Raw genomic sequence first — 72,089 nt, forward strand, 5'->3', positions numbered from 1 at the left:
CCACAAATCCCAGGCAACTTCAGCAACATCATGAGACATGGACTACAACTGCATAGAACAAACCAAGAGGTGAGTGACCAACATTTCAGCTGGTCAGCCCAGTATCTATGCCCTAGGCAAAACATGGGCACTTTCCACACCTCAGCTACAAGGGCAAATCTCCTATAGGCAGGGTACCCAAGCACTACCTATCAGGTCCTGCAATCTATGTGTTCCATTTCAATCACAAGCCTACTCATCTCCTGTGACCTCAGAAGCCCCCTGAGATACAGACTGATTGCACAGAACTGAACAGAAGTGAGTGACCAGCAGCAAACAGACTGCAACTACACAGAGTGAACCAAGAGCCACTCCCTAAAACAAACAGTAACTACATAGATTGGTCCAAGACAGGATGACTGAGACACAGACACCAACTGCAAAAATTGAACTAAGAGTCAAAGACACTACCTGTACAAATTGGACTAACAGAAGGGTAAACACCAATGCAAGAATATATTCAACAACCTGAAGAGCAATCTGGTACCAACAGAACCTTGTAGTCCTACAAAGGAAAACCTAGACATCCAAAGCCAGAAAAAGCAAAAGAAATACAATTATCAGTCAAAGAAAACATTAAGGGAAACAATGTCATAACACAAAAATCCAGGAAATTTGGGACATCATTAAAAGACCAAACACAAGAATAATATGTATAGAAGGAGAAGAATAGCAGCTCAAAGTCACAGAAAATATATTCAACAAAATCATAGAAAAAAACTGTACCAACGAGAAGAAGGAAATACCTATGAAAATACAAAAAACATACAGAACACTAAATAGAATGGATCCAAAAAATTCATTCATCACATAAAAATCAAAACATAAAATATATAAAATAAAGAAACAACTGTAAAGGAAAGGCTAAGTAATATATAAAGGCAGACCCATCAAAATAACACCTGACTTATCAATGTAGATCTGAAAGCTAGAATGTCCTGACAGGTATTATACAGACACTAAAAACCATGGATGCCAAACCAGACTACTATACCCAGCAAAACTTTCAATCACCATAGATGGAGAAAACAAGATAGTCTATGACAAAACAAGATTTAAACAATACACATCCACAAATCCAGTCCTACATAAAGTACTAGAGGGAAAAATTCCAACCCAAGGAAGTTAGCTTTACCCATGAAAGCACAGGCAACAGCAAATCCTAAAGAAGAGAAACACGCACATACCGCGGCCAAAGGTAACAGGAATTAACAATCACTGGTGATTAATATTCCTTAATATGAATGGACTCAACTTGTTTATAAAAAGATACAGACTAACAGAATGGATATGAAAATAGAACCCAACCTTCTGCTATTTACAAGAAACACATCTCAACTGAAAAAACACATATTTCCTATGAGTAAAGCATTAGAAAAAGACTTTCCAAGCAAAAGACCCTAAGAAGCGAGCTGGTACAGCTATGCTAATGTCTCACAAGATAGACTTCAAATTAAGATCAATCAAAAGCAATGAAGAAGGACACTTAATATTTATTACAGGAAAAATCCATTAAGATGAAGTCTCAATCCTAAATATTTATGCCACTGAAACAAGGGCACCCACATTTGTAAAAGAAGTATTACAAAAGCTTAATTTGCACATTAACCCATACAAGCTAATAATGGGAGATTTCAACACCCCATCTTACTAATACACATGTCTGCCAGACTGACAATTAACAAAAAAACAAGGGAACTGTGAGATGTTATGAGTCAAATTGAAGGCAAAAATCAATAAAATAAAAGCAAAGAGAACAATAAAAAGATTCAATGAAACAAAGAGTTGGCTCCTTGTTTCAACAAAATAAAGAAACACTTTAATGTCAATAAAATAGACAAACTCTCATCTAAACTAATGAAAAGTCAGAAAAAGAATATACATATTAACAAAATCAGAAATGAAGAGGGGCATAACATCAGACACTGAGAAAATTCAGACTCATCAGATCACACTTCAAAAATCTGTACTCAACAAAATTGGAAAATTTAACAGAAAGGGTTAAAAAATGATAAGTTCCGTATACCAAAATTAAATCGAGACAAGAAAAACAATTTAAATAAACCTATAACCCAAAGGAAATAGAAATAGCCATTAAAAGTCTCCCATCCACAAAAAGCCCAGGACCAGATGACTTCAACACAGAATTATACCAAAATTTTGAGTAAGGACTAATTTCAAAAGTCTTCAAATTGTTCCATGGAATAGGAACAGAAGAAGCATCCCCAAACACTACTACTGCTAAAACCAAACCACACAAAGATGCACCTAAAATAGAGAACTAGAGCCCACTCTCACTTACAAATATAGCAGCTGGCCTGGGTATGAAAAAGCATGGGATAAATCCGGACTAGCTGAACATAGCGGACAATGAGGAATACTGAGAACTCAAGAACAATCGCAGTGGGTTTTTGATCCTACTGCACGTACTGGCTTTGGGGGAGCCTAGGCAGTTTGGATGCTCACCTTACGAGACCTGGATAGAGGTGGGCGGTCCTTGGGCTTCCCACAGGTCAGGGAACCCTGATTGCTTTTTGAGCAGATGAGGGAGGGGGACTTGATCGGGGGAGGGGGAGGGAAATGGGAGGCTGTTGAGGGGAGGAGGCAGAAATCCTTAATAAATAAATAAATTAAAAAAAATATTGATGCAAAAATACTTAGTAAACAGACAAACAGAATCCAAAACTGCATCAAAAAAGACCACAATGATCAAGTAGACTTCATCCCAGATATGCAGGATTGGCTCAATATCTGAAAATCTATCAATATAATCAACCATATCAAGAAACTGAAAGAAAAAAAAACACAAGATCATCTCATTAGACGCCAAAAATGCCTTTGACAAAATTCAACACCCCTTATAGTAGCGATCTTGGAGAGATCAGGAATACAAGAAATATATCTAAACATTATGAAAGCAATATTTAAAACCCAAAAAATTAACAGAAAAATTAAATGGAAAGAAATTCAAAGTGATTCCATTAAAATCAGGCACATGAAAAGGCTCTCCATTTCTATTCAATATAGTACTTGAAGTTCTAGTTAGAGCAAAAACAGCAAAAGGAGATTCAAGAGGATAAAAATTAAAAAGGAAGAAGTCAAACTTTCTCTATGATGAGATAGGATAAGTTTATGTAAGTGACCCAAAAAACTCTATCTGGAAACTCCTTTTTTTGTTTTTATAGGTCACTGAGGCTTTTATTCTGCATGTAGAACCGCTGGGGCAGGGGTCTTTCCTGTGGCCACCCTAGAGATTACACTGGGCTCCAGACACTAGCTTGGAAGTGAGGTGACAATGATTCGGACCAGTCACATGATTACAAAGCTGGGGTTTCCAGCAGGGCTCCAGGTGGTCTGGCGTACTGAAGAAGTCTAAGGAAGCAGTGGCATGGGAGGGGCAAGCACTGGGCCGGCCTTGAGCTGCCTTGATGACATCAGGGACGGGGACTAAGCAGCTGGTGGCTCCAGGGATCTGCATCCACTTTACTTAGCCAGGGGGTTCCTGAAGCACCTGCCGGCAAACTTGGCCTTGCTGCCCAGCTCTTCCTCGATTCTAAGAATCTGGTTGTACTTGGCCAGGCGCTCGGATCGGCAAGGGGCACCAGTCTTGATCTGCCCAGTGCAGAGCCCCACTACCAGGTCAGCGATGAAAGTATCCTCGGTCTCCCCAGAGCGATGGGACACCATGACGCCCCAACCATTGGACAGGGCCAGCTTACACGCCTACAGAGACTCAGTCATGGAGCCAATCTGGTTCACTTTGAGCAGGAGGCACTTGCAGGACTTCTCACTGACAGCCTTGGCAACCCTCTTAGGGTTGGTCACTGTGAGATCGTCCCCAACCACCTGGATGCCTGAGCTGGCAGTGAACTTCTTCCAGGTTTCCCAGTCATCCTGGTCAAAAGGGTCCTCGATGGACACCACTGGATACTCCCGGATGAAGGACTTGTACAGGTCAGCCAGCTGGTCAGGGGTGATGCTGGCGTCATCAGGAGACTTGAAGTCCAGGTCGTACTTCCCGTACCTGAAGAACTCAGAGGCGGCCACGTCCATGCAGATGACAACCTGTTCAGTGTAGCCAGCCTTTCCAATTGCGTTCTTCAGCAGTTCCAGAGCTTCTTTGTTCTCCAGGATGTTAGGCGCAAACCCGCCCTCGTCACCCACATTGGTGGCATCCTTACCATATTTCTCCTTGATGACATTCTTCAGGTTGTGATAAACCTCTGCCCCAATGCGCATGGCTTCGCGGAAACTGGACGCCCCCACAGGGAGGATCATGAACTCCTGCATGGCGAGCTTGTTGCCAGCGTGAGACCCGCCGTTGATGACATTGAAAGCTGGGACTGGCAGGATGACTTCAGCATTGCCAGCCAAGTCAGCGATGTGGCGGTAGAGGGGCACCTCCTTTACTGCAGCACCAGCTTTGCAGACAGCCAGGGACACTCCCAGGATGGCATTGGCACCGAATTTGGATTTATTCTCGGTGCCATCCATCTCGATCATCAGCTTGTCGATCTTCTCCTGCTCCCCCACATTCAGTTTCTTGCTAACCAGTGCAGGTGCGATAGTTTTATTGATGTGCTCAACAGCCTTTGAGACACCCTTCCCCAAGTAGCGGGTCTTAGCATTGTCACGGAGTTCCAGGGCCTCATAGATGCCAGTGGAGGCACCGCTGGGCACTGCAGCCCGGAAGAGACCTTTTGAGGTGTAGAGATCAACCTCAACAGTGGGACTCCCATGGGAGTCAAAGATCTCTCGGGCGTGGACCTTGAGAATAGACATGACTTGTTTCTGGCAGTCGGCGTGCCATAGAGGAAGAACGCAGAGGTTCCTGCACACACCCTGGAGAGCATTCAGGAGAGTCGTGCCTGCGACCCGGGAGCTGAGCTGCTGGAAACTCCTATAGTTGATACTTCAGTAATGTGGAGGGATACAAGATTACCTCTAAAAAAAAAATCAGAATCCATACTACATACAAATGATAAATGGGCCAGGAAAGAAATCAGAGAAACATCAGCCTTTAAAATACCCACAAATAACATAAAATATCTTTGCTTAACTCTAGGTAAATACGTGAAAGGCCTGTATGATAAGAACTTTAAGTCTCTAAGAAAGAAATTTAAGAAGATATCAGGGAGAACTAAACTGAATGCTGAGAGAAAGAAGGAGGCTTCTCAAAGATGCTATGTAGCCCCACAAGGAACAGACAATGCCAGAATCATTTGAGTAATCGACAGCCATGTGGCGATACACAATGGGTTATATTAAGTTTTAAGACTTAGCCAATAAGAAGCTAGAGTTAATGGATCAAGCAGTGATTTAAATGAGACAGTTTCTGTGTGATTATTTCAGTTCTGGGTAGCCAGGAAAAACAAGCGCCAACAATCCAGCAACTGATGGAACCAGATGGAGAGATCTACAGCCACGCACCAGGCCAAACTCTGAGAATCCAATTGAAGAGAGGGATGAGGGAATATATGGGCAAGAGAGGTCAAGATCATGATAGAGAAATCTACAGACATCTCGACCATGCCCGTGGAAATTCATGAACCCCGGACCAAAAGCTGTGTAACTGACATGGGACCAAACTAGGCCCTCCCTACATCAGAGACAGGGGTGAAAATTGGACTATATGTGAGGCACCTGGCAGTAGGATCAGGATCTATCCCTGGTGCATGAGCAAGCTTATTAGAGCACATTCCCTATGGTGGGATGCTATGCTCAGCCTTAATGCAGGGTGTGGGGGAGGGGCTTAGTCCTGCCCCAACTTAATGTGCCAGACTTTGTTAACTTTCCATGGGAACCCTTACACATTGGGAGGAGTGGATGGGGTTTGATCTGACAGGGATATTTGAGGTGAGAACTATGGATGGAATAAAAAATTAAATTAAAAAAATTAAAGAAGGAAAAATGCATAACTTCTTAAAACTTGCTCAAGCCAGATGGTTGCAACACACACCTTTAATCTCAGCACACAGAAAGCAGAGGCAGGCAAATCTCTGAGAACACCAAGCCAGCCTGGTCTACAGAGTGAGTTCCAGGACAGCCAAAGTTACACTATGAATCCCTGTCTTAAAAAACCTAAAGAAATGAACAAATAACAAACAAATAAAAGAATTGTACAACAAAATGATAATTATGTGTGAAATTGGAAACCTTGCCTGCTACTCAGGGAAGGAAATTCATGTATCTTGAGGAAAAACCAACAACTGCCACTTTATTAAGCCAGCGTTATCTCTAACTGCATTCAAAATATTTGTCCTTATACACACAGATAAGTGATGTCCTTATCATCCTCATCAAGGAAGCTCCTCTTTGAAATGGATAAAGACCATTATTGAAACAAAACAACTCCCACGCTTCAGGTTCAGGAGTAATTGTAGAAGAGGTCAGAAAGATTGTAAAAGTCAGAGGGCAGGGAGTTTGCTAGGAGATTGTGACCTCTAGTAATGTCAGAAGATGTAATCATAAAGTCTCAGCATGATTGTCTAAACATGATGTGTACAGGGCCAACATCCATGGTAAAATGGATGAGGGAAAGCCCAAGAGTCTCATTTCTGCACAGAGAACTACAGACAGCTTAGGAATGCTGACTTTAGGAGAAATAATCTTCGCCAAGGAAGAACACATTAATTGGCTATCCAATACAAATGGTCTGTCCTATAATATTTGTATAAGTATTATGCAGGCTCTTAATTTCATTGATTCTTGGTGGTCATGCTGGGGGCATCTCACAACTCAGGCAAAACAAACCCCTACCTATTCTTTTTGGGATAACCATTGTGTCTTTTGTGTTCTTTCAGAACTTTCTTGTATATTGCAATTATATATATTTATATATATATATGCATTTGCAAATAAATGCAATTCAATTTTCTGTTTATTGTTTCACAGATGTAACAGGGAATAAATCAAGATCCAAGAAACAAAATATAACAAACTCTGATAATGGAAGAGAATTTATGAAAGCAAAGATATTCAGAGTTTTAGCAGGGTTATAAGAACAAATAAAAGATAATAAAAGAATCAGAGATGTCTAGAATAGTGACTTCTTACCATAAACGGGCAATGGAGCTAAGAAAGAAATAGAGGCTTGAAAAACCACAAGTAAAATGTATAGCTACAGAACAGAGTCAACAACTGGGAACTGTTAGCAAGATTGGCACAGCTACTTCGGCTCCTACCACATTGGAGGAACACCCATTAGCCCAATTTTTCTAGCATTGACATTGTGACAAAATAAGTATCCAAACTCACATTCTTGGAGACTATAAGTCCTTGAAGTGCTGGGAATAATAGGAATCACTGCCCTGAAGTAATTCCAATTGTCCTGAATCCTCTGCAAGATGACATCATGTAATAGTAACTATATGTTCATATCTCTGTAAAATGGGTTGTCACATTATACTGTAGGGTTTTGTTCTATTTTAACAATTAACATAGATACTAGAGAAGATAGAGGTTTTGGTTCAAAAACTATGATTAACACCAAACTTTAGCTACTGGTTGATGGCATAAGTCGCAAACAATGCAACACCGTTTTGGAATTATGATTAATAGGGTGATATTTATTTAAAGGGGAAAAAACTTACAGATAACCGTCCCAGACAACAGCCCTCTGCACAATCAGGAAGGTGTAGTAATAAGAGTGGCGGGGCTGCGTCCCCAACACCCCAGCCGCCTGCCCGGCTAGCTTATGCCCCAAAATAATTACACAGACACTGTATTCTTTTAATCACTGCTTGGCCCTTAGCTCTAGCCCTTACTGGCTAATTCTGATATCCCAATCAACCCATCTCTAACAATCTGTGAGCACCGATCTTACCGGGAAGATTCTAGGTCGGAGCTTCATCACATGTGTCTGCCCGAGAGCGGGGAATGGCGTCTCTCTCTGAAGCGTCTGCTCCCCAGCGGAGAGCTGTCGAGTCTGACCTCACTTCCTCTTCCTCCCAGTGTTCTGTTCTGTTTACTCCACCCACCTAAGGGTGGGCCTATCAAATGGGCCTAGCAGTTTCTTTATTGCTTAGCCAATGAAATCAACAGATTGATATATGACACTCCCACATCAGGAACTAGTCTAGTCGCCTGAAATGGAGCAGGAAGCAAAGAGGAGCAAGAAGGGAAGTAGCCGCTTTTTTAAAGGGAGAGAGACCATGCCCCAATGGGCTGGTATCTCAGTGGCTATAGGCTGGAGGAGCGGAAGGAACTCCTGCGACACCTCCCCCTTTTGTTTAAGTAAGAGAGTTCTAAACCTACTATGAAATTATATACAATAAGTACAAATATCCTAATCTAACTAGCTTAGGTCTTGTATAATGAATAACTTGGCCAAGTCATGAGAGAAAGTAACTACATTTATATAGTCTTCAACCCCATCAAAGATCTGAGAAGGAAAATAAAGTTTTCTTGGTATTTCCTATTGGGCAGGTATTTTTCCATCTGTCAGTATCCAAATATCCAGTGTCCCTTGAATTTTTCAAAAATGAGTGTTTTCCTGTGGAGATAAGAACAGAACCCTGCCCCCATTCTATATGTTTTTCCTACCACCTGTATGAATATCATCATTGTGGATGAGTTGTCATTTCTCCTTTCCAAGAAGTTTCTCCTCTTCAAATCGAAACTTTATTAATTTTTATGGTATCCACAATTTTTCTTCTCCTGTAGAAACAGGAGTAAAACTCCTTCCCCAACGAAGCACATCTCCTGGCTTCCATTGAGAGGTCAGCACATCTTTGAAATAAATCAGTTGATTTAGTTCAGGAGACTTTTCCATTATCCAATGTCTTTCTGCTGCTATCGTTCCTTTCTCATTAGCGTTAAGAAAATTCAAGGTTAATAAAGCATTATGTAATCTATTTCTGGGGGTATTTTCTGTCCCTTTCTGTTTGTTCAGCATATCCTTTATAGTACGATTTGATCTTTCTATAACTGCCTGACTTGTAAGATTATTTGGTATACCTGTAATGTGCTTTATATTATAATAATCAAAAAAGCATTTCATTTTCTTAGATACATATGCTGGACAATTATATGTCTTTATTTATGCAGGTATACCCATGATGGCCATAACTTCCAATAAATGTGTGATTACTGAATCAGCCTTTTCTGAGCTCAGGGCAGTAGCCCATTGAAAACCTGAATAGGTGTCTATGGTGTGGTGTACATATTTTAATTTACCAAATTCCATAAAGTGGAACACATCCATCTGCCAGATTTTATTTCTCGTAGTACCCTATGGGTTATTCCCTGCAGGCAACGGTGTTTGATTATAGAAAGAACAAGTAGGACATCTCTTTATAATGTCCTTAGCTTGTTGCCAAGTAATGGAAAATTCTTTCTTTGGGCCTTTACTATTGACATGATGCCTTTTATGAAATTCTGAGGCCTGCAACATGCTTCCAATTAATAAATCATCAATCTCAGCATTGCCTTGTGCTAGAGGACCAGGCAGACCTGCATGGGACGGGATGTGTGTTATGTACATCGGACAAAGCCTGTTCCTGATTATGTCTTGTACCTGGATAAACAATGAAGTCAACTCTGTGTCATCTGGTATAAATTCAGCGATTTCAATATGTAAGCTAACTCTTTCTGCATATTGTGAATCTGTAACTATATTAAGATGTTCTTTAAAATCCCTTAGCACCATAAGAATGGCATATAATTCTGCCTTCTGGACAGAATTATAAGGGCTTTGTTCCACTTTACTCAATTCATCTGACTTGTAACCTGCTTTCCCTGATTTATTTGCATCAGTATAGAACGTATGAGCTCCAGTTATTGGAGCATCACGTATAATTCTAGGAAGAATCCAAGAAGTTCTCTTTATGAGGTTAAGTCTAACACTTTTGAGATAGTTGCTATTAATTTCTCCCAAAAAATTAGCACAAGCTCTTTGCCATGGTTCATTGTCTTCCCGTAACTTTTTTATTTCTTCAGTAGTAAAAGGCACTTTAATTTCTGCTGGGTCTATACCTGCTAGTTGACGAAGTCTCAGCTTACCTTTTATAATTAATTCAGAGACTTTTTCCACATAAGTTTTTAATTTTTTACTTGGTTTATTAGGTATAAATATCCACTCTAAAATAATATCTTCCCTCTACATTAGAATCCCTGTAGGAGAAATTCTGGAAGGCAATATGACTAAGATGCAGCTAAGATTTGTGTTCACCCTATCCACATGTGCCTCCTGTAATTTTTCCTCAATCATTGTCAGTTCCTTTTCTGCATCAGCTGTCAGTTGTCTTGGACTATTCAAATCTTTATCACCATCTAAGGTTTTGTTTCAATGAACTATTTGATCAGGTGTTATCCAAACAGCTGGTCGTAGACTGGAAATGTCTGCTAACAATCTTTGGAAGTCATTAAGAGTCTTTAACCGGTCTCTCCTAATTTGTGCCTTTTGCGTTTTAATTTTCTCTAACCCTATTCTGTAACCTAGGTAATTAATAGAATTTCCTCTTTGAATCTTTTCAGGGGCAATTTGTAATCCCCACCTAGGCAAGACTTTCTTTACTTCTTCAAACATCCTTTCTAAAGTATCTTTATTTGAATCAGATAACAAGATGTCATCCATGTAATGATAAATTATGGACTTGGGGAATTGTTTACGAATTATTTCCAATGGCTTACTTACAAAATATTGGCACAATGTAGGACTATTGAGCATACCCTGTGGGAGGATAGTCCATTGATATCTCCTATTAGGCTGAGAATTTTTATAAGTAGGCACTGTGAAGGCAAATTTTTCTCTATCCTTTTCTTGTAATGGTATAGTGCAAAAACAATCTTTCAAATCAATAACTATAAGAGGCCATTCTTTTGGTAACAGAGAAGGCAAAGGAATTCCAGATTGTAGTGGGCCCATAGGTTGAATTACCTTGTTGACAGCTCTTAAATCTGTCACCATTCTCCATCTACCAGATTTCTTTTTTATAACAAACACAGGGGAATTCCAGGAGCTGGTTGATTCTTCAATATGGTGAGCATCTAGTTGCTCTTGCAACAGCTGTTCCAATGCCTGTAATTTATCTTCAGCTAGAGGCCACTGCTTGATCCATATTGTCTTCTCAGTTAGCCATTTTAAAGGTAGGGCTGTTGGTACCTCTAAAGGTTTGGCATTTGCTGTATGATCTTGTACAGCCTGAATGGCTGGTGACCTTTTTCCATAATAACTCATCATAACTTTCCCAGAATTTTGAGTTCCTAGAACTACAGGAATGTTAATCTGGGTTTTCCATTGCTGTAGCAGGTCACGGCCCCATAAATTTATGGCAATATTGGCTATATATGGCCTTAGTCTTCCTATTTGCCCTTCGGGCCCTATGCATTCAAGCCATCTTGTGCTTCGTTTTACACGAGATAGGGTTCTAATTCCCAAGAACTGAACATCTACCTCTTGAAAGGCCAATTCGGATGCCAAGTTTCTGGGGTAATGATACTTACATCCGCACCTGTGTCTAATAAGCCTTCAATAAAAGTGCCATTTATACAGACTCTTAGCTTTGGTCTTTGATTGTTAATAAAAGTCTGCCAAAATATACATTTACTCTGTCCTACTTGGTTTTTTTGACTCATCCTCCATGTGTAATTCATCATTTAGACCAGTATTACTTTTTACAGCAGAAATTGGAGCTTTTAATTTTCTTGGTGAGGCACATTCTCCACTGTGACTGGGAAGGACTGGGCCACTGTTGGCTTGGGGGCCTACGAGAGGCCGCTGAGGGAGGTTCCCAATGATATCAGATTGCCCCGTTTGTCTGTTGTTGACGTGCATTCGTTCGACCAATACTGGGCTTTACCGCATCTCCTACATATACCTGAAGGCCGAGGTCTCCTATTTTTGTCATTTCCAGAAGAGATATTATTCCTAGAAATTGTTTGCCTGCAATCCCCTTGCAAATGTCCTAATTTACCACAATTAAAACACCTGGCAGTTTGATGTCTCCTCATTGCTTTGGAAATCGCTTCTCCTACCCAAGATTCATCATTATAGCTAAATGTCTCAACATTCATCGTATGATGAATCCATTCATCCATAGGTGCTGATCTAGACTTTAAAGGCCCAATTATCTTTTTGCATTCTATGTTTGCATTCTCAAAAGCTAGAGATTCAAGAAGTATTCGTCTAGCTTCTGGGTCTGTTACCCCTATGTCCACAGCCTTAATTAATCTTTGCAAAAAAGTCAATAAAGGGTTCTCTCTGTCCCTGCCTAATTCTGGTATATGATTCAACCCTTTTTGCTGGATCTTGTATCCAATTCCAAGCATTTAAAACTGCTTGGTGACATAGACACAGTACTTCATTGTCATAAAGAGCTTGGACCTGTGCATCAGCATATTCTCCTGCACCAAGGATTTGATCTTGGGAAACTCAACACCTTTTGCACTTCCTTGCTGTTCCATATGTTTGGATTCTTCTCTGAAATAAATTCCAAGCATCAAGGAAGGTCCATTATCTAAAACTGCAGACACTAACTGATGGAAATCATGGGGGGTAGCTCTAGCATTAGAAGCCCAAGTCCTTATCATTTCTTTTACATTTGCAGAGTGCATGCCAAAATTAACAACAGCTTGCTTAATTTCTTTCAGATCATTCATTGCTATTGGCGTCCATCTAGCTTCTTTGACTCCCTTTGAGCCTTTAGAAGTTGACACTTTGTCAGAATTAAGTATAGGGTATGTCACTAGAACCCTGGGTAAGCCAGTTCTAATAGCTGGTGTTGGCATTGTATCCTGTCCTTGTGCCTCCTTACTCTGTTCACCAGCTCTAATAATTTCTCCAATCTTTTCAAATCTTTTTATCATTGTCTCTCTTAAATCCTGAATCTCCTGACCTGTATATGTTTCCAGTGATTTCACTGAGGTATCAATTTTTTGGTCCCCATTCTGCATCTGTGATTCCAAAGCATTAATTTTTTCCTTCCAAGATAACATGTCCTCCTTAAACTTTTCTTGTATATCATGTAGATTCCCATCTTGGAGGTACATTCTGTCTGTTACTTTATCAAAACTTTGTGATAAAGTCTGAAGATCAAATTCAACAGCCTGAACCCTTTCAGGTAACTTTCTAATACCCTTGGATATGGAGTCAATTTTGTCTGTCATAGTATCCACTTGTTCAGATAACCCCTGATTTTCAATAATTTTAATCCTGTCAATTAGTTGTTCATTATTAGTTCGTAAAGATTCTATCATTTTAGGAGTGCCATATTCTTCTGTTCATTATTAGTTTGTAAAGATTCTATCATTCTTAGGAGTGCCATATTCTTCCTTAATGATAGAATATGGAAAAGAAAACTGAAAACTAGTAACAAGCAAATTAAGGTATCCCCATAATCATATAAAACTTGTATGACGTAATCCATTGTATTAGTAAATATAAATTTACTAATCCATTATATTAGTAAAAACAAAGCAGTAAAATTTGCATTAGAAACTAAAACTGCCATATTACCTATTATGAAGGAGGTGGCGCTGTTGCCGAGTGGCGATGAAAACGGGGTCCTGTTTCATTGCCTTAGTAGATGTTAAAAACTGGAAAATGCGAGTTTCTCAACAAAGTAAATGTAACTAAATCAATTCCATAGATGGAACCAGAAACCCAGAATCCAGAGGTAGAGAAGAGTAACCTGGAAGTAGCTTATGCCTCCACGTGACAGAGTCACCCTGAGGGGTTGCAGCTTTTAGCAACTGGCAACCGCAAGCTCTGGTTCATGCCACTTAAGAGCTGTGCTTGCAAGGGAGATTTAAAAACAACTCAGAAAAGAGCAAACAACGTGGGCAGAGACTATGCGGGCCTGTGGAGTTTAAATCCACGTGTTGAGGCAGACAATAGGGTGCATGGAGACTTGAAGTCAATCTGAGGTGTCTAAAGAGAAAATATAAAGAACTGCAGCAAAAAAAGCCACTGCGTGATAATTTATATTATACTGCTGGCTCCACGCACAAGGCACAGGCCACAGCTGAGAAAGGGAGGGGCTCGCACCAAGCCTAACTCGCAGCCAACAGCCGAGCGGGGGGCAGGAGAGGTCCTAAAACCAAACGTTGGGCACCAAGTGAAGGTGTAAGTCACAAACAATGCCACACCAGTTTGGAATTATGATTAATAGGGTGATATTTGTTTAAAGGGGAAAAAACTTACAGATAACCATCCCAGACAACAGCCCTCTGCGCAATCAGGAAGGAGTCTAGTCACCTGAAATGGAGCAGGAAGCGAAGAGGAGCAAGAAGGGAAGTAGCCCCTTTCTTAAAGGGAGAGAGATCACGCCCCAATGGGCTGGTATCTCAGCGGCTATAGGCTGGAGGAGCAGAAAAACCTCCTGCAACAACTGTTAGTTTAATACCAGGCTAATTGTTTAAATATCTGAGAATTGGTATTTCTTATTTATTGAACAAACAAAATTATTGATTTATATTTAACTGTCAGGCTAAAACGAATATCCTAACCATATACTCAATAAGTAAGTATACAAATGTGAATCTTCAATAAACATTAATTTGTTACTATCAGTTGTTCATAATAGGACCAAATACATCAGATAAACCAATCTAAAAACTGAATGTTAGTTAGAAGAAAGCACCAAAAATACAGATTGAAAATATAGTAAATGCTTATTTAATTATATTTTAATGTCCACATTTATAGTCTGGCAAATAAATGTATGTATACTTAGTTTACATGCTCTCAAAGAACAGTTGATCTGTATTTACTACTCATCAAAAATGTCCTCAATTAGACATCAGCCTATTAGGCTTCATCTTATGTCTGTTTTCCTGTCTTCTCATCTCAAAAAGAATCATAAAACCTTTAAAATTGGAAGAAGCAAATATTTCCTAAAAGATGTTCTTTCTATTGCTTTTACTGAACTATACATTTTCTCCACTCTCCTTCTGTTCGCCCATCTCCCTTTCTTTCCTCTTTTGTGACTCTCACGTTGCCAATGTACTCAGGAGATCTTGTCTTTTTTCCTATTTATGTAGAGCATGTATAGCTCTCATAGAATTCTCTTTGTTGTCTAGCTTCTACAAAGTTGTAGGCTGTAAATGATTTTTTGTTGTTGTTTTATGTCTAAAAGTCACTATGAGTGAGTGTGAATTATACTTGTCTTTCTGGGTCTGGGTTATCTAATTCAGTATGGTTTTTCTAGACCCATCCATTTGCCTGTAAATTTCAAGATGTCATTATATTTTACTGTAGAATGCGAAAAGATGTTATTTATCGATTAAAAACTCTATATATAGTTGTATAGTTTATTGAGATAGTCTAGGCAGAGTTCTGAAGCAACAGAGAAAACCGAAGAAAAGTTATATTATTAAAACTGAATAGGGGGTGGAGAATAAATGAATGATAATAAACAGAAAGTCAAAAACTACAATGATTACACTTGTCTAAATAGCTTTTGCAATGACTTTGTATTAATGATTCTATTTCTCACATTCTACTATATCTGCTTGACAAAATTTTTAAACCTTCTCCACTATACTTATAGTTTAGAAACAAAAATATCAGTAAAATTTACATTCTTTTGAATGAAGAAAGAAAAATATAACTCCTGGCACCTCAGAAATCACTGTGTTCTGAAATTGCCCCATCATGATGAAAAAATAAAATTAAATGGGATAGTATGCTTTCAGCACTGGGTCTTGTATTCTTCATGTTAAGCGCTGTTTCCTACTCAGGAATACATGAGGCACCGTCATCTTGCAAACTCACTAATAAAATTCCTACTATGTTACATAAAATGGTAAGTTTATATCTTTTACTTGAAAAAATGAAAGAAATGGCAACAACTGCCATTTTATTTATATGTGTTAACAAGTTATTATTTATTTGTAATTTAGTAGGAGATTATATCATAATCTGAGCATAGAATAACTGATTAATGTAGAAGTTTCACACAAAACATTACAACGTTTTTGTCATTTTCTAGTACTACTTATATTCGCCTATGTATAATGTGGTTCTAGCTCAAAGGCAGTCAGTAGTTTTGCTTTTTCCAATATTTGTATAGATATTTTTCTCTTATTTTTGTGATTATGATGTAATCTCATTACATCACTTCTCCCTTCACTTTCCTCCCTCCAAATCACTCCACGAACCCCTCCTTGATCTCTTTCCAATTAAATTCAAAGCCTTTCACACAGTGAATACTGTTACAATCATCCTTCTGTGTTGTTTAATTCCTTTTCTTCTCTGTGCTCTACTTTGTTCTAGACTTCCTAAAGTACTTTAGGATGCAATTCAGGTCCAGAGCAACACTAACCACAAACTTCACAAACTAACATCTGTGTATGATCAACTTATACACTGTTAAGTTTATTTCCATCTATCCATTTTACCTGAATGATAACAACATCTTGTAGAGCCAGGTTTCCCTGTGTCCTCTCAGGTAAGGTGCCACATAGAATCCTCCATTAGGAATATATGAAGTTAATTATATACACCTTGAGAGTATCTGAGCAAGAGATAGTGGAAAAGCATGACATCTTTGAAGGAGCTCATGGTTAGAGAACTTTTCTCCAGAGAATTATTCGTTTTGCTCAGTGTGTTCAAAGAACTCTGAAACTCAGATATAGAGAGAAAGTGGAATTATTTTGATCTCATTAAGCTACATGGATCCAATTATTGATAATTACTCACTGCAATTACTTCTTTCCTCAATGTAAATATATTCTCAATATTAATCATAAATAATCAAAGTATTAGAAATATACTGGCCAAATGAGTTGGCTCCATGAAAAAGGCACTTACTATCAAGCTTGAGGACCTGAGTTCAATCTCTGGAGCTAACATGTGGAAGAAGGGAACTGACCCTAACAGTTGACTCCATCTCCATACAAGCCTTTTTTTTTTTTTACAAAACTAATGCTAATTATAAAAATTTTAAACATCATAACTCATTGGTTTGTGATGAATAAAATTTCTTTGTATGTATTATCTATTCACTAGGTGATCTGTGACATATTCCTTTCTCTAGCTATTGTAAATAGAATAGTAATTATCTTTGCAGTAAAATAATGTCTGTGGTTATTCGAATAAGAATATCTCTCAGATGCTCAAATGTTTGTATATTTGGTCCCCAGTTGGAGGCACTCTTTGAGTAGGTTTAGGAGCTATACACTACCTGGTAGAAGTAGGTGACTGTGATGGGCTCTGAGGGTGCAAAGCCTCGCAGCACTCCCAGTGCGGTCTGTTTTGTGTTTACAACAAGTATGTAAGTTATTAGTTCCTGTCATCATGCTTCTCCTCCGCCATCATGGATGCTTAGCTCCCTGTAACTGTAAATCTAAATAAACTACTTCTTCTAGAAGTTGCTTTGGTCATGCTCTTTTATCTCATTTAAAAGGAAAAGTAAGTAAGACAGGGTCCTTTATGTATGTGGCCAGAACTGGTATAGCTGGTAATATGATAGTTCTATTTTAATGTTTTCTTCTCCTAATTTATGTTTTAAACTTTTCATACAATATATTTTAATGACATTCTTCCCCTAAATTCAACTCCTCCCTACGGCCCCCTACTCTTCTAAATTTATATTCTTACCCTCTCTTAAAAAACAACAAACAAAAACAAAAACAAATAAAAGTTTTAATAAACACCAAAACAAACAACAAAAATGGATTCTGTTTTGTGTTGAACAAGTATTTCTTGAGCATGTAGCATTATCTGTAGTCATATACCCAGCGTCAATCAGTGAAACTGATTTTTCCTGTCCCAACATCAGTTGCAAATAGGTTCTTCGGGATAGAAACTTATACCCATTTCACCTTCTTCTTGAGAGGCTATTTTCTGGTTTGAATAGCCTGGTGGATATTGGGCTTGCAATTACAGTCTCTGACAGTTCATTTGCCCAGCATCCATGCTGTTTCCTTAAAGTCATTGAACACCTTTGGCTCTTAGAAACTTTTTATCTCCTCTTCCATATAGATCTCTAGCATGAGGGGAGAGAAGTACTATAGTCATCTCATTTAAGGATAGGAGGTCTGAATTCTCTTACCCTGTCCATGTTGTCCAGTCATGAGTCTCTGCATTAACTATCCACTATTGCAAGAATTTTCTTGATGTGACTTGAGTGATTCACTAATTTATGGGTATAGTAATATGTTATTTAGAGTAGTTTTGTTAGCAGAATAATTGTAATATATTTTCTATAACATCTCTGGCCTATATAGTCTCAGGTTCTTGAAATAAATAGCAGTCTCAGATATGGCATTCATATCATTGTATATGTCTTAAATTCAATCAAACCATGTTTGTTAGTTCCATGGCTTTTGTGTCGCTATTGCACCAATGGGTATATCATGCAGATATGTTGCTATTGTAATTTAAATGGTTTGTGGCAAGGTGAAATTGATGATTACTTTTCTCCTCCAGTAGTGTGCATAGTACCGTTCAGTGCTATGAGCAGTAGTCAGTATATTTTAGATGCCTCCACACTGATTTCCATAGTGGCTACACCTAGAACCCCAACAGTAATGAATAGGATTCCACTTTTCTTACCAGCAATTGTTGTCATCTGTTTTCTTGATGAAAAATATTCTTACTAGAGCAATATGGAATCTGATCATAGTTCTAATTTGCAACTGTCTAGGAGCTATCGGATATTAGTCCACAAACCTATGAACACCTGATTTTTGACAAAGAAGGTAGAATTACACAATGGAAGAAAGAAAGCATCTTTAACAAAAGCTGCTGGCTTAACTGGATGTCAACTTGTAGAAGACTAAAAACAGATCCATATCTATCACCATGCACAAAACTCATGTCCAAATGGATTAAAGGCCTCAATATAAATCTGAACACACTGTACTGATAGAAGAGAAAGTGAGAAATAGCCTGCAATTCATGGGCACAGGAGACACTTCCTATGTATAACCCTAGTAGCACAGAAAATACAAGCAACAATGAATAAATGGGACCTCCTTAAACTGAGAGAATTATGTAAAGCAAAGGACACAGTCATTAAGACAAAAAGGTAACCCACTTAATGGGAGAAGATCTTCACAAACCCTGCAACAGACAAAGGTCTGATCTCCAAAATACATAAAGAACTCAAGAAGCTAGACATTAAAAATTCTAAACAACCTAATTAAAAAATGAGGTATTGAACTGAACAGAGAATTCTCAACAGAAGAATTTCAAATGGCCAAAAGATACTTAAGGACATGTTCAATTTCATTAACTATGAGGGAAATTCTGTAGGGTTAAGCCAGCCCCTTGAGGAGGCAGGTTTGCCTCAGGCGAATGCATACCGATAAATGGGCACGTGGGAGGTGGCTCCTCCCTGTTTTCTCTCCTACCTCCTGGGCTATGCGGGAACCTAGGTTCTATAAGTTTATCATTAATATTCTTTAATATCTGCATTGCATTTATTTACGCTGATACATTTGGCGCCCACCCCGTGGGACTTTGTGGTTACCTACCCCAAATTGGGCTACCACTCCCAGCGGCACCTTGGCCTGGAGGTCTCCCTGGACACGCAAACTGACTTCGGAAGCAGCTGAGATTCTGAGCGACTCGATCTTTCCTGGTGCTTGCTAGAGAATCAAGTGGGACGGGAGAGCTAGCACTCCCCGGCGGTTTGGAATCTGCAGCACCTCTGTAACAGTGTGATCAGTCTCTGTTCCCCTCCCATCTCTGCTGGCGCTTGTGTCACGTGACAGTGGCCCTGCAAGCCAGCTCAAACACGCAGGCATCCCTTTGATTCGTTCACTTTGGCGGATTTTCTCTCTGTTCCCTTTCTGGCCCAATTGCTATTTATCAGTCTGATGTCTGTTTCAATTTTGTTTTTGAGTCATTTATTTCAGACTTAGGCCACGTGGACTCAAGTGGACTCTTTCACCACCACAGGCAGGAACCGGTCATTGCAGGTAAAAGAATTTTTTCTTTTATAAATAAAATGTCTGAGAACGTGACTATTTCAAATTTCAACAGCTTTTTTGAGTGTACAATGTGGGAGATTTTACAAGAGGTGTCTATCACCCCACATCTATGGATATTTCTGGGATTCTTAATTTTCCTTAGCACTATTTGATTTGATAATAGGAAAATAATAAAATCTCTTAAGGCAGAGGTTGAATGTTTAAAAACTATTGAGAATGACAACAATCTTCTCAAGAATCAGTTTGAAGTTCTCCAGGAAGAAAACAGATCTTTGTTTAACATGACTCGGTTAACTGAGCAAAATTTAGAAAAGGTACAGGCTGATGTTAAGGAGAAATTCATTACTATGGAAGAAGGAACAGCTGAATTAGATCGTAAGTTCCAGCAGTCCCTTTCTGTAGGAACTGAAACATTAACTGAGAGAATCAAAACTGCTGAATGTAACAATCGAATTTTGTCTAAAGCTTAAAACAGATTGGCGGAAAGATTATCAATACAAGAAGGCACGGTTTATGCCATAAAAATTATGTCCAAAGATGACAAGTTATCTCTAATGGACAAATTTCATACTTTAGAATCCTCAATGATGGCTTTGGAACATAATTCTGGACAGGAGATTCAGACATTGCAAAAAGCAATGGTGAATAGAATTGAAAAGATTGAGGAATTTCTAAATTCTGATGAAGAAGAGCAAAGGGTAGAAAGGCAAATTTTAACTACATCTGTGGATAAATTCCTCCGGGACAATTTCCACAAAGCTCTACCTACAGCTCTACATGCCTTTCCAGTAATGACAACAGAAAAGGTGATTGGTTCCAGAAACCCTAGGGTCATCAAGGAACATACATGGGAGCCTGTCCGTATGAATGATCTCAAAGGAATTAAACAAGCTGTCATGAATTTAGGGATGCATGCCTCTTTGGTTAAAGAGATGCTAAAATCTTGGGCCACAACAAGCAGAGCAACCCCTCGGCCTGGCTCCTGCTGAGCTCTGCAGTCCTTGAGAGTGGACCGCAATTGAAATGGAAATGCTTATTCAGACAAGAGGCTAGACTTTTAGAACAGCAGGAAAAGGTGAAGGGCATTGACATTTCCCTAGATAAAATTCTAGTTGAAGGGCTCTTTTCTGACCCTCAAGAACAAGCTAATTTGGATGAAAACACACATTCTCCATGTGTACTACAGCAGCCTTAAGGGCTTGGGACAGGGTACAACACCCAGGACAGAGAATGGAATCATTTGTCAGAGTTAAACAGGGTCGGAGAGAACCCTTTAGTCACTTTTTACAAAGACTAACTAAGGTTGTACAAATAGGGGTATCTGACCCAGAAGCAAGACATATAATGATTGAGTCTTTGGCATACGAAAATGCAAACGTGGAATGCAAAAAGATCTTGGGGCCTTTAAAGTTAAGATCAGTGCCCTTGGAAGAATGGGTCTTGCATACACTGAATGTTGACACATTTGACTATGGCACTGAAGCATGGGTAGAAGAAGCAATTTCCAATGGTAAAAGGAGAGACCAGAATACCAAATGTTTTAATTGTGGCAAAATGAGTCATATGAAAAGGAATTGTAAACAATGGATTTAAGAAATAATAATAATGCATCTTCTAGAAATAACAGAAATAGAAGGACTCAGCCTTCAGGTTTATGTAGTAGATGTGGAAAAGGCAGACACTGGACGAATGAATGCAGGTCTACAAGAGATTGACAAGGCAATCTGATACAGCCGGGAAACGTGAGGGGGGGCCTCACAGGCCCCCATGGCAAACATGGTTCAGTCATTTCCAGTTTCTGCAGAGAACATGCCTCGTCAGGACAATTAGGAAGCCACATGCCTACTGTTACAAGCAATAGTGATCAGAAAAATGAGTTACGTGTGTTTTGGCAAACTTCTATTAATGATTAAAGACCTAAACTGAGAGTGTGTGTAAATGGCATTTTTATTATTGGCCTGCTGGACACAGGTGCTGATGTAGGCATCATTACCCCAGAATCTTGGCATCCATATTGGCCTCTTCAGAATGTAAATGTTCAGCTCCTGAGAATTGGAACCCTATCTCGACTAAGGCAGAGCATGAGATGAGTTGAATATATAGGGCCAGAGGGACAAATAGGAAGATTAAGGCCATATGTAGCCAATATTGCAATGAATTTATGGGGTTGTTACCTATTACAACAATGGAATACCCAAATTAACATTCCTGCTACTTCTAGAGCCTATATTTCTGAAAATAATATTAAAAGATATTACAAACGGAGAAAACCAGATATTAGGGCTGTACAAGAACAAGCAATTGATGTCCCTTCTGAGATACCAACAGCCTTGCCTCTAAAATGGTTGACTGAGAAACCAATATGGACAAAGCAATGGCCTTTAGCTGAGGAAAAGTTACAGGCTTTAGAACAGCTGATAGAAGAACAACTAGATGCTGGATATATAGAAGAATCTGCCAGCCCTTGGAATTCTCCTGTATTTGTGGTTTAAAAAAATCAGGTAAATGGAGAATGGTGACAGATCTCAGGGCCATCAACAAGGTTATTCAACATATGGGCCCTCTGCAATCTGGAATTCCTTTGCCCTCTTTATTACCAAAAGGATGGCCTCTCATTGTTATTGATTTAAAGGATTGTTTTTTCACTATACTTTTGCAAAAAGAAGATAGAGAAAAATTTGCCTTCACAGTGCCTACCTATAACAATTCTCAACCTTCGAGGAGGTACCATTGGGCCGTCCTCCCCCAGGGTATGTTAAATAGCCCCTCCCTTTGCCAATATTTTGTGAACCAACCATTGTAAATAATACCCAAGAAGTTTCCCAAATCTATAGTATACCATTACATGGACAACATATTGTTATCCCATTCAAACATAGATACTTTGAACAGACTGTTTGAAGAAATACAGATACTTTTACCTAAATGGGGATTACAAATTGCTCCTGAAAAGATTCAGAAGGGAGATTCTGTTAATTATTTAGGTTATAGAATAGGTTTGCAAAAAATTGAGACACAAAAGGCACAAATTCGGAGAGATTGCCTACGGACTCTTAATGACTTTCAAAGACTGTTAGGAGACATTTCCAGTCTACGACCAGCTATTGGGATAACACCTGATCTAATAATTCATTTGAACAAAACCTTGGATGGTGATAAAGATTTAAACAGTCCCAGAGAATTAACAGCTGAAGCAGAAAAGGAACTGACAATGATGGAGGAGAAATTACAACAGGCACATGTGGACAGGGTGAATCCAGAGCTCAATTGTATTCTCGTCATATTACCATCAAAAATTTCTCCTACAGGAATTTTAATGCAGAGAGACGATAGTATCTTGGAATGGATCTTTTTACCACATAAACCAAGTAAGAAACTAAAAACTAATGTGGAAAAAGTCTCTGAGTTAATTATAAAAGGCAATCTGAGACTTCGTCAACTAGCAGGCATAGACCCAGCAGAAATTATAGTGCCTTTCACAGCTGATGAACTAAAGAAATCATGGAAAGATAATGAACCATGGCAAAGAACTTGTGCTAATTTTTTGGGAGACATTATTAACAACTATACAAAAAGCAAGTAGCTCAACTTCATAAAGAGATCTTCTTGGATTCTTCCTCAAATCGTCCGTGGTGCTCCAATAACTGGAGCCCGTACATTCTATACTGATGCCAGTAAATCAGGGAAGGCAGGTTACAAATCAGAAGACTTGGGTAAGGTGGAACAAAGTCCTTATGATTCTGTCCAGAAGGCAGAATTATATGCCATTCTTATGGTACTAAGAGATTTTAAAGAACCTATTAATATAGTTACTGATTCACAATATGCAGAAAGTGTTATTTTACATATTGAAACTGCTGAATTTATACCTGATGATACAGAACTAACCTCATTGTTTATTCAGGTTCAAGATTTGATCAGGAACAGGCTTTTCCCTATGTACAAAACACACATCCGATCCCATACGGGTCTCCCAGGTCCTCTAGCACAAGGTAATGCAGAAATTGATCAATTATTAATTGGCAGTGTGCTACAAGCCAATGAATTTCATAAAAAACATCATGTTAATAGCAAAGGTTTGAAGAAAGAGTTTTCTATTACATGGCAACAAGCTAAGGAGATTGTAAAGAAATGCCCTACCTGCTCTTTCTATAACCAAACGCCACTGCCTGCAGGGGCTAATCCAAAGGCCACCCATAGGAATGAAATCTGGCAGATGGATATGTTCCACTTTGCAGAATTTGGCAAATTGAAGTATGTTCATCACACCATTGACACTTATTCAGGCTTTCAGTGGGCAACTGCTTTAAGTTCAGAAAAAGATGATTCAGTAATCACTCATTTATTAGAAGTCATGGCTATCATGGGTATACCTACACAAATAAAGACAGATAATGGTCCTGCTTATGTCTCTAGGAAAGTGAAATGGTTTTGTGATTATTACAATATCAAGCATGTTACAGGTATACCATACAATCCTACAGGTCAAGTAGTCATAGAAAGATCAAATCGAACTATAAAGGATATGTTGAGCAAACAGAAAGGCGTGGAAAACACCCCCAGAAATAGATTACATAATGCTTTGTTAACCTTGAATTTTCTCAACGTTAATGAGAAGGGAACAACGGCTGCAGAAAGACATTGGATAATGGAAAAGTCTACTGAACTAAATCAACCAGTTTATTTCAAGGATGTGCTGACCTCACAATGGAAGCCAGGAGATGTGCTGCGTTGGGGAAGGGTTTTTGCTCTTATCTCCACAGGTGAGGAAAAATTATGGATACCGTCAAAATTAATAAAGGTTTGGTTTGAAGAAGAGAAGTCACTTGGAAAAGATAAATAACAATTCATTCACAAGGATGGCGAGCATACTGAGGGTAAGGTTTACAGATCGGTTGGGGGCAGGGTTCTTTTCTTATCTCCACAGGAAAATACTCATCTTCAAAGAATTTAAGGGACCCTGAATATTTAATTACTGATGGATAGAAAATAGTTACCACCCACTAAGTATCAACAATAAAATTCTATACATTCTGTAAGTATTGATTTTATATATATATTTATGTGTTTTAGTGAACACTTCTTTATAAATGTGTAGAGCTGGTTTTGGAGTTGGACTATAGCTCAGTCCCTCTTCAATTCCAAGCCTGTTGATAAGAGATATTTCAGAGTTTCTGTCTCAGTTCAGGAGCCATGAAATGGGACAGAATAAGAATAATTTTATACTTGATAAACTTTCTTTGCCTTTCCTCATATCTGTGTCTTTTTTTATATGTCAGTATATGTCCTTGTTGTTAATGTTTAAATTTCCCATAACAAGCAACATATTTTCCTACAGTAATCTTTGAAGTTTCCAGGATGAATATGGGGCCCCACAACATCAACTCAATCTGGTTTTTATGACGTCATGAATTTTTTTTAAGAGCTAATATTAGACCTGTTTTTTGGTACCAACTGCAGGAGACAATTTAGAATGATGCACATTTTTGACAACACTCTGGCCGGACCTTCTCAAAATGCTCAGAGACTAGTTATAATTTTTCTTAGGTCAAAGGTTAATTTGGCAATTTTACCATCATTTGCTTTCTCAGGGGCCCCTAAGAAGAACGTCGCCCCCATGTCAGCTAGAAGCAATTTAAGAGGACGATGTCCCCTCTTTCAACAGAGTTTGCCCACAGGGTTAGGGACATCTTTTAGTGGTTGGTTTAGGGTTGAGGGGATGGGGAGATATTGTATGGAATTAGGGGTATATTAAAAAAAGGGGGAGATTAACTGGTTTGATGGGATCATTGGTATTTGTGATTTACTGTTTTTAGAAAATTATATTGGTACTGTTTCTTGTATATTGATATATTGAATATTGAATGTGAGTGTTCCTACCTCTATTTTTGTATAAGAGTGTGCTTATATTGTATGGATACATCTATCATATCACAATGTACATTTCTACCTCTGGTACTATTTATGTAATAACATTGTTTACATTTTGATATGTAATGACATTGTTTACAGGTGAAGATCATTGTCTTCATATATTGCACAGTTGTTTATTCTCTTAGTTTTTAAATTAGATAGGAATTGAGAATTATATGTTTGTCATATTTATTATAGGTTAATCAGGTCTTTTAGATACATAGAGATTATTTTTAGTATAGATAGTATAATCTTCAGCCTCTTTGAAGAGCTGTAGAAAATGTCTTTTAATCTAACCTAGAATTCTGTGCCAACGAGACACAATTACTCCTGGCAACCTCACTCTACTCCCAAGAGAATGTTGAGCACCAAAGACACTCCACTGGGAGCTTGTCTTCTTGGCAGAACTGGCCTTTGGGTTAAGAAAAGCCCATACCTCAACTACTGACTAAGATATGAAACAGGATTGTCTTAGCTTGCCAAGACAGGGTAGGATAATTCTAAGAAAGTTCCTTGCATTTGATAATGGTATGTCAGTTATGTTAGGCCTTAGCCAAAGTTGGTTGACTCAACATTGCAAACGAGACTTTGGGTGATTGCCCAGGTAGTCAGTTGTCTCTGTAATTTGTTGCACATTTTGGATATCGCTCATTTGTTAAGTAATATTTATTCCCTTCTCAGATCTTTGATGGAGTTGAAGATTATTTAATTGTAGTTACTCTCTACATTATTTAGACTCCTTGAGATAGAATGTCTAGCAAAACTTTTGTTCTCAATATTGTTTGTTATATTTATCACTTGTTATTATTGTTTATATTTATATTTGGTTTAGTTCTGTCTTATTTAGACAAAAGGGGGAGATGTAGGGTTAAGCCAGCCCTTTGAGGAGGCGGGTTTGCCTGGGGCGAATGCATACCGATAAATGGGCGCGCGGGAGACAGCTCCTACCTTTTTTCTTTCCTACCTCCTGGGCTACGCGAGAACCTAGGTTCTGTAAGTTTATCATTAAAGTTGTAAATATTCTTTAATATCTGCATTGCATTTATTTACGCCGATACAAAATTCAAATCAAAACAACTTTGAAATACCATGTTACACCTGTCAGAATGTCTAAAATCAAAAACACTAATGATAACCTATGATGGAGAGGATGAGGAGTAAGGGGACACTCATTCATTGCTGGTGGGAATGCAAACTTGTACAACCACTTTGGAAATCAGTGTGCCAGTTTCTCAGAAAATTGGAATCAGCCTACCTCAGGATCCAGCAATACCACTCTTGGGAATATACCCAAGAGATGTTCAATCATACTACAAAAGCATTTGTCCAACAATGTTCATAGCAGCATTATTTGTAATAGCCAGAACCTGGAAACAACCTAGATGCCCTTCAATGGAAGAGTGGATAAAGAAAGTGTGGCACATATACATATTAGAGTACTACTCAGTGGTAAAAACAATGACATCTTGAATTTTGCATGAAAATGGATGGAAGTAGAAAACACTCTTGTGAGTGGGATAACCCATACCCAAATATATGAATATGGTATGCACTCACTCATTAGTGGATTCTAGCCCCTAAACAAAGGACATTGAGCCGATAGTTCGCAATCCTAGAGAACCTAAATAATAAGGTGAACTCCCGCCAAAAAACAAACAAATATAGATCCTCCTGGAAATTGGATGCAGAAAAGATTGCCAGGCAAAAGTTGGGAGCATGGGGCTGGGGATGGGGGCAAGGGAAGAGGGGAAGAGAGAAGGGAGAAAGGAAAACTTGGGGGAGTGGGATGGTTGAGATGGAGGAAGGACAGATATAGGAGCAGGGAAGAAGATATCTTAATTAAAAGAGGCATTGTGGGGTTGCAAGAGACTTGACTCTAAAGAGGGTTCCAGATGCACACAGGGATGTTTCCAGATAGGACTCTTGGCAGTAGAGGAAAGCGTGCTTGAACTGGCCTTGTCCCGCAGTCAGGCTAATGACTAACTTGAATATCACCACAGAAACTTCATCTGGTGGCAGATGGAGATAGAGACAGAGACCAACATGGGAGCACTGGACTGAGCTCCCAAGGTGCAATTGATGAGCAGAAGGAGGGAGAACATGAGCAAGGAAGTCACGACCACAAGGGGTTGGTCCACCCACTGAGACAATGTGCCTAAACTAATGGGAGCTCACCAAAGCCAACTGGACTTGGACTGAATGAGCATTGGATCAAACTGGAGCCTCGAGTTGTTGCTGACATTGGGGCAGACTGAGAAGCCAATGATAATGGCACTGGGATTTGTCTCTACTCCATGTACTGGCTTCTTGGGATACTAGTCTATGGGATACATACCTTCCTAAGCCTAGATGCAGGGGGAAAGGCCTTGGACTTCCTAAAGGCCAAGGTACCCTGCCCTCTCTTAGGACTGGAGGGCAAGAGCAGAAAGGTAAGTGGGGAAGCGCGAGGGAAGTGAGTAAAGGAGAGGAAGTGGAAATGTTGATTCCTATTATTTATAAAGTAATAAGTAAATAAAAGTGTTTTCCTTTTATTCGTTTTTTATTTTTTATGTTAATTTTTATTGATAAAAGGAGAATAAAAAAAACAAGTTTCCACCTCCTCCCAGCCTTCCATTTCCCTCACCCTCCTCCCACTCTTCTCCCCCTCCTCCCACCCTTCTCCCCCTCTCCCCGCTCCTCTCCCCCTCCCTCTCCAGTCCAAAGAGCAGTCAGGGTTCCCTGCCCTGTGGTTAGTCCTAGGTCCTCCCCCCTCCGTCCATATCTAGGGAGGTGAACATCCAAACTGGCTAGGCTCCCACAAAGCCAGCACATTAAGTAGGATCAAAACCCCGTGCCATTGTCCTTGGCGTCTCATCAGCCCTCATTGTTCGCCATGTTCAGAGAGTCCAGTTTTATTCCATGCTTTTTCGGTAACAGTCCAGCTGGCCTTGGTGAGCTCCCAGTAGATCAGCTCCACTGTCTCAGTGGGTGGGTGCACCCCTCGTGGTCCCGACTTCTTTGCTCATGTTCTCCCTCCTTCTGCTCCTCATTGGGACCTTGGGAGCTCCGATTTTTCGGAGTTGATCTTTTATCCTGCCACATTACTAAAGGTGTTTATCAGCTGTAAAAGTTCTTTGGTGGAGTTTTGGAGGTCGCTTATATACACTATCATATCATCTGCAAATAATGAAAGTTTTACTTCTTCCTTTCTAATTCATATCCCCTTGATCCCATTATGTTGTCTTATTGCTATTGCTAGAACTTCAAGCACTATATTGAAGAGGTATGGCGAGAGTGGACAGCCTTGTCATGTTCCTGAGTTAAGCGGGATGGCTTTGAGTTTCTCTCCGTTTAATTTGATGTTAGCTGTCGGCTTGCTGTATATAGCTTTTATTATATTTAGGTATGACCCTTGTATCCCTAATCTCTCCAAGACTTTTAACATAAATGGATGTTGAATTTTGTCAAATGCTTTTTCAACATCTAATGAAATGATCATATGGTTTTTTCTTTCACTTTATTTATATGCTAGATTACATTGATAGATTTTCGTATGTTGAACCAGCCCTGCATCTCAGGAATGAAGCCTACTTGATCATAATGGATAATTTTTCGGATGTGTTCTTGGATTCGGTTTGCCAGTATTTTGTTGTGGATTTTTGCGTCGATATTCATGAGTGAGATTGGCCTGTAATTTTCTTTCCTGGTTGAGTCTTTGTGTGGTTTTGGTATCAGAGTAACTGTAGCTTCATAAAAGGAATTTGGTAATGACCCTTCTGTTTCTATATTGTGGAATACATTGAGGAGTATAGGTATTAGGTCTTCTTGGAAGTTCTGGTAGAATTCCGCATTGAAACCATCTGGCCCTGGGCATTTTTGGTAACGAGGTTTTTGATAACAGCTTCTAATTCTTCGCGACTAACAGGTCTGTTTAGATTGTTCACCTGGTCCTGGTTTAATTTTGGTAAATGGTGTTTATCTAAAAAAGTGTCCATTTCTTTTACATTTTCCAGTTTTGTGGCATACAGACTTTTGTAGTAAGATCTAATGACTCTCTGAATTTCCTCTGTGTTGGTGGTTATGTCCCCTTTTCATTTCTGATCTTATTAATTTGCAAATTTTCTCTCTGCCTTTTGACTAGTTTGGATAGGGGTTTGTCAATCTTGTTGATTTTCTCCAGGAACCAGCTTCTTGATTCATTGATTCTTTGGATTGTTTTCTGTGTTTCTATTTTGTTGATTTCAGCCCTCAGTTTGATTATTTCCAGTCTTCTACTCCTCCTAGGTGAGTCTGCTTCTTTTTTTTTCTAGAGCTTTCAGGTGGGCTGTTAAGTCTCCAATATGTGCTTTCTGTGTTTTCTTTAAGTGGGCACTTAGTGCTATGAACTTTCCTCTTAGGACTGCTTTCATAGTGTCCCATAAGTTCGAGTATGTTGTTTCTTTATTTTCATTGAATTCAAGGAAGACTTTAATTTCTTTCTTTATTTCTTCCTTAATCCAGGTATGGTTCAGTAGTTGACTGTTCAGTTTCCATGAGTTTGTAGGCTTTCTGGGGGTAGCATTGTTGTTGAATTCTAACTTTAATCCATGGTGATCTGATAAGACACAGGTGGTTACTAATATTTTTTTGTAACTGTGTAAGTTAGCTTTGTTACCGAGTATGTGGTCAATTTTTTTTGTTTTTTTTTTGTTTTTTTTTTTCAATAAATCTGCTTTTTTAATACCCCATTTTGAGAATCATATAATCTGTCAGCATTCTGTGCATTCCTGCACTTTTTCCTAATGAAGGTTTAGGATTTTTTTTTAATTAATTTATTTATTTATTAAAGATTTCTGTCTCTTCCCCGCCACCACCTCCCATTTCCCTCCCCTCCCCCAATTAAGTCTCCCCCCCAGCCCGAAAAGCAATCAGGGTTCCCTGTCCTGTGGGAAGTCCAAGGAACCCCCACCTCCATCCAGGTCTAGTAAGTTGAGCATCCAAACTGCCTAGGCTCCCACAAAGCCAGTGCGTGCAGTAGGATCAGAAACCCATTGCCATTGTTCTTGAGTTCTCAGTAGTCCTCATTGTCCGCTATGTTCAGAGAGTCCGGTTTTATCCCAGGCTTTTCCAGACCCAGGCCAGCTGGCCTTGGTGAGTTCCCAATGGAACATCCCCATTGTCTCAATGTGTGGGTACACCCCTCGCGGTCCTGAGTTCCATGCTCGTGCTCTCTCTCTTTCTGCTCCTGACTTGGACCTTGAGATTTCAGTCCTGTGCTCCAATTTAGGTCTCTGTCTCTGTCTCCTTTCATCGCTTGCTGAAGGTTAATATTCAGGAGGATGCCTATATGTTTTTCTTTGGGTTCTCCTTATTTAGCTTCTCTAGGATCACTAATAATAAGCTCAATGTCCTTGGTTTATGGCTAGAAACCAAATATGAGTGAGTACATCCCATGTTCCTCTCTTTGGGTCTGTCTTACCTCACTCCGGATAGTGTTTTCTATTTCCATCCATTTGTATGCAAAATTCATGAAGTCCTTGTTTTTTATTGCTGAGTAGTACTCTAATATGTATAAATTCCATACTTTCTTCATCCATTCTTCCATTGAAGGGCATCTAGGTTGTTTCCAGGTTCTGGCTATCACAAACAATGCTGCTATGAACATTGTAGAGCATATACTTTTGTTGTATGATAAGGCCTCTCTTGGGTATATTCCCAAGAGTGGTATTGCTGGGTCCAGGGGTAAGTTGATCCCGAATTTCCTGAGAAACCGCCATACTGCCTTCCAAAGTGGTTGCACAAGTTTGCATTCCCACCAGCAATGGATGAGTGTACCCCTTTCTCCACAACCTCTCCAACAAAGGCTATCATTGGTATTTTTGATTTTAGCCATTCTGACAGGTGTAAGATGGTATCTTAAAGTTGTCTTGATTTGCATTTCCCTGATCGCTAAGGAAGTTGAGCATGACCTTAAGTGTCTTTTGGCCATTTGAAGTTCTTCTGTTGAGAATTCTCTGTTCAGCTCAATGCCCCATTTTATAATTGGGTTGATTAGCCTTTTACGGTCTAGTTTCCTGAGTTCTTTATATATTTTGGAGATCAGACCTTTGTCAGTTGCGGGGTTGGTGAAGATCTTCTCCCAATTGGTGGGTTGCCTTTGTGTCTTAGTGACAGTGTCCTTTGCTTTACAGAAGCTTCTCAATCTCAGGAGGTCCCATTTATTCAATGAGGTCCTTAATGTCTGTGCTGCTGGGGTTATACGTAAGAAGTGGTCTCCTGTGCCCATGTGTTGTAGAGTACTTCCCACTTTCTCTTCTATCAGGTTTACTGTGTTCATACTGATATTGAGGTCTTTTATCCATTTGGACTTGAGTTTTGTGCATGGTGATAGATATGGATCTATTTTCATTCTTCTACAGGTTGACATCCAGTTTTGCCAGCACAATTTGTTGAAGATGCTCTCTTTTTTCCATTGTATACTTTTAGCTCCTTTATCGAAAATCAGGTGTTCATAGGTTTGTGGGTTAATGTCAGGGTCTTCTATTCAATTCCATTGGTCGACTTCTCTGTTTTTATGCCAATACCAAGCTGTTTTCAATACTGTAGCTCTGTAGTAGAGTTTGAAGTCAGGGATGGTAATGCCTCCAGACGATCCTTTGTTGTATAAGATTGTTTTGGCTATCCTGGGTTTTTTGTTTTTCCATATAAAGTTGATTATTGTCTTCTCCAGATCTGTGAAGAATTTTGATGGGATTTTGATGGGGATTGCATTGAATCTATAGATTGCTTTTGGTAGAATTGCCATTTTTACTATGTTGATCCTCCCAATCCAGGAGCAAGGAAGATCTTTCCATTTTCTGGTGTCCTCTTCAATTTCTTTCTTCAAAGACTTAAAGTTCTTGTCAAATAGATCTTTCCCATCCTTGGTCAGAGTTACCCCAAGATATTTTATGCTATTTGTGACTATCGTGAAAGGTGATGCTTCTCTAATTTCCCTCTCTGTTTCCTTATCCTTAGTGTATAGGAAGGCCACTGATTTTTTGGAGTTGATCTTGTATCCTGCCACATTACTAAAGGTGTTTATCAGCTGTAGGAGTTCTTTGGTAGAGTTTTTGGGGTCGCTTATGTATACTATCTTATCATCTGCAAATAACGAGAGCTTAACTTCTTCTTTTCCGATACGAATCCCCTTGATCCCTTTATGTTGTCTTATTGCTATTGCTAGAACTTCAAGCACTATATTGAAGAGGTATGGAGAGAGTGGACAGCCTTGTCGTGTTCCTGATTTTAATGGGATGGCTTTGAGTTTTTCTCCATTTAATTTAATGTTAGCTGACGGCTTGCTGTAAATAGCTTTTATTATATTTAGGTATGATCCTTGTATCCCTAATCTCTCCAAGACTTTTATCATAAAGGGGTGTTGAATTTTGTCAAATGCTTTTTCAGCATCTAATGAAATGATCATATAGCTTTTTTCTTTCAGTTTATTTATATGGTGGATTACATTATAGATTTTCATATGTTGAACCAGCCCTGCATCTCATGAATGAAGCCTACTTGATCATAATGAATAAAGGGCCCACCCTGCTTGCTGCAGGCAGGCTCTGGGGACAAAGGAGCTACCGCCCGCCCCTTTGCCCTCCGCTTTGGGTTTGGTCCCAGTGCCAAAGCAGGCTGAGCTGGGAGGCGCTATGCCGCCAAAAAAGGGAGGTAGGAAGGGAGACAGGGGGTAGGGCGATCTGGGTGTAAGCTGGATGGGATAGGAAGAGAGCTCCTTTTATTCTTTTCTTATGCAATAAATCCTATTTGCAGCCTGCCCTCCTCCAAAGCATTAATCTAATTAGTCTCTTTCAATCCCAGGAGTCAGGTTTTGGGGTTAGAACCTGAAAGACCAGAGAAGAAGGGAGCAGCCACCAGTTGCTTCATACCTCTACCATTCCTCCATCAAAAAAGAGATCCTCTCCTCCTGGACCTTGCTACTTCCTGTCTTCTCTCTGTCTATAGTCCTCCAATCCCCAGTTTGTCATTTAGATCTGCTATTGGTGAGCACCACCCTCTGCTTCTAAGAATGCTTCATTTGTAAAAACACAATAAACTTTCCCAATGCTCCTTCCTCGCTTGCTTCCCCCTGCCCAGATCCACTACTCCGTCTCTATTCAACAATAAGCTTGCTTCCCACGAAAATCATAACAAGATATCATCATGTGGAATAACAAGAAACAATAAGACTAGGCACAAACCCTCATATCATGGATGGAGACTATATATATATATATATATATATATATATATATATATATATATATATGGAAAAGGATCCCCCAAAGAGTCAAAGGAGAAAGAGATATCCGCAATCCAACATTTATGTGTCCCATAAAAACCTCAAGTTAAACAACCACAACTTGTATGCACAGGGTGCAAACATTTCCGGGATCCATGGTTGTTGACTTATCTGTGAGCCTGTGTGAGCCCTGCTGTGTTGATTCTATGGGTCTTGTTTTCCTGGTGTCCTCTGAATCCTACAGTCCTTCCTCCCCTTCTTCTGCAAGTTTAGCAATCTGTACCAAGCACTTGGTCTCTGCATTTGCTCCCATCATCTGCTGGAGAAAGCCTCTCGGGGTCAATTGCATTAGACACCAACCTTTGCTTATAGCAGAATATTATTAAAAATCATTTTACTGACTCTTTCCCAGTTAAGTTTGATTCTTTCCAGATTTTGGAGCCATCCAGGTTCCAATTCATGGCCATCCAGGCAGTGTCAGGGAAGTGCTTTCTCTTGTGGCTTAGGCCTCAGATAAATGGCCACTACCACAAGCTCTGATCCACCACTGTGCCAGGGCGTCTTGCAGACAGGACAGGTTGTGGGTCAAGAGTTTTATGGCTGGGTTAGTGTTCCAGTGTCACCACTAGGAGCCAAGCCTAGTGATAGAAGATGGACAATCAGGCTCCATATCATTCAAAATACTTGTAAACTTTTAAAATTTTTCTTCTGAGAACTTTGTTTAGCTCTGTAGCCAATTTTTATTAAGTTGTTTATTAATACAGATTTTAGTTCTTCATATAGTCTAGATAGTAATATTCTATCAGATATATAGGTGGAGAAGATTTCCTACCCAGTAGTAGACTACCTCTTCACTCAATTAAAAATTTTATCTGCTGAACAGAAGCTTTTAAATTCCATAAGTTCATTTGCCAATTGTTGGCTTTATTTCCTGAGCAACAAGAGTATGATTTAGGAAGTCTGTCTTTTATTGTGGACTACTATTGGGGTTTGAATAGAAGTGCCTCTCATAGGCTCATGTATTTGAGCACTTGGTTTATTAGCAATGTTTTTTGGAGGGTTATGGAACTCATAGAATATATATTTTGCTGGGGAGCTGCATTTCCAAGGAGGTCCTGAAAAATTATAACTTCTCTTCACTTCTAGTTCATTCTCTACTATCTGTGTGTGATTGGTAGCTAGATTAGCATGCTTCCTCCTGCAACACCTGCTGCAATGCTTTCCTTTTCATTGTGGGCTTCCCCTTTGGAAACATAAGTCAATATAAACCCTTCCATTAGACGCTTTTGTTCAGGTGTTTGTCACAGTAACAAAAGTACCAAATACCTTTCTACTTTCTCCACTGACAGTTTCAGAGTTTCAATATCATTTTAATACTTTCTGTTGTCTTATTGCTCTAGTTAATAATCAAATCCTAATATTGAATAACAGCAGGATATCTATCTTCTGATTTTTAATAAAGTGTTACAATTTTTTTCTTCATCTGCCATGTTGTTAGTTATAGATTTATAGAGAATAGCTTTTATTGTCTTGAGATAGCTCCCTTCTAATGATACCTTACTCATGACTGTAATCATGACGTCACGAATTGGATTAAAGGTTGTTTTTCTATATTTTCAGATGTGATCAAGCAGTTTCTGACTTTTAGACTATTCATGTGATAAAACATATTTATAGACTTTAAGCATGTTGGACCACCCTTGTAAATATGAATGAAGCTAAAGGAGTCCCAACAAATAATGTTTGGTATTTCTTGAATTCTGCTTACAAGTATTTAAGGCACTTGCACATACAGAATACAAAGAAACATAATAAAAGAGAATAATTCTTGGAAAAGTAGAATGAAAATATTCCTTTACCTGAAGACCTTAAAGCAACATCACCTCTGCTATGTCTAAGAGCTTTCTACAGAAAAATATTATTTCATATGAATTTAGATTTGTTACATTTTCACTATTTAAGTGAATGATATATTGTCATTCTTACTAAGTATAAAACAGAGTAGAACATATATGAAAGTGACTAAACATAACAAAATTTTCAAGGAAATATTTTTCTTTAATACTGGTTAACAATGAACATTTATATGCAATTAAGAATGATCAGAGTGCAAGCGTTTAATTATTTGTCTACAGCCCACTATATGTTTAAACACTCTCATCATTGCCTTTTTCATTTCTTGATTCCTAAATGTGTAGATCACAGGGTTCAGAATGGGGGTGACAACTGCCTCAAATATGGACAAAAATTTATCCAAGTGTGTGAAAGAAGAAGGCCGTGTGTAGATGAACATCACGGGGCCAAAGAATAAGACCACCACAGTCACATGAGCTGAAAGTGTAGACAGGGCCTTAGAGGAGCCACTTGAAGAATGTTTCTGAACAGTAAATATGATGACAATATAGGAAATGATCAGTATGAAGAAGAAACCTACAGACATGAATCCAGTGTTGACAGAGACCAGTAATTTCAGTTTGTGTGTATCTACACAGGCAAGTTTGATGAACCCAGGAAAGTCACAATAGAAGCTGTCCAAAACATTTGGTCCACAAAATGGTAAGTTTACTACAAAAGCCAATTGAATGAGAGAATGCATAAATCCAACCACCCAAGAGGACACTGAAAACAAGATGCATATCTTTGAACTCATAATGGTCAGATAATGGAGAGGCTTACATATGACCACATATCTGTCAAAAGCCATGGCTGTGAGTAAAACCATTTCTATACCACTAACAAAGTGAATGAAGAATATTTGGGTGATGCATCCTCTAAAAGTGATGACTTTATGCTTTCTCAACAGATCATAAATCATCTTGGGGGACACAACAGAAGAAACACCCAAGTCAATGAAGGAAAGGTTAGCCAACAGAAAGTACATAGGAGAATGTAAGTGAGCGTCAGATGCCACAGTGAACACGATGAGGGAGTTTCCTGTCATACTTGCTACATAAAACATGGAAGAGAACACAAAGAGGAATAATTGAATGTCCCAAGAGTTGGTGAGTCCCAGGAACACAAACTCTGACACCACAGACTGATTCTCTCCTTCCATTGCCTTTGTTTGTAGTACTACCTGAAGGAGAAAATGTGAGAATCTGTAAATCATAATTTTATAAATAGAATAAGAGAAATTCCATGTTATGAAAATCTATTTTACTGCAGCATTGAAACTGACTTTAAGATAAGTAGTGTGAGAGAAGGAAGTTCTATACACAATCAATAATCTGAAATTTATAAATTAGTTTGAATTATGACTTAACACCTCTAGCAAAAGTTATATCAAAAACGCAAAAGACAATAAGGTTTAGTGGGTTTTAAAAGAGGATATTAGGGCTTGGAGACATAACTCATCAGTTAAGAGCACTTGCTATTATTTCAAAAGACCCTAGTTTTGTTCTTAGCCTCCATTCAAGTAGCTTAAAATAGTCTAGAGTTCTAGCTCCCCAAAGTCAAATGACACCTCTTGGTTTCCATAAATTTCCACAAACATGAAACATGAACTTAATCACAAAGACACATACAAGTTATTTTTAAATGAACCTTTAAAAAGAGAATATTTTTACAAACTGTTGATGACATTTAAATTAACACATTCATTAAAGAAAAAAAGTATGAAAAGTTTTTAAAAACTGAAGTACAGTTTAGATTTGCAGCACAGTATAGGTGTGCTTGTCTAACAATTTATTTCTTTATATTGGCTTTATCCTTAATAGTATAATACAAAAAAGAAGTGGGGTGGGGTATAAAGTATAAAAAAGTAGACAAGAGAAAAGATGCAAATGATTAAAAGAGAAATACCATATAATATAAAAATTCTCACATTAAGGGTATATAAGCAGAAGAAACATTATATGAATATGTTTCCCATTTTATTGTACTATTATTTCTAAAAAATTAATATTATGATGAACAACCTCTGTTCATTTAACATTTAGAGACACGTGAATTATAAAGGCACATATATAAAAACAAAAAAAATGTAAGCATCCTTTTATCATAATCTTATGAAAAGATTTATATTATTTGGTAGTATTATTTTATTTAGAGAAGGAACAACATAGCAGACATCATCTTTTCTTTAATATTCAGGAACTTTGATTCATCAGCTATGTGCTGTCTACCCTTAGAAAAGATGCTGAGCACTCAAACTTGAGGGGTACTTAGTTAAACAAATTAAAATGGTTACTTCAATGAAGTTATAGCAATGGAACACAGATCACATTCATGCATTCAGTAAGGTGTGGGCAGGACAGAGTGAGGCAGCCATAAACACAATCATGTCTACAATAGAAAAGAGCTCCATTTTTGGATGTTTAATTAATGCTAACATTATCATGCATTTCTTCCTCTTGCTCATAGCAGTGACCAATTCATGAGATTACTCAAAATCATTAATGAATATGAATAAGCAGAGGGCATCACACTACCGTGCCCAAATATGTTCCAAAAGCATTACCCACCTCCCATTAACTAACACATTACATTATTCACATCATTTCAACAACACCATAACACATTTCAAATGTGAAATTGGTGCATTTGCTGTCATAGAACATCATATATATGTTTAGTACTAAAAAAACTAATTAATTGGCTCATTTTTCAACCAACCTCTATACAGCTCAATTTATGTATGACTTCTCATTAGTGCATAACAGAGCCTAGACTCTGAAAGCCTAGAGAATGAGGAAAAATACATATTTGGTGAAAACTGAAAATTCTCCATTTATGTTTTTTAAAACTACAAAATATACATGATTATATAATATTAAAGATTGGATAAAATTATGAAATGATAAAAAAATGAACTGTAATTTTTTCTTTAAGCATTCTAACTCTGCCTTAAGACTGTCTTAAGCATACTTCCTCTGGTTCTCAGTGCTTCCTTACTCTTTCTTTAAATTTCCTTTCCCTCTTTCCCTTCATGTACCTGATTTGCAAGTCACCTTAACTAATTCTCTCTCTCTTTGTCTCTCCTTCACATTCTTACCTTCTTTCTTAGTCTCTATCTTTCTTCTGCCCCTCTCTCTCCTTGCTCCCATAAAGTACTTCTGAGATTTAAAAATTGTCTTCCCTTGGGTAATTTTCTTCTAAACACTAAAAAATTATTCTCAGGCTTTAAAAAGTGGTAATAAAGAGATAAATAAGAATGAAGGAAAAATCTAAATCTACATCAGGTAGAATGCTCATAGACAGACTATGAAGTTAAAAAAGTTGGTATATAATCAGAATAGAAAAATGAGAAAGCTTACTGTAAATTAGGCATAAATATTTAAATTATGAACTTATCCCCCTCAGTTGAATCTGTTGTATTTTCACTATACTTATTTTTTCAAAGCATTTCTTAAATCCCAGGAAAACTAACCAAATATAGTTGCCCCTAATTTAAGAACATTACTACATTTATTTAATAGTTTGGGAGATATAAGTATTTCTGTATCTTATTCAAATACATAATTAGGTAAAAGTCACCTCATACATCTTTAGTCTTCCTGATAAAAACACTGATCAGAATCAAATTAATTGAAACATACCAACATTATATTTTACACCACAGATGAAAACAAGAAAATAATTGCAACTTTTTATATTTTAAATACCACTTAGTTCTGAAATTAAAATGACATTGTATCACAACATCTGTTTTCAACATTGAGGCCTTTGGTCTCATGTTAAAATTTACTTCTGGTCAGGTTTTTATAACACTCTTCCAACCTGAAAAGTATGAAAATCTCTCACAAAATTTCCTTCTGTTTTAGAGAACATCCACCAAACATTTTTAGAAGGTGAGTTGTTCACACTCAACCTATTTCAAAAAGCCAGTGAGAAGAAAACTACAAATCTCCTTGTGTTTATCTATAATTATTAATGTTTTTATTAGTTACCCATTTGTAGGATATTATATCATTCATTCAATCAATTATTGATGAGCAAAAATTGATTAATTATATTTCTACATAAACTTAGAAGAAAATGTTACAAGGTTGTTTGACTTCTCAAGGTCATTTACAATGTGGTTCTAGCTCATAGGCAGCCAGTTACTTAGCCTTTGCCAATACTTCAGTTACTGTTTATCAGCTATCCTCCTGTGTGTTCAATTCCTTTTCCTGACTGCTCTCTACTTTACTTGTCTTCCTCAAGCCCTTTAGGATGTGACTCTTAGCCACAGTAATTCCCAGCACAAACTAACATCTAGGAATTAGCCACCCAAGCATTGCCAAGTTTATTTCCGGCCATGCATTTTACCTGAATGATAACAACATCATCTTAGCAGAGTCAAGCTTCTCTGTGTGCCCTCACATAAAATACCACATGGAATTTTCCATTAGGGAGATAAGAAACTCATTATATACACCTCAAGAGGTCACTGACGAAGGGACATTACAAAAACATAGCAATTTAGAAGCATCATTTAATTATAGAATTCTTTTCTCTACAGTATTCGGATTTGGTCTGTGTGACCAAACAATTTCTGTAGCTCAAAGTATGATATTAAGGAGAAGAAACAAAAGAAACCAGGGTTATTATGGTATCATTAAACTACATGCATTTGAAAGTTTAACAGTTAACAAGGTGGCACACACCTTTAATCTCAGCAATCAGAAGGCAGAGGCAGGTAGATCTCTGTGAGTTTGAAGCCAGCCTTAAATAGTGACTTTCAAAACATTTAGAGCTACATAGTGAGATCCTGCTCAATGCAAAAGTATATCACTGCTATTATTCCTGAATAATAGATAAATATTCTCTCAAAGTTTAACTATCATCACAGAGTTAAATGAAACTAATATTTTAATTATAGTGTAGTTTAAGAAGAAGAATTTGTGTGAAGTCCTCATTTTCAGTAAAACTGTGAGCTATAACTATGATGTCCAAAATATCTATCAACTAAGAATAACTAAGAAGCAATGCTCCATACATGTCAATTCCTACAACCCCCTGAAAGAATGTTGCTACTATTTAAGAAGAGTTTCACAGTTTATACAAAGAGCGGACAGCAGAACATCATTTAATAAACTGTTGTACAAGTAAATAAACATGAATGTGGACAAAAATAGATTTATTTTCCAGTAAGTACCACAGCACAGTAAGGGTGTAGGAACAGTGAACTATACTGTGATTTAATTTTCTACAACTTGTAAGGAAATGGCTGCAACAAAGAATGGCGTACTCGTGTCAAGGGTGTGGACTGCTGCTTAATATATCCACAAATAGGAGAGAAATGGAAAATGGGTGTAACTGGAGTGGTGAAATATGTGTACCTTTTGTCTTCTTAAATCTGAGAGATGAACAGAGTTGGGAAAATAATATCAAATTAGGAAAGCATTGGGCCATATAGTGAGTAATTATGTCATTGCCGGATGTTTTCATGAGATTTGTTCTAATAACACAGTTTCCGTAAGATCATCTTATCCTTCATCAGGATTTGTATTGCATAGTATTCTCTACTTAAAAACTGAAAAAGTTTCACTTAAATAACCATCTATCTTGACATGATACATTTTATATGTATCATTATTTATACAATGTATAAAAGCCACTTACCAGAGATTGTTAAAAGAACACTAAAGCAATCCCTAAATTCTAAATCTCATGTTTCCAGTCCCCACTCTAAATTAGAGTCCAAATTGCATCCACATAATTGGCAGATTTCTTTATTAGATATTTTTCAGTGGACAGTCTCTTCCAAGTTAGGCCAGCAATGTATGTGTATACATTCACAATACAGGTTTATGTTTTCTTCTCCACAATGGGGAAAATACTGCCTTGTATATGCACACACACACACACACACACACACACACACACACACACACACACACACACACAGAGAGAGAGAGAGAGAGAGAGAGAGAGAGAGAGAGAGAAAATGTACATTATGATTGGTTTTAATGTCAATTTGCCACAAATTAGAATCACCTAAGTAGGGAGAAGACTCTCCTGAAAAATTGTCCTGAGGTCTTGTAGATATAGATGTCATATCCTCATTTCTTTTACTTAGAAAAGCTGTCTAAAATTGTTTGTGTGTGTTTGTGTGTGTGAGTGAGTGTGTGTGTGTATGTTCAGGATAAGAACACTGTGACACTCTATACTGCAATTTAATCTTTTATTCTACAAAATTTACATATTATTTTCCGGCTCCAGAGCAACCATAAAATGCATAGCATTGACAAGTAACACTTCGTCTCCAAACCCACCAATCCCAGGCAACTTCAGCAGCTCCATGAGACATGGACTACAACTGCATAGAACAAACCAAGAGATGAGTGACCAGCATTTCAGCTGATCAGCCCAGTATCTATGCCCTAGGCAAAACATGGGCACTTTCTGCACCTCAGCTACAAGGAAAAACTTCTTATAGGCAGGGTACCCAAGCACTACCTATCAGGTCCTGCAATCTACGTGTTCCATTTCAATCACAAGCCTACTCATCTCCTGTGACCTCAGAAGCCCCCTGAGATACAGACTGTGATTGCACAGAACTGAACAGAAGTGAGTGACCAGCAGCAAACAGACTGCAACTACACAGAGTGAACCAAGAGCCACTCCCTAAAACAGACAGTAACTACATAGATTGGTCCAAGACAGGATAACTGAGACACAGACACCAACTGCAAAAATTGAACTAAGAGTCAAAGACACTGCCTGTACAAATTGGACTAACAGAAGGGTAAACACCAATGCAAGAATATATTCAACAACCTAAAGAGCAATCTGGTACCACCAGAACCTTATAGTCCTACTACAGAAAAACCTAGACATCCAAAGCCAGAAAAAGCAGAAGAAATAGAATTATCAGTCAAAGAAAACATTAAGAGAAACAACACCATAACACAAAAAATCAGGAAATTTGGGACACCATTAAAAGACTAAACACAAGAATAATATGGATAGAAAAAGGAGAAGAATAGGAGCTCAAGGGCACAGAAAATATGTTCAACAAACTCATAGAAGAAAACTGTACCAACAAGAAGAAGGAAATACCTATGAAAATACAAGAAACATACAGAACACTAAATAGATTGGACCCCAAAAATTCCTTAATCACATAAAAATCAAAACATAAAATGTATAGAATAAAGAATATGAAAAACTGTAAAGGAGAAAAACTAAGTAATATATAAAGGCAGACCCATTAAAATAACACCTGACTTATCAATGTAGACTCTGAAAGCTAGAAGGTACTGACAGGTATTATACAGACACTAAAAGACCATGGATGCCAAACCAGACTACTATACCCAGCAGAACTTTCAATCACCATAGATGGAGAAAACAAGATAGTCCATGAAAAAACAAGATTTAACCAATACCTATCCACAAATCCAGTCCTACATAAAGTACTAGAGGGAAAAATTCCAACCCAAGGAAGTTAGCTTTACCCATGAAAGCACAGACAATAGATCATCCCACAACAGCAAATCCTAAAGAGAAACACACACATACTGCCACCAAAAGGTAACAGGAATTAACAATCACTGGTCATTAACAATCCTTAAATTGAATGGACTCAACTTGAGTATAAAAAGATACAGATTAACAGAATGGATATGAAAACAGAATCCAACCTTCTGCTGCATACAAGAAACCCACCTCAATTTCAAAACACATATTTCCTATGACTAAAGGCTTAGAAAAAGACTTTTCAAGCAAATGAACCTAAGAAGCAAGCTGGTATAGCTATCCTAATGTCTCACAAAACAGACTTCAAACTGAGATAAATCAATAGAAATGAAGAAGGACATTTGATATTCATTACAGAAAAATCCATTAAGATAAAGTCTCAATCCTGAACATTTATGCCCCCAAAATAAGGGCACCCACATTTGTAAAAGAAATATTACAAAAGCCTAATTTGCACATTAACCCATACAAGCTAATAATGGGAGATTTAAACCCCCCTATCTTTCTAATACCCACATCTTCCAGACTGAAAATTAACAGAAAAACAAGGGAACTATGAGATGTTATGAGTCAAATTGAAGGCAAAAAAATCAATAAAATAGAAGCAAAGAAAACAATATAAAGAATCAATGAAACAAAGAGTTTGCATGTTGTTTCAATAAAATAGAAATGCTTTAAAATCCATAAAATAGACAAACTCTCATCTAAATTAATGAAAAGTCAGAAAGAGAATATACATATTAACAAAATCAGAAATGAAGAGGGGCATACCAACAGACACTGAGAAAATTCAGACTCATCAGATCACACTTCAAAAATCTGTACTCAACAAAATTGGAAAATTTTTAAAAAAGGGTTAAAAAATTGATAAGTTCCATATACCAAAATTAAAGCAAGACAAAAAACATTTTAAATAAACCTATAACCCAAGGGAAATAGAAATAGCCACTAAAAGTCTCCCGTCCACAAAAAGCACAGGACCAGAAGACTTCAGCAAAGAATTATACCAAAATTTTGAGAAAGTACTAATTCCAAAAGTCTTCAAATTGTTCCATGGAATAGGAACAGAAGAAGCATCCCCAAACACTACTACTGCTATACCCAAACCACACAAAGATGCACCTAAAACAGAGAACTAGAGCCCATTCTCACTTACAAATATTGATGCAAAAATATTTAGTAAACAGACAAACAGAATCCAAAACCGCATAAAAAAAAAAAGACCACAATGACCAAGTAGACTTCATCCCAGATATGCAGGTTTGCCTCAATATCTGAAAATCTGTCGATATAATCCACTGTATCAACAAACTGAAAGAAAAAAAAACACATTAGATGACAAAAATGCCTTTGACAAAATTCAACACCCCTTATGATAAAGATCTTAGAGAGATCAGGAATACAAGAAACATACCTAAACATTATGAAAGCAATATTTAAAACCAAAAAAATTAACAGAAAAATTAAATGGAAAGAAACTCAAAGTGATTCCACTAAAATCAGGAACATGACAAGGCTCTCCATATCTAGTCAATATAGTGAGATGCCCCCAGCATGACCACCAAGAATCAATGAAATTAAGAGCCTGTAAAATACTTGTACATATATTATAGGGCAGACCATTTGTATATTGGATAGCCAATTAATGTGTTCTTCCTTGAAAGACTATTTCTCCTAAAGTCAGCATTCCTGAACTATCTGTAGTTCTCTGTGTAGGAATGAGCCTCTTGGGCTTTCCCTCATACATTTTACCATGGATGTAGGCCCTGTTCACATCATGTTTAGACAATCATGCTGAGACTTTATGATTACAACTTCTGACATAACTAGAGGTCACAATCTCCTAGCAAACTCCCTGCCCTCTGACTCTTACAATCTTTCTGACCTCTTCTACAATTACTCCTGAACCTGAAGCGTGGGAGTTGTTTTGTTTCAATAATGGTCTCCATCCATTCCAAAGAGGAGCTTCCTTGATGAGGAGTAAGGACGCCACTTAGCTGTGTGTATAAGAAAAAATATTGAGAATGCAGTTAGAGATAACACTGGTTTAATAAAGTGGCAGTTGTTGGTTTTTCTCAAAGATCCATGAATTTCCTTCTCTGAGTAGCTGGCAAGGTTTCCAATTCCACATAATTATCCTATTGAACAATTCTTTTATTTATTTGTTTGTTATTTGTTTATTTATTTAGGTTTGTAGACAGGGTTTCTTAGTGTAACCTTGGCTGTCCTGGAACTCAATCTGTAGACCAGGCTGGCCTGGTGCTCTCAGAAATCTGCCTGCCTTTGCTTTCTGTGTCCTGAGATTAAAGGTGTGTGTTGCAACCATCTGGCTTGAGCAAGTTTTAAGAAGCTATGCATTTTTCCTTTTTTAATTTATTTTATTTTATTTTTTTTATTGAGAAAAGGAAGAAAAAAAAACAAGTTTCCACCTCCTCCCAGCCTCCCATTTCCCTCCCCCTCCTCCCACCCTTCTCACCCTCTTCCCACCCTTCTCCCCCTCCTCCCACTCCTCTCCCCCTCCCTCTCCAGTCCAAAGAGCAGTCAGGGTTCCCTGCCCTGTGGTAAGTCCTAGGTCCTCCCCCCTCCATCCATATCTAGGAAGGTGAACATCCAAACTGGCTAGGCTCCCACAAAGCCAGCACATTGCGTAGTATCAAAACCCCGTGCCGTTGTCCTTGGTTTCTCATCAGCCCTCATTGTTCGCCATGTTCAGAGAGTCCAGTTTTATCCCATGCTTTTTCAGTCACAGTCCATCAGCTCCCAGTAGATCAGCTCCACTGTCTCAGTGGGTGGGTGCACCCTTCGTGGTCCCGACTTCTTTGCTCATGTTCTCCCTCCTTCTGCTCCTCATTGGGACCTTGGGAGCTCAGTCCAGTGCTCCAGTGTGGGTCTCTGTCTCTATCTCCATCCATCACCAGATGAAGGTTCTATGATGATATGCAAGATATTCATCGCTTCTCGGCCTTTTGGCTAAGATCAAGTGTAGTATCTGTTCTTATCAGCTTACTCTTTCTTTAAAGTTCCTTTTCCTTCCATGTCCCTATTTCCATGTCAAATTAACTCTCTCTCTCTCTCTCTCTCTCTCTCTCTCTCTCTCTCTCTCTCTCTCTCTCTGTCTCTCTCTCTCTCTCTCTCTCTCTCTCTCTCTCTCTCTCTCTCTCTCGCTCGCTCTCTCGCTCGCTCTCGCTCTCGCTCTCACACTCTTTCTTTTGCCCCTCTCCATTGTTTCTCCCCTAAAGTGCTGTTGAGATTTAAAATTTGTCCTCCCTGGAGTAATTTTCTTCTACACATTAAAAAATTATTTTTAGGCTACAAAAAGCAGGAATAAAGAGGTAAATAAGATTGAAAGAAAAATCTAGACCTAGATCATGAAGAATGCACATAGAAAGACTATAAAATTTGAAAAGTTGGTATATAATTGGGAATAGAAAAATGAGGAAGCTTACTATAAACTAGGCATAAATATTTAAATTATGAACTTATCTCAGTTAAATCTGTCTGTATTTTCACTATGCTTATTATTTCAAATCATTTCCTCAACTTAAGGATACCTACCCAAATTTGGATGCTTCTAATTTAAACATAACTATAACTATTAAATAGTTTGTAAGATATAAATAATTCTGTATTCTTTTCAAAAATATAATTAGGTAAAAGTCACTTCAACATCTTTAAAGTCTTTCTGATCAGATCACGGATCAAAATCAAATTAATACAAACATTCCAACTTTATATTTTATACCAGAGCTGAAAGCAAGAAAATAAATTCAACTTTTTATATTTTAAGTACCATTTTGTTCTAAAATTAAAATGACATTTTATCACAACATCTGTTTGCAACATTGAGGCTTTTGGTCACATGTTAAAATTTACTTCTGATCAGGTTTTCATAACACTCTTCCAACCTGAAAAGCATGAAAATCTTGACCAAATTTACTTCTGTTTTACAGAACAATCACATAATGTTTGGTAGAAGGTGACTTGTTCACACTCAAACTATTTTTAAAAGTCAGTGAGGAGAAAATTACAAATCTTTCCTTTTTACTTACAAGTATCTTTAATATCTCATTAGATCATAGGGTGTATTGTATCATTCATTCAATCAATTATTGGTGAATAAAGAATGATTCATTATATTGCTACACAAACTTAGTAGAAAATATTACAAGGTTGTTTGGCTTCTCAAGGCCATTTAAAATGTGGGTCTAGCTCATAGGCAGTAGGTTACTTAGCCTTTGCCAATACTTCAGTTGCTGTTTGTCAGCTGTCCTCCTGTGCGTTCAATTTCTTTTCCTGACTGCTCTCTACTTTGCTCATCTTCCTCAAGCCCTTTAGGATGTGACTCTTATCCACAGTAATTCCAAGCACAAACTAGCATCTGGGAATTAGCCACCCAAGAATTGTTAAGTTTATTTTCAGCCATGCATTTTACCTGAATGATAACAACATCATCTTAGCAGAGTCAGGCTTCTCTGTGTGCCCTAACATAAAATGCTACATGGAATCTTCCATTAGGGAGATAAGAAGCTAATTATATGTACCTCAAGAGGCCACAGACTAAGATATACTCAAAAAACATAGCAATTTAAAAGCATCATGTGGTTATAAAATTCTTTTCTCTAGAGTATTTGGTTTGGTCTATGTGACCAAAGAATTTCTATAGCTCATAGTATGATATTAAAAGGAAGAATAAAAGAAAACCAGGATTGTTATGGTAACATTAACCTACGTGAATTTGAAAGTTAACATGGTGGCACACACCTTTAATCTCAGCAATCAGAAGACAGAGGCAGGTGGATCTCTGTGAGTTTGAAGCCAGCCTTACATAGTGACTTTCAGAACATTTAGAGCTACATAGTGAGTTCTTGTTCAAAGCAAAAAAATCCCATTGATATTATTCCTCAATAATTGATAAATATTTTCTCAATGTTTAACTATCATCACCGAGTTAAATCAAACTAATGTACTAATTAAAGCATAGTTTAAAACAAAGAAGAATTTTTGAGAAGTCTTCATTTTCTGTAAATCTGTGACCTATAATTATAGATGTGTGCAAAGATTGAGCTGGACAGAAATCAAGTGCAGTAAATAAATCTCAAAAGTAAATGAAATAACTCAAATTTCTGTCAACTAAGAATAACAAAGAAACTATGTTCCACACACGTAACAACCCCCTAAAAAGTATGTTGAGACTATATAAGAAGACTTACAGTTTATACAAAGAACAGACAGCAGAAAAACATCTTATAAACTGTTGCACAGGTAAATAAACATGAATGTAGACAAAACTAGATTTATTTTTCAATAAGTATCACAGCACAGTAAGAGTTTAGGTACTGTGAATTATAATGGAAATGGCTGCGCCTAGGAATGGCATACTGTGTCAAGGGCTTGGACAGGTGCTTAATATATCCCCAAATAGGAGAGAAACAGAAACTGGGTGTAACTGGAGGGGTGAAATATTTGTACCTTCCGTTTTCTTAAATCTGAGGGATGAGCAGAGTTGGGAAAATAATATCAAATTAAGGAAGCATTGGGCCATATAATGAGTAATTATATCTTTGCAAGATAACTGTCTGCAAATTATCATGAGATTTCTTCTAATAGCACAATTTCCCTCAGATCATCTTATCCTCGATCAGGATTTGTACTATATTGTATTCTCTACTTAAGAAGTAAAATAGTTTTACTTTAATTGGCGATATACCTTGATGTGATACATTTTGTATGTATCATTATTTATTTACAGCACATGTAAACCACTTATCAGAGATTATTAAAAGAATATAAATACAATCCCTAAAGTCTAAATCTCATGTTTCAATCCCCATTGTAATATAGAGTCAAAACCATATAAGTGAAAGATTTCTGTATTAGATTTTTTTCAGTGGATGGTCAATTCCAAATTAGGCCACCAATATATGTGAATACATTCACAATACAGGTTTATGTTTTCTTCTGGGTTATGGAAAATATACTGCTAGTTGTATGCACGCACACACGCACACACGCACACACACACACACACACACAGAGAGAGAGAGAGAGAGAGAGAGAGAGAGAGAGAGAGAGAGAGAGAGAGAGAGAATGTACATTATGGTTGGTTTTAATGTCAACTTGCCACAAATTAGAATCATCTGAGTATGGAGGAGACTCTCCTGAAAAATTGTCCTGATTGTCTTGTAGATGTTATGTCCTTGTTTAAATTACCTAGAGAACATGTCTAAAATTTTTTTGTGTGTGTATGTGTGTGTGCATGTGTGTGTTCATGATAAAGAAACTGTGACACTCTAAACTGCAATTTTATCTTTTTCTACAAAATTTGCATATTATTTTCCTGCTCCAGAGCCACCTCAAAATACATAGCATCAACAAGTACCACTTCATCCCTAAACCCACCATCTCAGGCTACTTCAGCAGCTCCTCGAGACACAGACTACAACTGCATAGAACAAACCAAAAGGTGAGTGGCCAGCCTTTCAGCTGGACAGCCCAGTATGTAGGCCCTAGGCAAAACCTGGGCCCTTTACCCCCGACACACCTCAGCTACAAGAGCAAGCGTCCTATAGGCAGTGTGCCCAAGCACCACCTATCAGGTACTGCAATCTACATGTCCCTACAAGCCTACTCATTCTCTGTGACCTCAGCAGCCCCCTGAGATACAGACTGTGACTGCACAGAACTGACCAGAGGTAAGTGAGCAGCAGCTCCCTGAGAAACAGACTGTGAGTACACAGAGTGAACCAAGAGCCACTCCCTAAAACAGGCAGTAACTGCACAGATTGGTCCAAGACACGAGACCCAGACACCTACTGCAAAAGTCAAACTAAGAGAAAGACACTGCCTGCACCAACTGGACTAACAGATGGGTAGACGCTAATGCAAGAATATATTAAACAATCTAAAGAGCAATGTGGCACCACCAGAACCTACAACAACAGAAAGACCTGAACCTCCCAACCCAGAAAAAGCAAAAGAAATAGATTTTGGGGGCAAAGAAAGAAATTAAAGGCAAATAGGTCATAACACAAAATGTCCAGGAAATCTAGGACACCATGAAAAGACCAAACCTAAGAACAATAGGGTTGGAGAAAGGAGAAGAATAGCAGCTCAAAGGCACAGAAAATATATTAAACAAAATCATAAAAGAAAACTTTACAATCTTAAGGAAGGAAACACTTATGAAAATACAAGAAACTTACAGAACACTAAATCAACTGTACCCAAAAGTTCCAGTTTAAAAAAATGGGGTACAGAGCTAAACAAAGAATTCTCAGCAGAAGAATCACAAATGACATAAAGACATTTAAGGAATTGCTCAACATCCTTAATCATCAGGGAAATGCAAATCAAATGGCTCTGAGATACCATCTTACACCTTCAGAATGACTAGGATCAAAAGTACTGAGAACAGCTTATGTTGGAGAAGATGTGGAGTCAGGGGATCACTCCTCCACTGCTTGTGGGAGTACAAACTTGTATAGTCACTTTAGAAACCAGTGTGACTTTTTCTCAGAAAACTGGAAATCAGTCTACTTTGAGGCCAATTGGTGTAGAAGGTCCTTCTTTCTATGAGTTGCTTGTATTGGTTAATGAATAAAAAAAACTGCCTTGGCCTGATAGGCCAGAACTTAGGTAGGTGGAGAAGACAGAACTGATTTCTGGGAAGAAGAAGAAAGCAGAGAGGAGAGACACCATGGAGCCACCAGAATCAGAAGTGCTGAATATTTCCTGGTAAACCACTGCCATGTGGTGACGCATAGATTAATAAAAATGGGCAAAATCAAGGTATAAGTGCTAGTCAATAAGATGTTAGAGCTAATAGGCCAAGCAGTGATTTAATGAACACAGATTTTGTGTGGTTATTTTGGGTGTAAGCTAGCCAGGTGGCCGGGAAAACAAGTAGCATCTCTCCTACAACAGCCAATGATACCACTCCTGGTCATATATCTATAAGATACTCAATCATACCACAAGGACACTTAATCAACTATTTCATAGCAGTATTATTCATAATACTCAGAACCTGAAAATAATCTAGATGCCTACCAACCAAAGAATGGATAAAGAAAATGTTGAAGTATTACTCAGCTGTATAAAACAATGATATCTTGAAATTTACAGGAAAATTGATAGAACTAGAAAGAACTATCCCAAATGAGGTACCCTAGACTTAAAAAGATAAACACAGTTTATACTCAACAATAAATGGATATTAGATATAAAGCAAAGGATATTCAAACTACAATCCACAGATCCTGAGGAGGCAGGTAACAATGATGACCCTAAGAGTGACACATGGATGGCTCAGGGAAGGAGAAGCAGATGAACTCTCCCTGGGTAAACAGGGGAAATGGGGTTGTAAAGAAGAGGGAATGGGAGATGACAACTTGAGGAAATAGACTGGTTGAGGAGGAAGAGGGACATTGTGGGAATGAAATGGAGAGATCTAGATAGAGAGAGCCACTATGAGGTTGGGGAGAAACCTAGTGCCAGGAAATTCCCAAGAATCCGCAAGGATGACCACAACTAAGACTCCTAGCAATAGTGGAGAGAGAACCCTAAGTGGTCTTCCCCTGTAATCAGATGGCTGAATACTCCAACTATCATCATTAAGCCTTCATCCTGTGATGTGGAATTCCCCCTCTGTATGCTGTGATTAACATTAACTAATAAAGAAAGCTGGCTTGAGCCTATAACAGGACAGAACAAAGACAGGGAACACTAAACTGAATGCTGGGAGAAAGAATGAGGCATCTCAGAGACGCTATATAGCTCCACCAGGAACAGACATGCCAGAACCATGCTGGTAATCCACAGCCACGTGGTGATACACAGATTAATAGAAATGGGTTAAATTAAGTTGTAAGAGTTAGCTAATAAGAATATAGAGTTAATGGAACAAGCAGTGATTTAAATAATACAGTTTCTGTGTGATTATTTCAGTTGGGCTTGAGAACGTGGATGGAATGTAAAATAAAATTAAAAAAATAAATTAAAAAGGAAAAAATACATAATTTCTTAAAACTTGTTCAAACTGGGATGCGGTGACACACACCTTTAATCTCAGCACACAGAAAGCAGAGGCAGGTAGATCTCTGTGAGTTTAAGGCCAACCTGGTTTAAAGTGAGTTACAGGACAGCCAAGGCTACACTGAAAACCCCATGTCAAAAAATAAATAAAGAAATAAACAAATAGAACAACTGTGTAAGAAGAGGGTAATTATGCATATGAATGGAAACCTTGCCAGCTACTTTGGGCTAGGAGATTTATGGATCATGGAGGAAAACCAACAACTGTCACTTTATTAAACCAGCGTTATCTCAAACTGCACTATAAATATTTGTCGTTATAAACAAAGAGAGGTGTCATCCTCACCCCTCATCAAGGAAGCTCCTCTTTGGAATGGATGGAGACCATTATTTAAACAAAAAAAACTCCCACACCTCAGGTTCAGGAGTAATTGTAGAAGAGGTCAGAAAGATTGTAAGAGTCAGAGGAAAGGGAGTTTGCTATGAGATTGTGACCTCTAGTTATGTCAGAAGTTGTAATCATAAAATTTCAGCATGATTGTCTAAACATGATGTGAACAAGGCCAAAATCCATGGTAAAATGGGTGAGCAATGCCCGAGAGGCTCATTGCTACACAGAGAACTACAGATAGCTCAGGAATGCTGACTTTGGGAGAAATAATCTTCCCCATGAAAGAGCACACTAATTGGCTATCCAATACAAATAGCCTGTCCTATATTATATGTAAAAGTATTATGCAGGCTATTAATGTCATTGATTTTTTTTGTAAATCTTTTTTTTTTCTATTTTGTTCATTTCAGCTAGTGTTTGATTATCTCTTCCCATCTACTGTTTGGGTGAGTTGATTGTTGTCGATATTCAAAGGCCTTCAAGCACTTAATTGAGTTTTTCACTTGACATCTCTCCAAGTTTTGAGTAGGGACATAGTGCTCTAAAATTTGCCAATTTTGACTACCTTCTTTATGTTCCATAAATTTTTAGATACTGTGTTTTCATTTACATTCAATTATAGAATTTTTAAACTTCCTTTTCCATTTCTTCCTTGAGTCAATTATCATTCGGTAGTATGTTGATTGGTCTCTATGAGCTGGTATGCTTTTTGTAGAATCTATTGGTATTGATATTCAAACTTATCCCATTGGGGTAATATAAAAGACAAAATGTCATTTCAGTTTTTCTATTTTGAGTAAAGTTTTGCATCCTAATATACAATCGGGTTTGTGGAAAGTTTCATGGACTGCTGAGAAGTAGATGTGTTGTTTATTATTGATGTAGAATGTTCTGTAGATGTTTCTTTAGTCTATTTGTTTTATGTCATTTAACTTCAGGTTTTCTCTGTTCAGTTTTTGTCCTATAGACTTACTTATTGGGATATTTAAGTCATCCACTATCACTATTTGGTGGTTAATCTGTGGTTTTAAGAATAATAGTATTTCTTTTATGAAATCAGGTTTTCTTGTGTTCAATGTGTATATGTTTAGAATTGTATTAGCTTCTTGGATTTTTCCTTTAATGAATATGAATTGGTCCTCCTTATCTCTCTGACTGGTTTTGACTTGAAATCTTTTTCATCAGATGTTAGAATAGTCATGTCTGCATTTTTGTAGGAGGCATGTTGTCTTAGTTATTCATGTTCTGTCTTTGTGATATGACCAAAGAATCTAGACATAGGTCATTGACAGTGTTCCTTGGTGTGGATAGCTTGGTCCCTCCTTAGTTGAATAGGTGTTTGGAGATCTGTTGTTACCCAAATGTAAAAGGCTAAGCAGCAGGTCACTAGTGATTGGAATTCAGTCTTGAGGCAACTCTGTATAGATATGTAAATAAAATATAAGAAGTGATGTCTGTGGTAAGAGGAGCCATGGACATAAATTTAGAGCCTGACTGCTGCAGGACCATGGCCCCAGGCATGGCCTAGGCAGCAGCTCCACCCAAACTGTATGAAAACCTGGCATCTGGTCAGTCACCAGAGACCATGTTGATGTCCAAGGGTCAACAACTGCTGGGGACATACTGATCTGGATGACCATGTTGCCACTGTGGCCATGATGATGTTGGGGATAAAGCTGCTGCCATGTCTGGATCCCTGGTCCCATTACAGCTGGGATCTGTATTGATGATCATGTCCAAAGTTCCTACAGGAGGCTGTAAGAGCCATGCTAGTTTCACCTTTCACTGGACCTGGGATAGAGGCCTATGCCCCTCACTGGACACTGAAACAGGAGAGCTGGTTCTACCCCTCATGGGAGAGCTGCCCCCTCCTCGCAATAAAGAGGACCTGATTGCATGGGACTAGGAGAGCTGGCTCTGCTGCTTGCCTGGGTGAGTGCTGGTTCCAGTGGACTGGAATGACCAGCACCGTTACCACTCAGACCCACATTCTGGACCTTGGGTTGGCCCACCCTAACATCTACACTACCTAGGATCTGCTGGAGCATTTGAAGGGACTGGCCCTATGGAATACTAGCCACAGAATCCCCATGACTCCTGACAACAGCAGAAACTCTGAGAGGAGTTTTGGTAGGAGTCCATTAATGATGGTGTGCTAGAGGCCAGAGACCTTGAACCAGACCTATGACTCATTAGCAATGAATATTTGAAGGTAGGGCAAATTGAACAAAACAGTATATCGTGTGTCACACCAGAACTCCCAATGCACTAGGAGGAACGAAGAGGTGTTAGATATGGGAAAGATGAGGGAGAAAGGTGGGGTTTTGTTTGTTTTATTTTATTTTAATTAATTTGGAGGGACTTTTGGGAGGTGATGCTGCAGGCATTAGAGATAGGCATGGGGAGATTGAGAAGTGAATAAGATTGGGGCGCATGATATAAAATTCCTGAAGAATCAATAAACAATTACGTTATGTATAAAAATAGATTTATACAATAAGTATCAGCTTGCTTATTCTTAGAAAAACTGTCTCAGATCATATCAAATTACTAATTTCAAGCATCCAAATATATATGTCAGTAACCTTTAGAAAAATAAATCTGAAAATTTTTTAATACTCTATTCCAGTTGCTATCCTGGAGTTTTATATTTTCTCAATCTGAAAACTTTAATATTTGTTAACTAAAGGAAAATGTCTGTAATTCAAGAAGAAGAACAACAACATTAACAACAAGAACAAGAAGAATGACAAGAACAAAGACAAAAGAAAAATACAGAGCTCGATAAAAATCAATAAAAAATTGCAAATCCCCCCAAAAATTGCAAATCTCAAAAAAATGAAAACGAGAAAGAGATGTCTATTCACGTAGAAATAGGTGCAGCTACTGAGTGCTAGAACAAATTTTCTGTATAGTTAGGAGAATCCAACTGATGACCCTCAGAAGTCTGTGGAAGGCTCACCAAGTTCTGCACACGGAGCTTAGATGGCAGAGCTTGGTAGCACAGTAGGAAAGTCACTGAGCACATAGACCTAAGGTGGCAAGCATGAAATCACAACGGCAATATTCTAGGGGCTGGCTTAGTGCAGTTTTTTGATGCATTCCTTCTAAAACCACCAAATCACCATAAAAACCACACATCAATGAACAATATGACAATAACTTTAAGAAGTGTTCCATTAATCTATTAAATTGGTTGCTTATAAATAGTAAAGTGTGTGGGTAGACTACTGGAGTCTGTTACAAACTCATTTTCACATTTCATTTGCTGTGAACTTTGTGGCCAATGCAGATAAAAAACATTTAGATTGATAAGGTATTCTTGAAATCCACAAATGAAGATAATAAAAGGACATATGAGTCTATATCCCTCATAGCTACATTTGGTAACCTATTCTAAAAATCATCAATAAGGGATTCTTTAATGGAATTTAATGGAAATTTGAGTTTCATTAAAAAAAGGTCCAGGTACATCTGTTGTTACTAAATCTCACTCTGGACCTGGAGCTTTTGATCGAAAATTTTAAAAGGAAAAATGGCCATGAAACAGAAACCAGGAATGTTGTGTCTATCTTAATGTTTGTCATGTGAGCAAAGCCTGGCACTTTTATCACAATGATACTTGCAGCTGACCTGGGACATGGAGGAACTGAAAGGAGAGAATGAGAACAAGGAAGGAAACTCTAAAAATCTTAGTGGTCCCACATATTTGTACATTACCGCTAGAAATGTATATTAAGTGTTTTGATTCTACACTTGCATCTATCTTAAAACAAGAGCATTTTACCATCCAAATGTCACCCAAACATCTCTTTGCATTATGAAAAGACAAAATAAAAAAGGAAGATGAAAAATAGGAAAAAAAAAGTTAAATATTAAATGTCTTTGAGTAGTCTACTATCAAATCAGCAGAAGAAAAGAACAACATGTTTCTTTGGCACATTTTTGTTGTTCCAAACATAACTCACAAAGTTTCTACCCAAGCAATACTTATGTAAGACTCTGATGTGCATTTAAAAGTTCTATATTCCTTGCTTAACTGCAAAAGTCCAAAAGAGAAGAAAAGGCAGCATGATGGTGCACACATGGAAAAATGATTCAGTTCAATAATTCGTATATAAACGCTATGTGGAAGGCAACAAGAAGTCTCTATTTATCACAAACAGTTCTATTCAAAAGTAGAAGCAGAGTCTAGAGAGATGGTTCACCTTTAAGAGTGTACACTATCCTTTAAGAGGCCCAAGATTGGTTCCCGTCACCTAGTTCAGGTGGTTCAAAACAACATATAACTCCACCAGCAGCATATCAAATGCTCTCTCCTAGGCTCCAGAGGTACCTGCCCTTACATGTGCAAAGACATACACATACAAACATACTCTTAAAATACAAATAATTTTGAGAGAGAGATACAGAGAGAGGTTTTTCCTCTTCTAAAGACCTTAAAGCAAATATCCATCTTCTTTATGTGTAAGAATTTCCTTAGGAATTGAGCTCATTATATTTTAATATATGTAATATATGTATATTAACATAAATAAATATATGTTATATATGTAATTAGTATTTTAATAAGATATTGTCACTCTTTACTAAGTACAAGACAAAATAGCATATATATTATAGATAAACATATAAAAATAGGCAAAGAAATATTTCTTCTCAGAAATATGTTAGCAGTGAATTTCTGTACTCATTTAAGACTGTTCACAGGTCAGGTGTTTAAGAATTTGTCTATAGCCCATTAGCTTGATGAATACTCTCATCACTGCCATTTTCATTTCTTGATTCCTCGATGTATAAATTATAGGATTCAGAAAAGGAGTGACAATTGCATCAAATATGGCCAGAAACTTATCCAAGAGTGTGTAAGAAGAAGGCCATGTATAGAAAAACATCACAGGACCAAAGAATAAGACCACCACAGTCACATAAGCTGAAAGTGTACACAGAGCCTTGGAGGAGCCACTTGAAGAATGTTTCTGAACAGTAAATATGATGACAATGTAGGAAATGATCAGTATGAAGAAGGAGCCCACAGACATGAATCCACTATTGATTGATACCAGTAATTCCAGTCTGTATGTGTCTGTGCAAGCAAGATTGATGAATCTGGGAAAGTCACAGTAGAAGCTGTCCAACACATTTGGTCCACAAAATGGTAAGTTTACTACAAAAGCCATTTGAACCAGAGAATGCATAAATCCAACCACCCAGGAGGCCACTGAAAACAAGATGCACATCTTTGGGCTCATAATGGTCAGATAATGGAGAGGTTTACATATGGCCACATATCTGTCAAAAGCCATGGCTATGAGTAAAACCATTTCTACACCACCAATGACATGGATGAAGAAGATCTGAGTAATACAGCCTCTAAAGGAGATGACTTTATGCTTTCTGAATAGGTCATAAATCATCTTGGGGGAAGTGACAGAAGAAATACCCAAGTCAATGAAGGAGAGATTAGCCAACAGAAAGTACATGGGAGAGTTTAAATGAGGGTCAAAAGCCACAGCAAACACGATGAGGGAGTTTCCTGTCACGCTTGCTATATAAAATGTGGAGGAGAACACAAAAAGGAACAGTTGAATATTCCAAGAGTTGGTGAGTCCCAGGAACACAAACTCTGACACCACAGACTGATTCACACCTTCCATTGTCTTTGATGGCAAGGCTACCTGAAAGAGGAAATAGGGAAAACTGCATATTACAATTGTACTAATAGAATAGGAGAAACTCCTAGTTATGAAAGTCTATTTTCACCTAAACATTACAACTAACCCAAAATAAAACAGCTATGATTACAAGCTCAATTTAAGCAATCATAATAGGATTGTAAATTAAAACTATAGTGAACTATGACATGACACATATGAAAAGATACTTCTTTAAAAAGTCAAAAGATAACAAGGTTGGGTGGATTTAAGGAAGCTGGAGAGATACTCCAGCAGTTAACAGTACTTCCTACCTTCCCTAGAACCCAAGTTTCGTTACCAGCACTCACATCAAGCAAGTTAATGCTGCCTGTAACTTCAGGTCTATAGGATTCAATGCCTGGCATCCATGGGTACCCTTCTACAGATAACAAATGCATAAACATAAATTCACATAACATTTTTAGAAATAAATATTTTAAAAGAGGGCATCATAATAAACTGATGGTAAGAATATAAATTAATACATCCTCTAAAGAAAATGATGGAATGTTGGCAAATTTTTAAAGACAGATTAGATTTGTAGCACTATAAATTTACATTTGGCTATCATTTGTAAGACCCTAATCAAAATGAAAAGAAAATAAAAGATAGGAAAGATTAAAAAGAACTATCATCTGATAGAGAAATTCTCACCTTCATGATATATATCTTGAAGAAATGACATTATTTTTTTCATTGTATAATTATCCATAAACATTATAAGTGAACAACTTGCCTTCATTGATAGATATATGTATAACATACCACACACACACACACACACAGACACACACACACACACACACACACACACACACATATATCCAAGAACCTGAGACTATTCTGCACCTTTAAAAGAAAAAAATGGAAGTCTGTATTTTATAATTACATTAACAAGCCAGGAAGTCACAGTGGTAAGTGAAAATGAAGTCACGGAAATTTAGTTACTGAAAGATCTCAGCAGAAATGGAACCTAAGGAAGCCAGGGAGAGAAGGTTGAAGGATGGTAAAATCCAGAGGTGGTGGATGATGCCAGGACAAGACAGAAGAGGCATGATGTACATATGAACTCACAGAGATTGTGATAACATGCAAAAGACCTGGTGTTCATGTTGTTAGGTACATGAACTGTAATCATTGAAAAATATCTCTAGCAAATTGATGTTAAAATAAAACTCAAATACCAAAATTTTGACTCTTCCAGGCCATCAGTCCATAAATCCTGGGTGTGAACATAATTATTACCATAGAGTATATACCACATGATGTGGATTCTTAAGCCCCTCAACAATAGCATCGCATAAGAGTATTTTATCCATAATTCTATGAAATATTTATCACATTATATTGTAGTTTAGGTTCCTTTAGAGAAGAAACTGCATAGTAGACAACATCTGGACTTTGGATTCAAGACCCATGATTAAGCTCATAGTTCAACCACGGACTGACTACTATTAGAAAAGATACTGAAACACTTCTCTTTGTGTGTTTACTTCTCTGTTTTAACGTATTGAAATAGTTATTTCGGTTAAGTTACAGGAATGAAACAAATATCGCAATCATGCATTTGGCAAGGATTGGAAAGGATAAGGGTGTAGTGACCATAGACAGAATCATTTCATCAATAGAAAGATGCTCCATTTATAGATGTTCAATAAATGCTCATAATATGCATAATTTTCTTCCTTTCTCTTGCTCCTAATAGCAATCAACTAGTGAGATAAATTACTTAAAAACATTAATGAACATGAATAAGCAGAGGACATCACACTGTCATGTCCAAAATGCATTTCAAAGTGTACTATCACCCATTCAATAGCATGTTACACCAGTCACATCATTTTAGTGATCAAATAATGAAATTTCAAATGCAAACAGCACATATGCTCTCAGGAAACCATGTGCCTATGTTTAGTACTCAATACAAACTTGATCTGATTAATTTCTCAATTAGACAGCAACCCCTATAGTTTTGAACCCCACATCTGTCTTCTCATGAGGATATCCCAAACTTTATATTCAGAAAAAGCTGTGAAATAAGTATTGAATAGAAACAGAAAGTGTTCAACATCCTCAGCCATCAGGGAAATGCAAATCAAAATACTATGAGATTACATATTACACTTCTCAGAATGTCTAAGATCAAAAACTCAAGTGACAGCTCATGCTTGCAAGGATGCAGAGAAAAAGGAACACTCCTCCATTACTGGTGGGAGTGCAAACTTGTCCAATCAGTTTGGAAATCAATATGGAAAGTTCTCAGAAAATTTGGAATAGATCTACCTAGGGGCCCAGTTATACCACTCTTGGGCATCTACCCAAAGAATGTTCCATCTTGTCATAAGGATGCTTGCTTAACCATGTTCGTTTCAGTTTTATCCTAAGAGCCTAGGTTGTTTCCGGTAGAAAACAACCTAGACTCTCAAATGAAGAACGGATAAAAGAAGATGTGTTATATTCATACAAGTGAGTCTTACTCAGCTAATAAAAGCAATGATATAATAAAAATGGATAGAACTAGAAAAAAATCATCCTGAGTGTGGTAACCCAGACCCAGAAAGACAAACATGGTAAGTACTCACTTATAACTGGACATTAGTTGGTAATAAAGGGTAATCATGTTAGAATCCACAGAACAAGAGAAGCTAAGTAACCAGGAGGGCTCGATGGGGGATATGTGAATCCCTCTGGGAAGTGAAAAAAATATATTAAATTGTGCAGATGGACTGGGGGTGGGTGGAGATGGGAACAAGATGGATCAGGTGGGGGAGTGGGAAGATGGAGGGAGAAAATAATGGGAGAGAAGATTACAATTGGCGGACTATGCGAGCAATGTAGAAAACTAGTGCAGTGGAAACTCCCTGGAAACTACAAGAGTGACCTTAGTAAAATCTCCTAGTAATTTGAGAGATGGAGCCAAAGCTGGCCACCTTCTCTAACCAGATAAGTCTCCTAGCAGTGGGACTAGGACATCACCCCAACCACAAAACTTCAACCTATAATGTGTTCCGTCTTCAAGATGTGCTGGGGTAAGGGTGGTGCAGAACTAGTGGCCAATTAATGACTAATCCAACTTGAGATCCATGCTAGGAAAGGGAACCTATACCTGACAGTGACTGGTTAGCCAGAAACCAGAGGCAGGGCAGTCCAGAGATACATGCTAGAACTAACAAGACTGACAAGAAAATGGTCAAAGAAATCATTACTACATTCTGCTATACTCATAGACTGGAGCCTAGGCCAAATATCATCATGGGAGTTTCATCTAGCAACTGACGGGAGCTGATGCAGAGACCTACAGCCAAACCCTAGGATGAGCCAGGGGTAACCCTGCAGAAGATGGGGAGAGGGGTTTAGGAGCCAGAGGGATCGAGGACATCAGGAGAACATGGCCCACAGAATCCATTGAGAAGATCTCATAGGTACTCACAGAGATTGAAGCAACAAATACGGACCCTGTATGGGTCTGGGCTAGTGCCCTGCATACGCCCTATGGTTCTGTAGCTTGGTGTTCTTGTGCACCTCCCAACAGTGGGAGTGGGTAGTGTCTTTGACTATTTTACCTGTGTTTGGAACCCTTTTCCTCCTACTGGGTTGCCACATCCAGCTGTGATATGAGGGTTTGTGCTCAGTCTCACTGTATCTTCTTAGGCTATATTCGGTGGATATGCCCAGGAGGCCTGCTTATTTTTGAAGGGAAAAAGAGGAGGAACTGAACTGATGGAGAGAGGAGTTGTGGGGGGAGACTGCTGCAGTCAGGATGTAATACAAGAAAGAGCCATGAAAGTAAGAAAAATAAGAAAAGAAAATAGAAAACAGTGTGGTTGAATTGTTGAAAAGCACATAAAATATACATGATTGTATGATATGAAAAGATGGGCAAAGGGATTGAATCAAGTTCTGGAGTGATAAATTAAATAAATTTTAGTATTTGCTTTTAACCTTTCTCTCCCCATAAACATGGTTAAGCTTGCCTTCTCAGGTTCTTTGGTCTTCTTTGTTATTTCTTTAAAGAACACCATGTGTCTGACATCTATGCTAGCTTAACTCACAGAAATTCTCTCTCTTTCTCTCTCTCTCTCCTCCTGTCTCTCCTGCTGTTGATATTTATACTTTGCCTTCCCTGGGGTATTTTTTCTCAAAACTATAACAAAATTATTCTCAAAGTTCAAAAAAGTGAAATAAATAAACAAGAATAAAATGAAAACCCAAAAGGGACTATGAAATTTGTAAAGGTACTATATAATTGGGAATACAAAAAATGGTAAGGCTTACAAAAACTAGACATAAACCATTTTGAATTAGGAATTTTACTCCCTCAATTGAATCTATTTGTATTTTCACTTTGCAGATTGTTTTGAAGCCTTAAGTCCAAGGAAATTTAGACCCTCCTAATTTTAGAACATCATTTAATTTATTTAATAGTTTGGGAAATACAAGCAATCCTGTATTCTTTTAAAATAAATACTTATGTGAAAGCTCACATCATACCTCTTTAAAGACTTTCAGATCAGATCACTGAACATAATCAAATTGATACAAAGATTCCAACTATAAATGGCATATGAAAACAAGAAAAATAAATGAAACTGGCATTTTAAGTGCCATTTTATTTTAAGATTTAGAGATTACATTCTACCAGAATATTTGTTTTCAGCATTGAGACTTTTGTCCTTATGTTAAAATTTACTTTGGATCAGGTATTTATAAAGTTCTTCTAATCTAGCAAATAAAAATTTATAAAACTTTGCTTCTATTTTACAGACTATTCGCCAAATACTTCATAGAAGGCAAATAGTTCATAGTCACCTATTTTTAAAAGTGAAGAGAAATATACAAATTTACACTTTTATTTATATATATTATTGATATTTTCCATAATTATCAGTTCATAGGATATTATATCATTCATTCAATCAATTATCAGTAAGTATGTAATGATTAATTATGGCATAAACTTAGTAGAAAATACTACAAAGCTATTTGACTTCTCAAGGCCATTTACAATGTAGTTCTAGCTCATAGGCAGTCGGTTACTTAGTCTTTGCCAATACTTCAGTTGGTGTTTAAGACCTATCCTCCTGCGTGTTCAATTCATTTTCTTGACTGCTCTCTACTTTGCTCTTCTTCCTCAATCACTTTAGGATGTGACTCTTGTCTACGACAGTTCCAATCACAAAGTAACATCTGAGAATAAACCACCCAAGCATTGTTAAGTCTATTTCCATCCATGCATTTTACCTGAATAACAACAGCATCTTAGCAAAGTCAGGTTTCTTTGTCTTCTCTCACATAAAATGCCTAATGGAATCTTCCATTAGGGAGATAAAAAAACTAATTATACACACCTCAAGAGGCTACTGACCAAGAGACACTACAAAACATGGCAATTTAGAAGGATCACATGGTTACAGGATTCTTTCTCTGGAGACATCCTTGGTTTGGCCTAAGTGACCAAAGAATTTTATAACTTGTAGTGTAACACTGAGTAAAATAGGAAAACTGGGGTTGTTGAGGTATCAGTAACCTGCATGGATATAAACATTAATAATTATGGCTGGGCATGGTGGTATGTGTCTTTAATTTCAGTGTTCAGAAGGCAGAAGCAGAAAGATCTCTGTGAGTTTGAGGTCAGCCTCATCTACAGAGTGATTTCCAGAACATCCAGGGCTAAATAGTAAGACCCTAACTAAATTTTTTTTAATTAATCATTGCTATTCTTCATATCTATTTAGTAAATACATATATATTATTGCAAAGTTTGATGGGCATCACTTAGTTAAATCAAACTAATAGTCTAAGTATAGTTCAGTTTGGGAAGTAGAATATAAAGTCCTAAATCACCTTGAAAAGAAAGGAAATAGGAAGAGTCTAGATCAACTTATAGAAATGAAAAAGTTCTGCCGGGCGATGGTGGCGCACGCCTTTAATCCCAGCCCTCGGGAGGCAGAGGCATGCGGATCTCTGTGAGTTCGAGACCAGCCTGGTCTACAGAGCTAGTTCCAGGACAGGCTTCAAAGCCACAGAGAAACCCTGTCTCGAAAAACCAAAAAAAAAAAAAAAAAAGAAAGAAAGAAAAGAAAAATAAAAATTTCTATATCTACCCAGTAAAATATTATTCAGCTATTAAAATGAAATTATTAAATGACCATGGAAATGGATGAAACTGGAAATAGACCTTTCTGATTGAGGTAATCCAGACCCAGAAAAATAAAGGTTGCATGTTTTCACTCATTTTTGAATGATAGCTTTGAATCTTCATGTAGCATGAGTTCTAATAGATTTTAATAACAAAAACCTGGAGTCAGATACTGGGGACAATGTTGAGAGATAAGAGAAATAAAGGAGCCAAACCACATCCAATTTACCTACTCAACTTCCCAGCTGAAAAGAGACTGAATTCTTGTTTCCTCCAGCCTAATCACTTCCTCACTAAACCCATTGATATTTAAATATTTAAAACTAGTAGTTTCTTTTTTGGTTTAAAAGTAGATTCAATAATCTACCTTTTAATCCTATTTTTATATCTCCTTTATTTCTTTTCAAGGTTGATTTAGTAATCTACCCTTACATCTTATCATATTAGTATCCTCCCCCTTTTTTTCAAAAAAAGTTTCTGTCCCACACATTCCCATAGCCATTTGGTCAAATAAACACACAGAGGCTTATATTAACTCTATTATATCTAGCTTGTTGCTTAGGCTTACTACTAACTAGTTCTTACAACTTAAATTAACACATAATTCTTATCTATGTTTAGCCATGTGGCTTGTTACCTTAATTCAGTAAGGCATTCTCATCTTGCTTCCTCTGTGTCTGGCTTGCAACTGCATCTCTGCCTTTCCTCTTCCAGAATTCTCCTAGCCCAGTAGTCCCATCTATACTTCCTGCTTGGCTGCTAGCCAATCAGCATTTTTATTAAATCAATACAAGTGACAAATTTTTACAGTGTACAAGAGCATTATTCCATAGTATCTTTAGATATGTATTTATTCCCTCTGTGATACCCATAAAGGTCAAGAAGTTAGTGATGGCCTTTGGGGGATGGCTTTCAATGGAAAGAACATAGAAAACAATGCCATAAAAATTTCCTTAGTTTCACCTACTTTATCTATAAAATCAAAAGACTAATGTGAAAGTTCATATTTGTATGTCCTGTACGTGTAATTCTTCCATCTATTGCCATTTTTCCTTTGAGCCTATTTCAGTTCCAATTGAAGGTCTTATAATCCATGGCAGAGATCAAGCAACTTCAGCCACAGGAAAGTGGCATGCCAGCACATATCTTCTAGAGAAATGTGGTTACTTTGTGGTTTATCATCCCACAGATTCTCACACTGATACATCTTTCATTTTCTGTCCCTACTCTGGGTCCAAGTGTTACATGACTTTCCCTGAGAACACCATAAGGAAGTACATACTAACCCCAGAAAGAGAAGCCACTCACATACCAAAGGATTCCATCCAAGTCACCTTAGTATATGAAGGTTTATTGTAGTTGTTTATAGGAACTGAGAAACTCAGAAGAGATTATACCACCAGGAATCCAACGCATTGCCCAAACTATTCACAGCTAAACCAGGGGACAACACCAAATATGATCAATGGATTAGCTCTAATATAAACTCAAGGTATATGAAGATCTCATGAATGTCATGTAAGTCTCAGGAATTCCATGAGCCTCATGAACTATGAAGTCTCAGAGTATCTTTCAATATTTATGAGGAAATGATAACAGTGAAAGCATCATTTTTGAGATCATAACTTCTCTTATTAAAACCACATTGGTCACTTCAAACAAAAAGAAAATAACCTGGTGCCTGATTTAGCATGTTCTTGTCTCTCTTTCATATCATCTACATTTCCTTGACTATTACATCAGTACCCTCAGTTTTCAATAAGGCTTTCCCTATTTGTTTACTGAAATCAATAGTGAAATCTCCTATTTCTGCTGAAGTTATTTGCATAAAACAATTCTTCAAAAGATTTGTCTCTAAGTTTTTTGCAGTGTTCTTTTAATTTCTAGCAGAGGTGTTCCACTCAGGATTCTATCCATATCATCCCACTGAAAACTTTCCTTTACATATTTCTCTTTCCCAGATATAAATTAAGTGAATGATCTTTAATCATCCTTTTAAGTCAGGAAATTATTGTGCCATCAGTATATTGGCTTTGTTTGCTTTTCTTGGCACTAAAAGACTCTCGATTTAATCATATATCACTAACTCTTTATACTAAGTCTTCACTGACTATCCCCATTATTTTTATTACATGATATTTGTAGCTCCAGAGCTTGAGGCTGCAACATCATCTATTTCCTATGTGCAGTTATTCTTCAGTCTTTCTCATCAAGTCCCATATCTTTACATAATACCTACATGCCGGATTATGCCTCCTATGTCTGGCATGTGTATCAAATTTGTATATCTGGTTTTATTCTTTGGTTTTCATGAAAATACCTAAAATATCTTCATTTTAACCTGAAAAATATTGAGCTTCTGAAACTCCCTACAGCTCCAAAAGTCTTCCCTGTCTTAGATGATGACAATTCCTTATGTCACACCAAATTAAAAGTTGAGCTTTTCTGAATTTTTCTTTTTCCTTTAGTTCCATCAATTGTCTAAACTTATGAGATAGCTCTTTAAAATGTATAGAGATTATCACTATTCATTATGGTCTGTGATGCCTCAAAAGTCATTACATGTATTTCACTCATAACTAGATTCACGTCTTAACTTGACAGTGTACTGTTGGCATATAAAAGAGTTCCACAATAGCCCAAAATGGTGTATAACAAATGTTTATTTACCTGGAGATATACTCACAGAAAAAATAGTGATTTGCAATCTTCTGCATACGCTGGGAAGTGAAACTAAATTCAGCAGTCAAGAGGCCTGTGCATGCTTTTTGTCCGCATTTATAGTACATGAAAACATGCCTATAGTGGGCAGGTATCTTAAAGGCTATTGGTTGAAGGAGCTCCCACAGCACCTCCCTCTTTTGTCTAAATAAGAAAGTTCTAAGCCTAATGCAAAATTATCAAGTATTGTCCAGGGAAAAGAAGAGGCAAAAACAGACATAAAAATTAGAATTACCACCAGCATGAACAACATCAACAAAAAAACATATGTTAAATGTTTCAATAGCTATCCTATCCTAAGGAGTCTAACTCTTATATTAAAAATGGCTTAGCTAAGTCATGAGAGGAAAATAACTATGACTATCTAGTCTTCCACCCCACCAAAAGCCTGAGATGGGAAATAATATTACTTGGGTAAATAGGAAGTGCAATCAAGCAACAGTCAAAAGGTGCAAGAAATGACAGAGGTAACCGGATACCTGGGCAATCACCCAAAGTCTCATTTGTAATGTTGAAGCAACCAACTTTGGCAAGGCCTAGAGTAACTGACACACCATTTTAAGACACAGGAAAATTTGAAAAACTGTCTTATCCTATCTTGGAAAGGTTTGGCAGCCTTTTTGCTTGCATCTTGCTTGTCCATTCTGGACACCATGCATTTTATCAGTGGTTGACATAGGGGTAGTTTTTTGCCCAAAGGCCAGTTTTGCCAAGAAGAAAATAAGTTCTAAGTGGACTGTCTTCAATGCTCAACATTCTCTTGGGACTAGATCAGTATTGCCAGGAGCAATCATGTCTCATGTCATCAGAACCCTAAGTAATTTAAATGCCATATTCTACAGTTCTCTGAAGTGTTTGAAGATTACCTTTCTATCTGAAATATATCTCTGTACATATAGAAAACCTAATATGACTACAGTGTTTGACTATTACAGATGACTATCTATTAATCTGCATTTAACTATATATCACATCATTAAATGAGCTGTACAAACATACCTTAAACAAGAGCAGAAATACATAGACACAGTGTAATAAATCATCCTCAAATTTGTATCGATAGATCAAAGTCCATATCAATGTATTCATTTCTATGTATCATATCACCCTTATTTATTTTTTAGAAATTAACTGTGATTGTTAATTACTTATAGCCAACCCTTTTAAAATTAAAATGAGTGTTTATAAATAATTATTTTGGGAATTTGGGTGTAGTTTTCTCCAAGCTGCTTCCTGTTGTTGTTGAGCAAAGTAATTTTAAGGATTCATGGAGACTTTCGTGTTGGAGGGAACAGGCTGCTTGTTTGTCCCAGCTGCCCAGCTAGCTTATACCTGAAATAACTACAGAGAAACTATATTAATTAAAACGCGGTTTGGCCATTAGCTCTAACTTTTTATTGGTTAACTCTTACATATTAGTTTAACCCATCTCCATTAATCTGAGTATCGCCGTTTGGCTGTGGCTTACTGGAGATTCTAACCAGCGTCTATCTCAGGCACAGGATCCATGGCTTCTCTGACTCTGCCCTTTTTCCTCCCAGCATTCAGTTCTGTTTTCTCTGCCTACCCTATCAATTAGGCCAAGGCAGTTTCTTTATTCATTAACCAATACAAGCAACACACAAACAGAAGGAACTCCTACACCATTTCCCCTATTCTGTTTAAACAAAAGGAAGGCTTTAATTTTAACATAGTAAAATTACATATAACAAAACACTTATCAAGCAAGAATTACAGTTACAATATTTATATCTACTTTATCTTTTTTCATAACTAAGAAAAACTATAACTATAAATTCATTAACTCCATCAGAGACTTCAGAAGGATATAATAAGTAAACAGAAAGTGCATTGTAAGCAACTTCTAAAACTCTAGAATCAACAGAGACATCTTGCTGCCTGGACAGTCACCCAAAGTATATTTTGTACCATTGGGGCATCCATCTTTAGCCTACAGACTTTTCCATAAAGCAGGAAAATTCAAAGACAGTTTAGTCACTTTCTTCTGTATCCTGCAGAATGTCTCACAGACTCTTTTATGATGCAGGAACCCCAAAGGATCATCTCACCTTTAGGCAAGTTTAGCAGTCATTTCTCTTTGGGTTCTGCATGTCCAGTTTTTATAGCATACCGTAAAGCAGTCTAGGCAAGAGTCGATTCTTGTCTAAGTGGCTAATCAACTCCACAAGGAGTCTCTTCAATACCCATCATCCTCTTGAAGTAGCTTGATGCTGTCATCATAAGTCTTAAGGTCTTAAAGATTTTAAATACCATATTTTCAATGTCTCTAGAAGATTTAAAGAATACCTATCTAACTGAAATATGCCTCTACACTACTAAAAAATCTAACATGACTATAAACTTTACTCTTATAGATGACTGTCTTTTAACCTGTATTTCTTAATTATACATTACATTTTTAAATGAGCTACACAAACACAATACTTTAATCAAGAGCTGAACTATACATATAACAAAATTAACCTTAATTTTTTATCAACAAAGATCCATAATAATGCAAATTATTTATATCTATATCATATCCTCATTTAAATGTAAATAAACATTTATAGACAATATTTGGGAATATGGGCACCGTTTTTCTTTCCAAACTGCTTTCTGCTGTATGGGGACAATATTAATCAGGTCTTTCATGGTATGTCCTGTGTTCCAGGTTCATCTCAGTCAGCAGTTGAGTAAAGTAATTTTAGGTTTATGGCAACCTTTCAAGAGGCCTTGGTTCATGAAACCATATCAGTGTAGAAGCAATCCACAGATTTTCATCCTCTGTGAAAACAAAAGCAGAACCTCTTTTCCAAAGCACCATATCTTTAGACCCAAACTCTGAAGTCAAGATACCTTTATAATATACATGCTGGTTTAGCTTAGCAGCCCCTACAATGAAATGTCTCTCTGTAGTTAGCTCCTTCAAGTCAAAAAATTCAAAGAAAACACAATATACATAATCCAGACTCTCTATGAATTTTCCATTTTTACATGACTTATTTTCCTCTATTCCTTTAATCTATGACTATTTGTACTCTGTCTCTTTAAAGACTCTACCCTTTTAAAGCATTACTTTTTTTTATGACTCTATATACTCTTTTTCTTCTCTTTCCCAAGCTTATGTACATTTATCCAACACTGTGATCCATTTAGAAGTCTTTTATGTCTGAATCTGTCCTGTTGTGAATTTGTAACTCTTTACTGTCCAAGAACACTTTTGCTTTGCACTCTTAAAATGCTAAGCACTTAGGAATCCAAGATGCTACATTCTTAGGTCAAATACAGGTACTGCAGGCTTGCCCCTCCCAGTCCAGCATGGAGGAGCCACTCATGCCTCTGAGAGCCAAGCACACCGCCTCACTTCCAGGCACAAAGCTGGTCCACATTGCCGTCAAGCAAGCAGAGTAATTTTCTCACAAATCCCATCCAAATTCTCCATCTCCCAAAAGAGTCAGAGGTTGCATTGGTGGCTATAGATATATCAATTTTCCTGAAAAAATATATAACTTTTAGTTCTTTTATTTACAACTGAATAATAGTGGACTTTTTATAGATTTCACATTTTCTTTATGAATTTATTTACTCATGCACCTTGGCTAAGCCCACAATTGGATTTTGTGAATAGTGGTGCAAAAAGTGTGGGAATACCATTATCTCTATAGAAAACTGATATTGCTTAAATAGGTATATGCTCAAAATGTTATGCCTGGAATGTATCATTGCTATTCTTTAATTTTTGGAGGACCTGACATGTTGAATTTCATAGGAACTAAGTTATGTTACATTTCTTTTTATTCCTATATTCTCAACAATATTTGCTGTCATTTTTCTAAAGAAAGTCATTCTGAATGGGCTGAGATGGAATCTATATAGTTTTAATTTTTCACTTCCCATCTGTATAATATGTTTACCATTTGTTTCATGTATTTATTGGCCAATTTAGTATTTTTATAACTCTTTGTTCAGTTAACTAGCCCATTTATTGACTGAATTATGAGTATGTTTGGTAATTGATTTTTTATTGTTCATGTGTGCAGGAAATGAATATGATTTATATGGATAGCTGAAACAGACTGTCTCTTTTTCTGTAGGATGACTATTTTGAAATTTTACACACTGCATGGACTTTGTAACTTTATGCAATATGATTTGTCAAAACTTACATTCTCATGAACTATTAAAGTATTATTCAGAAAGTATGGGCTCTACTTATACATTGAAGTCATTGTTTCAGGCTTTCCAGCACTTTCTCAGAGATTAAGGTCTCACATTGAGATTTTTTAAAATACATTTTGGTTATTCTTTATTCCACAAGATGAGACAAAAAGGTTGACTTTATTTTTCTAAACACATGTATCTAATTTTTTCCACCCCATACTTGATAAAGAGACACAATAATTATTGAAAATAAACTCTTCTGTCATACAATACATCCCAATCACAGTTTCCCCTACCTCAACTCCTACTAGCTCCCCTACACCTCCCCCCCCCTTCTCTCTCTCTTTCAGATCCACACCCATTCATTTTCCTCTTCAGAAAACAGCAGGCCTTGAAGAGATGACAACCAAACATAACAAAACAAGATACAAGAAGACAAGGTGAAAACCTTTATATGGAGGTTGGACA

At 37.5% G+C, this 72,089-nt stretch overlaps 2 protein-coding genes and 2 pseudogenes across 2 annotated transcripts; 1 reads left to right on the forward strand and 3 right to left on the reverse strand.

Annotated features, from left to right (window-relative positions):
- Positions 1 to 3,317: 3,317 nt before the first annotated feature.
- On the reverse strand, positions 3,318 to 4,907 carry LOC142843727 (alpha-enolase pseudogene; annotated as a pseudogene).
- Positions 4,908 to 36,164: 31,257 nt separating this feature from the next.
- LOC142844906 (olfactory receptor 4F3/4F16/4F29-like) lies at positions 36,165 to 37,127 on the reverse strand. Its single transcript, XM_075963686.1, has one exon. It carries the CDS (start codon positions 37,125 to 37,127, stop codon positions 36,165 to 36,167), a length of 963 nt encoding a protein of 320 aa, XP_075819801.1.
- Positions 37,128 to 46,427: 9,300 nt separating this feature from the next.
- Positions 46,428 to 46,521, forward strand: LOC142845341 (U2 spliceosomal RNA; annotated as a pseudogene).
- An 11,074-nt stretch (positions 46,522 to 57,595) lies between these two features.
- LOC142844907 (olfactory receptor 4F3/4F16/4F29-like) lies at positions 57,596 to 58,558 on the reverse strand. The gene has a single exon (XM_075963687.1). The coding sequence runs from the start codon at positions 58,556 to 58,558 to the stop codon at positions 57,596 to 57,598; it is 963 nt and encodes a 320-aa protein (XP_075819802.1).
- Positions 58,559 to 72,089: the final 13,531 nt, after the last annotated feature.

The sequence above is a fragment of the Microtus pennsylvanicus genome, chromosome 2, assembly GCF_037038515.1.
Source record: "Microtus pennsylvanicus isolate mMicPen1 chromosome 2, mMicPen1.hap1, whole genome shotgun sequence".
Taxonomy (NCBI): Eukaryota; Metazoa; Chordata; class Mammalia; order Rodentia; family Cricetidae; genus Microtus; species Microtus pennsylvanicus.

Bases quoted from the DNA above. Each gene is read 5' to 3' on its own strand.
- LOC142844907 (XM_075963687.1), bottom strand. From the start codon at position 58,558: ATGGAAGGTGTGAATCAGTCTGTGGTGTCAGAGTTTGTGTTCCTGGGA.
- LOC142844906 (XM_075963686.1), bottom strand. From the start codon at position 37,127: ATGGAAGGAGAGAATCAGTCTGTGGTGTCAGAGTTTGTGTTCCTGGGA.